The following is a 72,089-nucleotide window of genomic DNA, read 5'->3' on the forward strand; positions in this document are numbered from 1 at the left end:
CACCTTGGCAGCTGGGGCCTCTACCTTGGGACCCTCAGGATCATGCTCATCAAGCCTTTATCCCTGTTTATGATGGTCATAAACCCAAAGCTGTAGAAGGCATTTGAATTTGTGACCCCTGACCCAAACCCCATCAAACATGAACACTCAGTCATATCTGTAAACTTCCTTGTACCTTATGGTAAAAGCCATCATCATATCCCATTTAGAGGAAGGTATCTAAGGTAGAGGGCTATAAGGTGACGTGAGTCTGCTATCAATCAGGAGGACCTGACAGGACCATGAAGAGAAACTAGGTTTCTGGAGCTGTTGGCCTGACTATGGTGGTGAAGATAGATGAACCAATGCAAGTAGCAGATGTAGCAGACACCCTGTCCTGTGTCCCCATGGCTTACAATTGAACCCATTTTCGGTTACTGTGGGTGGTTCCTGTGTATTGTGACAGCTTCCATCTCCAGTCCTCTGTCTCTGCTTCTCTGCCCAGGAGCTTTCTCTTGCACTGTGCCAGGCTGTCCCAAAGCTGGGGATTTTCCTAGGAGCAACTCTCAGCTCCTGAGGGATGGGAGGCAGTGAATACATACTCCTGCTTTCCCATCATTGGGAGGGACATTTCTGATCTACGTGACAGCTCAGAGAGTCCCTAGTGGGACTGAGTTTCAGTTGCCTATTGCAATAGCCCCTCATAAACACACCTGTTTTTGGCTTTTCCTTCTCTGTCTCATTTCCCCCTTTTCCTCAGTTGTGCTCCCTGAGATTACCTCCAAAATAAACTACATATGCTCAACTGCTTGCCTGCTCAGGACCTGTTTCCCACACCAGGACTGTCTGCCTTGCTTTTTCCCAAGGAGCATTTAAGTCAGAAGTAAGAGTACTTATTTTTCCATATTAAAGCGTGCAAAAGATAGGTTTTGTTCACAACAGAAAAATAAGGAGAACAGCTGGCAGTATCATGGGCCAGTGATTTCTACAAATCTGGAGATTTCAAAAATCTCCAGAGCAATCCCAGGGTGGCAGACATGTTCATTTATTTTCTGGATCTCCTCCAAGCCTGTGCATATATTACACCAGATACCCCTGCCCAAATGAAAAAATAAGCGAAAAAATACTGCAGTGGAGCAAAGTTAAGAAATCTTTCATATTCAAAGTGACTGCTATTAAGTGTCAAGTAATGTGCCCACCACCTAGGGAGAAATCTCTGTCCTTACATTATTCCTTGAAGCCAGTGGGTACTTAATATATTTTTGTTGAATTATGCTTGAGGATCTTACATTCTAATTAAGGAGTCAAGACATGCCCTCAGTGGTTAAGCACTTCTTAAAGGTGTTATTTAATTAAGGACAATAATTAACAGAATAGGTTATAAATGCTTAGAGTAATTCCTCTAAGGTCTGGAGGCTGGAGTGAGTAGAAGAAAATTATAAAACTGGCTTAAAATGATCTAGTCCCTTCTCTTGGTTTTATAGATGCTGAAACTAGGAACATTCTTTGCAGAGTCCCTTCTCTCAGTTAAACATACTTCTGTGATTAAATCTGGTTAGCAATATTTAGTGCTGTACTTAGAGCATAAACCTCATTCAAAGGGTGGGATGTTTCTAGGATTAGTAGCCTAACCTTCTCTCTATAAGTCTATACTGCTTATTATTGTAGCTGATGTAGGATCTTCTAATGAGTCAGGGAAGTGTCAGAACTGGCTATTAGTGTCTTGACTTTTCTTTTCCTACTATTGACTCATCACCAAAAAAAAAAAAAAGTATCCTTTCTCTCCTATGTTCTCATTCCAACAGGATGGTAAGCCTGAGTGTTCTGAAAAGCCCCAGCATTTCAGGGGCAAAGAAGGAGAGGAATTAGGGAAAAAACACTGGAATTTGGGAGTGTTTGACTTGTTTACCAGGCAGTATAATACGATGGCTTGTTCCATGTCCATATTGAAATCTCTCTGCTGTCCAAGGTTGGTGAGAGGTTCAGTATCATTTTTCCCTTGGACTGAGTCCAGGGCTTCTGCCATTCAGAACAAAGAGGGTAGAGATCTCTGGCCAGGTCCACCTTATGCACTGCTGAGACCATACCCTGGGGCCATTCATAGATGAGCCGTCCTGGTGGTGTCCACACCAAGCTTATTGGTTTCCTATTGGCTCCCAAGACTGTGGCACAGAATGTGGGTCATAGATTTCCACACAGCCACTGCCATTTGAAGTTTACCTCTAAGGTGCTACCACCCATGGAACTGCTAGTTGTTTGGGAACCTGCTCTCACTTGGGGGGAAATAAGCCTGGACATCAAAGACATTTGGGCTGGTTATCCTCCTGGAATAAGGGCATGAGAAGTGAAAAATGCCTTTTAATTTTTTGCTGATGATCTGAGAGTAGGAGAAGAAAAGTTAAGACATCTGTTAATTTCTCCATATCTCCAGAATGGGAGACTCTTTTTACAGAGTAAATGAGGGAAGTTGTGAGGGGGCCAGATTAGAGAAAAACCTTGATGACCAGAATACAGAAAACTTTGATTTCCTTAATAAGGATATCTGGACTCTTTCCTAAAAAGAATGATGCATTTTGAATGGGGGACTGATACAACGAAATCAGTGTTTCAGATGCTTTATCCTGGTGTTGTTTAGGATGAATTAGAGAAGAGAGTGTGTGGAGTTGTTCATTGGATAAGAGGGATTATAGTAAGTCCTGGAGTGAGATGCCTGGCTGGTGGCAATATGGTTAGAAAGAAATTCAGAGAGGGATAGATAGAATACTATTGACTTATTACCTACTCTGTCAAAAGCACAGGGTGAATAAGGCCTACAAGGTCCCTGCTGTCATGGAATTTACCTTCTAGAAAGGAAAACAAATAAATGATAAATGAACCAACAAGCAAAATAAAATAAATGAATAAGAATTTCAGATGGTAATACATGTTCCAAATAAAATAAAACAAGATGATGTAATAGAAGGTGACAGGGGAGTGGGTGAGGATTTCTACTTTATATTGATTGGTCACCAAAGGTCTTTCCGAGGAGACAGCCTTTGAGCTGTAAGCTACCTTTCTCCCCTCCCATATATGTGAACTCCTGTGCACAAATGCATGCCCATTAGTATCCTCCATCAGAGCACTTAGCACACTAAATCGTGAAGATGCATTGGCTTGTATATATACCCCACCATGCTATTATGAGGGCAAGGATTTGTCTTACTTATCGTTATAACCCTAACACCTACCACAGTACTTGGCATGTCATAGACATTTAGTAAAAGTTTGTTGAATGAATAAATGAGTGAATCAACTCACCAAGAGAAAGAGTCTAAAGAGAGGATGGTGGGTAAAGGATGGAGCTTTGGGAAACTCCCATAGTTGGGGATGGGGGCAGAAAGAAGGGGGGCCAAGAAGGGGAGTTTGACTCTTCTGTCTTTCCTGCCCAGTTAGCACATTATCCTGTGCCTACCTCAGTTGCTTCTCCTTGCAGTTTCTTTATCTATCTGGAGCTGAGCTCTTCAGTATGGTAGCCACTAGTCAGGTGTTGGCTACTGAACATTTGAAATATGATTAGTCCTAGTTGAGATATGCTGTAAGCATGAAACACTCACCAGACCTCAAAGACTTGGCTTACTTTTTATTTTCCCCACTATTTAGTGAATACTTTTATGTTGATTGTGTTAAAAAGATATTTTAGATAAATTGGAGTAAATAAATATATTAAAGTTAGTGTTACTGTTTATTTTTACTTTTTTAATGTGGTTACTAGAAAATTTAAAAATAAGAACTTGGCTCACATATTCCTATTGCATATCATTGGTCTATATCCTATACGAGATAGATTAGTTTGATATTAGCTGGTCATTTCTGAAATGGGTGGTGCAAAGAAGAGTGATGGCTGGCACTTTACTTCATTCTCAGCGATATAGAATTCCCAACACAGTTCAAAAAATGGGGGCCAGACCTAGGAGGAGTCGCATACATTTTGTAGCCGAGGAGACATGACCCCGTGCAAAACGTTTGGGAAACACAGGTTAAACTTGTAAATTCAGAAGTAAATTATGCCTCCTTTATTGGAAAACAGCTTTTAAGTTTTGGGGGAAAAACCCTTATAATATTTACACTGAAAAGTTCCTTTTCTAATTTTATTTCTGATTTATTCCTGCTCTTTGATATTTCAGCCAGATGATAACTATATGACTTAAATGTGGTGGTTTTTTTTTTTATGATGGACTACAATCCCCAAAGATGAAGTCATTGATGCCCCAGTAGCCCATCTTGTCCTGGCCTCACATAAGTGATAGCAATATGAAGACACTTAAAAAAGAAAAGCAAAAAAAAAAAAACAAAAAAAACAGATGTTAGTTAGACGCTCTACTTTTATCCTACTGATAACATTTTTAAGATTGAGCTCATAGTGCCTGGATGTTAAAATTCTTTCACAGATCCCAAATTAGGAATGCTCCATGTTGCTTTAATCCATTCCATTGCAATGGCTTTATTAGATGAAACACCCTGCTGAGCATCTGAAGAACAGTGGGATTATCACATTTCCCTTTGAAAATCCAGTAAAGACAAAATAAATGGTTAACAAAACAGAGCAAATTCAGTTTGCAGGTGTTCATAGGCGATGCAGCCCCTGACTGAATGAGCGTCTCTATTCCTCCTTGCTTGCAAAATACCTTTTAAGCAGGCCAGAGAAATTCTGGAGGAAAAAGAAATCATGGGGCAAAACTTGCTTTCCTCTCCTTTTGATGTATTGCTAATTGCATTGTGTCGACTGCAGAGATGGTGCCTCGGAAATCTGAAAACTTTATTTTGTTAAGCTTTACTTTTGACTACACCCTGGGTGTGCCAATAACAGTTCTTTATCATGTGTATCTCCTAGAGTGTTGACTCTTAATGATTGATTTTTTTTTTCTTGGCAAATCTAATTAACTATTTGAAGAATTTCATCAAGAGGCACCCAGTTACTACACACACTTGGTGGGTGGCTCTTTGAGATTCTCTTAAAAACTCGGTTATGTCCCAGCACTCTAAAAATTCTCATCTGCTAGAGCAATTTGAATTTTGTTATTAGTGTCTGCTGGAAATCATAATTCAATAAAGACTAAATCATTTAGAAATGTTTCATACTGGGCATGCATTAGGTAACTTGGGTAACTTAGGAGACGCAGAAAAACATACAAACGTTCAGGTCTACACAGGAAATTGGAGTGGTAGTGAACAATTTGAAGAAGGCTTTTTGTATTTTTTAAGAAGCTGTAGCTAGATTAGGAGTGTGTGTGTACGTGTGTGTGTCTGTGTATGTGTGTGCACACATTTAAATCAGCGGACACAGCAGTCTTTTCTTTTGCTCCCCTAATAGGCTAGCATTTTCCACCAATCCCCAAATGCAAGCTGGTGGGTATAAAAAGAGCCTCTATCAACATTTAAAATAACGATAAACAAGGACCCCTGCATATTTCTTTGTGTAATGCTTGTGTGACCCTGGCTTCTCCCCTTGAATGAGATTGTATTCATCTCCTATCCTCTTTCTTTCTCTTGTTCCTTTTATGGACATAGGATTATTGCTATAGAAAATATGGTCGTGCCATAGGGGAATGTACCTCCTGCTCAGGGTGTTTTTTTCAACTACATCTGCAGACTGCAGCTGCCACAGCCTTTGAAAAAAAAATCTGGGTCCTTATGAAACTGTAATTCTTGAACAATGAATTCTTCCTCACAGGACACTGTACTTTTTCACTGCTGTTTAGCACAGTCTGCTATTAGTCTTCTCTGCAGTTTATTTGCTGCCCAAGTTCACCATTTGACATATGTAGGAATATTTAAACAAATTTTTTTTCCCCGGAGAAGTTTGTTTCATCTTTGGAACCATGGGGCTTCCTGCTGACTTCACAGGACCCCTCATACTCTTCCATCCTTTTTTTCTGTGTGCTGCTTATCTGTGCCCACCCCCACACATCCCTTTTCTTTACGACAAGGTCTCTCACACTGTTTTTCATTTGCCTCCCAAACTGGATTCAGAAAATACCACCCCTTGACCATTTCCCCCCCTTGCTGTCTGTATTCCAAACCTCTTCATCTTTTGCAAAATATCAGCAGAGTTGAACTTCCAATTTCTCCTTCCGTTTTTACTGTTTCAGTATATTTTGTCCTTTCATGAGTTGTAATTTCCCTTGCTCTTAAACCCAATGCCTAGAGAGATTATGAAGATTTTTTCTAAAATTGGGGAAAAATAAAAATATATGTATTTTATTTTGGTTTGTTTCTTTTTTTGTCCTCTAAACATTACTAGATACTTGAAATATAAGGGGGACCCACCTTGATTTGATAAATGGAAGTCTGCAGCCTGCAGATAAAAAGACGACTAGATTATGGTTGATAATTCATCATATAGAGAGATACATTTTTGTTTCTTGGACTTTTTTAATATATATCAGATGAAATCATATATATATAAAACAAAGTTTAATTTAACAAATTCAGTTTAACAAAGTTTAAAAAAATGGGTGTTTTCAGAGACTAGTTAGTTCTCCTTTCTCCTTTCAATTCAAAAGCAAGTAAAACCAAACTGTTGATTGTCCGCTAATGATTGCAATGTATCTCTTTTAAGTCCTTTAAAAATAAGAATTAAACTGAGAAAGAAATCTAAAGTCGTTACTTTCTGATTAGTACAGATGTCCATGCTAACATTCAAGCTTCTTGTCAGTTAATATTTTAATGGGGAACTTTTGGTGCCTTTTCTTTTTAAGAATAATATAGAGAAAGCAGTTGGCATGTTGACATTAAGCTGTATTGGGGAAAGTGGGTCCCTACTCTCCACATCTGTTCAGTGTTTCTGTTGCCTTTCATTTTCTAAAGTGTTACATATGGAATACATATGTCTTTCTGTTCTAGTACCACAGGAAAAAAAAAAAAAAAGGAAAGAAATAAAAAAGAAAAATCACAAAGAAATCAATAAACACCTGTTATTCCCAGATCTGTAGTTATTTGGGCTCAGAAGCGCCTGCAGGCAAAGTTAGAACAAAAATCCTAGGATGTCTATATACCTTCATAGATTTCTCTTAGCCTGTATGAGAGTTTTTAAAATTTTATATTTATTTCATTTTGTTTCATCTTATTTTATCACAGAGTGGACCCTTCACCTTCTGTTATTTTACTGCCCTGGATTTGTTCTCTCCAATGTATATTTCCTCTTTCCCTATACACCATATTTTGTATTCAGCAAAGTGGAGATTTTTTTCAAATGGCTCGAGAATGCAGCCTTGCTTTAGCTTTCACCACTTCCACAGCAGGTTTCCTACGTTAGATTGCCCCCTGCTGCTTCTGGAACATTAAAAATAAAGCTCAAAATAAAATATGTTTGGGGACATACCATTATAAAAGTACATAGTGAAATATACTGGAACCTCATCATTTGAAAACAGGTTCAAACATAAGTAATAATCGGTAGATGCTTTGACATGTCACATGGAGATTTTGAACTTGAGAGAGCGTGCACACACGCACGTATATTTGTAGCCAGTTCACACGTTGCCCCCTCCCACTAAGTTAGTTATGAATTAGGAGGTATCGTTTTAAATAATTATGAATCGTGGTATGCTTTTTCCTTTGTCTGTTGCAGGCAATGTAGTTCCCATAAGTAGGTTCTTACCCAATTGTACAATTTTTTCCTTAAGGTTTTCCTTAAGGGCAGGGACCATATCTTGTTTGTTTTTGCATCTTTGGTCCAGTGCCTGTCACATAAAAGACACTATTTGTTAATTTCAATGGATTCAACAAAGAAAGAATAAGATCAGTCAGGATTAATTCATCAAAATAATTTTTTTTGGACTTAGGATCAAGAAGAGTAAATAATGTAGCTAACATTTTGACAGAAATAACTCCCAGCAAAGGTATAAGAAACTTTAAGTAATCCCTACTGTCAGGACGGATTCTACATTAGTGGCTTATATTATTGGCTTTCAGAATTTGCTTTCTCTTTATTGCTGTTTCCTTCTTTCCCAGCTCACATTTTATATATAGACTTTACCTTCTCTCATGGGTACTTCTTCTTGGCCCCACATATATTTCTAGGATACCCCATTCAATACTTTGGTTATTAGAACTTGTCTGCATTCTCTGATAAACCTGTGAGTGACTCGAGGGCAGGATCTATGTCTAATTCATTTCTTCATCCCCAGCGTCTATGCCAGGAATGTCCATTTGCTATTGAATAGTTGACATTGAAATGGGATTTATATAGTCTCAAAGAAAACAAACATTTAAAATATGAATAAAATATTAAAAATGGAACTAAAACGATTATTAGATGTGGTATCTAGTTTTAGGGGTAATCCAACTAAAAACAAAGGATTGCAATGAGGTATAAAATGACTGTGGTGCCAAAGGCAAGGATAGGATAGTGGAATGAAAACATGAAATTAATTGTGATTGGTTGCCCTAATCTCTATCCTCCTTCCCCACATGTAATCATTACAGCATCTCTGTGTACATGTTCTGATATTTCTTCTTCCCTTCCTCTCAACAATTGAGCCCACTGGGTCTGGCATTTTGATTGACCAGCACTATGACTGATGGCTTGATTTTAATAGCCATAAGAATTATGAGACTCTAGGGTAGGACTGAGGGATCTTGGCTCTCTCACTTACCTAGATACCATTAGAAATTGTAACCATACTCTAGACCTTTTGCTTCTCATTGATCCCTGGCCTGGAAGGGGTGAGTTCCTGGGGTATAAGTATTTATTGAGGTAGTGTGAAGAGAGGCCAGACCCCTCGTGCTGGTGTATGCTCAGCCAAGAAAGGTTCACCCTATAAGACACCTGGGGTATTCTCTATTACCTTTGGTTTCAAGTATGTGTAAATTAAGTTTATAAAAAATTCGATTTTTAACCTTTTACTATCTAAATAAAGAAGAGCTTATTTAAGAAAATTCCTTCAGGACTCATTCTCCTTTCTCCCCAGCTAGAAGTAACTAGCATGCTGAAAAATTTTTTTCTCATTATGTTGCCCCTTAAAAAAAATAAGTTTACCACTATGTGATATGGAGGGATCTTATGTATGTGCACCTGAAAATATTCTTTAATTTTGTTTATTTTGAAACTTTGTAAGAATGGTGTCATTTTTTAGGTACTTTCCTGCAACTTGCTTTTTTCAGTAAAATTTATATTTCTAAGGTTCATCCATGTGATTGCACAGAGCTATAATTCATTCTTTTTCACTCTTACAAAATATCTCATTGAATGACTATAGTGCAGTTTATTTATCGAAACCTCTACTGATGGACAGTTGGGTTCCTTCCACATTTTGCTATTTCTAACATTGCTGCAAGGAACATTTTTGCACACGTGCAAGCGTTTCTTTAAGGTAAGTACCTAACATGAGAATTTCTGGATTGTAGGGTACGCATGTTTTCAACTTGATAATGCCGTATTATGTACCTAGATGGTAGCACTAATTTATATCACCATTAGTAGGATATAATAGTTCTTATTCTTCCATATTCTTGCCAGCTCCTGGCACCATCAGAGTCCCAATTTTTGCCCATCTAGTGATCTAAAATTGTTATCTCCCTGTGGTTTTATTTGTGTTTCCTTGATTATTAGTGAGGTTGAGAATCTTCTATGAATAGCGGCCATTTGTGTTTCCTCTTTTGAAAAATGCCTGTTCATGTCATTTGCCCACTTTTTTCCTAATAAGTTCTTTGTCTTTTTCTCACAAATTTATAGAATTTTCTTAGATATTCTGAATGCTAACCCTTTGTTAGTTACGAATGTGCAAATAAATGTCTTTTTCTGTTCTGTGGCTTGTCTTTTTATTCCCTTTATGGTTTTATTTTTATTTTTTTCCTTTATGGTATCTCTTAATGAAGAGTAGTTCTTTATTTTAATATATTCCTATGTATCAATCTTTTGTTTTCTGGTTTGGGTTTTTAGTGTCTTGTTAAAAATATCCTTCCCTGTACCGAAGCCATAAAAATATTCTCCTATATTTATGGGATTTTAAGAATTCTGAAAATTTTAGAGTTGTGCTTTTCACGGTAAAATCCTTAATCAACCTGAGATTGGTTTTTGTGTGTGATGTAAAGTAGGGATCCGAATTCATTTTTTTCCCTATATGGACAATCAGTTACTTCATCACCATTTATTAAATGCTCCATTCTCTCTCCACTGATCTGCAGAGCCAGCTCTGTTACCCATCAGGTTTTCATAAATATGGGGTCTGTTCTAGGCACTCTATTTGGTTCCACTGGTCTATTCATCCGTCCTCTGCCTTTATGGATTCCCTTTCTCTTCTGTTTTCTAAGACTAAAAAATAATTGGCCTTAAAAAATAAAGCCATTGTTTGCATCACCTTTTGTAAAACTGCCTTAATGCTTAATATGGAAAGAAGCAGTTGAAAACTTTGTATTACTGTATTTTTGTGGCAACTATTTTTATGCATATTTTTGTGTGTCTAGTGCCAATATAAGTTTTTTTGTTTACCAAATCCTTATATCAACTATCCAGTCTCTTAATATTTCAGACTCAGTCTTGAGTTTTTGTTATTGTGATTGAGTTTCCTAAGTGAGACTTATGGAACTGTTGGATTTTGCTCTTTTATATCCCTATGCAGAAAAACACATAGAAATAATGTTGCTTCCACTAATTAAAATTCAGTAGAATCTTATTATGATACAGATATTGGAAAATGAGTGTAACACCTGTTCCGTTGTAGACTTACTGGGTCATAGTGTGAGAAGTTCTGTGTATATGGGAAACTTGGTGGCACTTGATTTGATTCATTTGAATCCTTGCAACAGCAAGGTGCATTATGATTGTTTTTGTTTTTACCATATATGTAACATTTTAGGAAATAAACCAGATTTAATTTTGGGGGGAAAGGATTTCCTAAAAAGGGAATCTTCCATTAAAAGATTCATGTGGCTTCTTTGAGAAGTGTTTCTCACTTGAATTTTAATGAAAGGCATACATTTTTATTTCAGTTCTCCAGTAACTTGTATGTATGTACTTGTTTTCATTTTAATAAATCATAGGAAAATGGTGACTAAGGGATCCACACATCTCAAAGGTCTAATGTAATCATAAACTACTCAATCTTGACTCTCTAGGATAATATGAACTGAAAATTCATTGATGTATAATAGCACTTTTGCCTTAAATCATAGCTGTGTGTGCACAGATGTAACCATACAGATTTCAACAGATTATGGTCTCCATGCACTCTATATATTCAATAATAATTTATGTACCAAGTTTTGTGACTTCATGTACCACTCGACCTTATGAATTGAATTTAATTATTTTTGCTTGCTCAAGAGAGTAGTTTTTCTTTCAAGGATAGTTTTGTTCCTGATTTTTAAATATAACATTTATTTTTCTGTTGAATTGATATCATCACCATTCTGATTTTAGGTATGATGGTCATTTTAAGAAAGGCATTATTAAATGTATGATGTCTGACTTAGAAGCCGTAAAAGTAGAAAAATAACCAATCGCTGGGAATCAAGGAATCTGGATTTATATCCTTGCTAGAGGTACTGCTGTTCTGATCTAAAATCCTTTCTCTCTTAAATTCATCCATTGCAATAAGGAAATATAGCAGAAACACTCTTGAGTTCCTTTTAAAAGTGAAGGACAGGGAATTCCCTGGCGACCCAGTGGTTAGGACTCTGCACTTTCACTGCCAAGGGCCTGGGTTCAATCCCTGGTCAGAGAACTAAGATCCCACAAGCTGTGTGGCGTGGCCAAAAAAAAAAAAAAAAAAAAAAAGTGAATGGCAGTGCCAGACTCTACTAAAACCATAAACTGTCAAACATATTATGTTTCTTTCTGAATTCCCAACTTTTCTGAAAGAAAGAATGTAGGTGAAGTGAAGACCCTAGTGGTAGGCAAAGGGTCTTCCTTTGGCTTTGAATAAAGGTCAAGGAGTGGGAGTCCAGTCTGGGACCAACATTTCCTGTTTCATGTTCTGACGTCCTTAGTGTAATCAAGAAAATGCAAATCCAAAGCAATGTTCTCAAGGTGTGGTCCCTGAACCAGCAGTACTAGTATCCCTTGGGAACTTAATAGAAATTCACATTCTCAGGCCTCACCTCAGACCTGCTGAATCAAAATCTCTTGAGTGCTAGGCTTAACAAACTGCTTTAACAACCTTCTTGGTGATTCTGATGCACACCAAATTTGAGACCCACTGATCTAAACTATATCATTAAGTATTTAACCAAATTTTCCCTTGGAAACACAAATTAAGCACCTCCATATACATGAAAGTTTATCAAGTACTTGTTATTTTATTATTGGTAAATAATGGAAGAAAAAAATGGTCCTCATTTTAATATCTTTTTTTTTTTACATTATTCTTGCAGTACTCTTTCTTTTTTGGCTAATTTTGTTGTTGTTCAGTCTCCTATTTCTTTTAGGTATTATAAAATTTTGTATCAGTTTGGTCACTTGATCAATTCAATTTTCTATCTGAAGAGTGCCCTATTGAGTACTTTGGAAATAATAAAGGAGAAAACACAATCTTTTTCCTTAGGGAAGAAGATGGAAAGCTTGTTAGTTTCAAGTCAAGGAGCACTAATTCCTTGACTTGAAACTTCTCTACAATTATAATAGAACAGCATAGACAGCGAAGAGCTATCTGAATTGGGGTAGACCAGCTTTTTACATGAAATAAGTTAGTTTTTTGCATTAAAATTTTTTTAAATGGTGGTAAAATAAACATAAAATATACCATCTTAACCATTTTTACGTGTATAGTTCAGTAGGGTTATGTACATTCACATTGTTTTACAGTTTCCAGAACTTTTTCATCTTGTAAAACAAACTATGTACCCAATAAGTAACAACTCTCCATCCTCCTCTTCCCCCAGCCCCTGGCAACCACTGTTCTACTTTCTGTCTATATGAATTTTACTTGTCTGGGTACCTCATATAAGTAGAATCATACAGTATTTGTCTTTCTGTGACTGTCTTATTTCACTTAGCATAATGTCCTCAAGATTCCTCCGTGTTATACCATGTGTCTGAATTTTCTTCCTTTTTAAAGCTGAAAATATTCCCTTTTATGTATATACTACATTTTGCTTATCCATTCATCTGTTGATGGACTCTTTGGTTGCTTCCACCTTTTGGCTAATGTGAATGATGCTGCTGTGAACATGGGTGTGCAAATACATCTTCAGGGCCCTGCTTTCGATTCTTTTGGATATATACCTAGAAGTGGAATTGCTGAATCATATGGTAGTTTTATTTTTAATTTTTTGAGGAACCTCCACACTGTTTTCCACAGCAGCTGCACCAGTTTACTTTCTCACCAACAGTGTACAAGTGTTCTAATTTCTTTACAGCCTCACCAACACTTGTTATTTTCTGTTTTTTGTTTTTTGTCTTGGCAGTAGTCATCCTGATGGGGGCGAAGTGATACCTCATTGTACTTTTGATTTGCATTTCCCTAATGAGTGATGTTGACCATCTTTTCATATGCTTGTTGCATGAAATAAGTTTTAATCTAAGCTCATAGAAAATCATGGACTTGGGTTGTTGAAAGGGGGAGTAAGTTTTCCAAGTGAACAGAGAGCCATGAGAAAAATAGAAGATTAAGTTTATATTAGTTGGGAAAAACATGAGACTGTTTTGAAGGACAGGTGATAATGAGATAGGAAGGGTGGGGAGTCAGTGGTGCTGGGTGATGGAGGACACTGCTGATCACGTGTGCTGCACTATGGGAAGCTCTTGAAGAGTTTTGAGCCCTGAGATTACATGATAATAGTAGAAACTATGGAGGTGTGTTATTCCAGCAGTTGTTGATTGAATCTCAGTGGCCAGGGATAGACCCAAGAGACTGTTCTTTACAACCGTCACCCTCATACAAGTTTGAGGTTTTGAATGACAAATCAGTGACCTAAAGAAGAGTGTTAAATTATAGTAAGTAGTCTTTAGCATGTTTGTGTAATTTTAATAACTAAATGATCTCCAATATAGCAGATCTTCCAATCTGCTACATTGGAAACTTTCAATTAATATATGTGCAATAACCATATGCAAGTGTTTTAAAAAGCTCATCCAAACCATTGAAAACGACTACAGCAGAGTAGAGTGGGTGTGGTAGACTGAAAAATCCTCTCCCCCCACCCCAAATTTATGAGGTCCTAACACCTGGAACTTGTAAATATTATCTGATTTGTAAATGTTACCTGATTTGGAGAGTTTTTGCAGTATGATTATGGTAAAGATTTTGAGGTGAGGAGATTATCCTGGATTACCTGGGTGGACCCTAAGTGCAACCATAAGTATCCTTATAAAAGAGGGAGACAGGGAGATTTCTCTCTCTCTCTCACACATACACACACACACACACACACACACACACACACACACACACACACACAGGAGAAGGCATGTGAAGATGGAGTGGCGAGAAATTTGAAGATGTTGGCCTTGAAGATTGGAGTGATGTGGCTACAAGCCAAGGAGTGCTGGCAGCCAACAGCAGCTGGAAGAGGCAAGGAATGGATTCTCCCCTAGAGACTCCGAAGAGAGCACTGCTGACACCTTGATTTTAGCCCAGTGATACTGATTTCAGACTTCTGGCTTCTAGAACTCTGAGAGATAAATTTCTGTCGCTTTATTTCATCAAGTTTGTAGTAATTTGTTGCAGTGACTACAGGAAACTAATATAGTGGATGAGAACTTTGCAACCAGACTTCCTGGATGAATAGGTTGGCAATGCCACTTGCTGTCTATGTGAACGTGTGTATATGATTTACTTCTCTGTTCCTCATCTGTAAAATGGGAATAACAAAAATGGGATCTACTTGATAGCATAGTTGCGAGGACCAAATGAGCTTACCTGGCCATGGTAAGCTCTGTCATCACTATCATAATCACCACTATAGACATCTCCATCATTGTCATCATCTCCTTTTTCCCAGTCAATCCTCTATTCTTCAGGATTGGATATTTGTTGATCTTCTAATCACCACAGTTCATATTTTTTACTTTGAAGCCTTCTACCCTTTTGTAACTCTGTATCAGAGCTCATGGTTTGGCCTCTCATTGAAATTTTACCATTTCAGCAAAGTAAGGCCAACTTCACCTTCAGCAATAGATTAGAGAACACTGCAAAAACCTAACTATGGCCAAGGTTACCCAGACCAGCTGTGGATCTTTACCCCCTCCTCTTTCTTATCCTTCCTGTTCTCCCTTCCTCTTCCACCTCTCTCTCCTCCTGCCGCCCTTCTACTATTTCTTCTTACCCTTTCTCTTTCTTCCTTCTCCTCCTCCTATCTAAAATGGTTCTAAGTCTTTCCCTAGCTAAGCATAAGGTATAGAGTCATTTCTTTTATTTATTTATTTATTTATTTATGGCTGTGTTGGGTCTTTGTTTGCGAGGGCTTTCTCTAGTTGTGGCAAGTGGGGGCCACTCTTCATCGCGGTGCACGGGCCTCTCACTATCGCGGCCTCTCTTGTTGCGGAGCACAGGCTCCAGGCGCGCAGGCTCAGTAATTGTGGCTCATGGGCGCAGCTGCTCAGCGGCATGTGGGATCTTCCCAGACCAGGGCTCGAACCTGTGTCCCCTGCATTGGCAGGCAGATTCTCAACCACTGCGCCACCAGGGAAGCCCTAGGGTCATTTCTTGATTACGAATTCTTAAGGAAGAAGACACTGTGATGTTAAACCCAATTGTTAGATGAAAGCATGCCTCATTCAGTGGCAGCTCAACAGGCTATGTGGGTTTATAGAAATATAAAATTTAATCAGGCAACACATTTGGTTTCTAAATTATTTAAGAATTCAGATTTTGAGTAATTGATCTCTTCCTTGCTTACTTATCTCTATATCTAAGCCTTGTTTTAGCTATAGACTAACTTCTTTGACCTCTTAAGAGGACCATGACTGCCAATAGGGGTAAGCTTGCCAAGACTTACCACCAGATTCCCACTCCCTCACCCCAAATGTCCATTGCACCTGCTCACAGATGCATGAAAAGGATTTGGCCTCTTGAGAAAAGAAAAGAAAAGAACCCCAAGGTCCAGAGAGCTTGGGTTCTGTAATTCCTTTATAATGTAGCTGGTTTTAATTTACTCCATCACCCCTCTGGGTGGTGTTCATCCATAGAACAAATGTTCATGTTGTGTGCCTACTATATGCTGGTACATTGTTCCCAAAAGTGACCAAGACACAATCCATGCCCTCAAGTCTATGTCTTCCACTCTAGAAGGGGATACAGGCAATTGAGGGGACAATTAAAATACAGACTGTTGGTTATTACCACTGGGATAGTTCATAGTGAACATATAGGCGTCTCTTTTTAATGGCCGTGCAGTCACTGAAATTGAAAGTAGGCCTTGTAAATAAGTTCATTTGTACCTTTTTTTAGGTTCCACATCTAAGTGATATCACGATATTTGTCTTTCTCTGTCTGACTTACTTCACTTAGTATGATAATCCCTATGTCCATACATGTTGCTGCAAATGGCATTATTTCATTCTTCTTTATGGCTGAGTAATATTCCATTGTATATATGTACCACATCTTCTTATCCATTCCTCTGTTGATGGACATTTAGGTTGCTTCCATGTCTTGGCTATTGTAAGCAGTGCTGCAGTGAACATTGGGGGTCATGTATCCTTTTGGATTATGTTTTTTTCCAGATACATGCCCAGGATTGGGATTGAAATAGAGTCACAGATGTAGAAAACAAATTTATGGTTACCAGGGGGGAAAAGGGGGGAGGGATAAATTTGGAGATTGGGATTGACATATACACACTACTACTATATATAAAATAGATAACTAACAAGGACCTACTGTGTAGCACAGGGAATTCTACCCAATGCTCTGTAATGACCTATATGGGAAAAGAATCTAGAAAAGAGTGGATATATGTATATGTATAACTGATACATTTTACTGTACAGCAGAAACTAACCACATTGTAAATAAACTATACTCCAATAAAAATTAAAAAAAAAAAAACAGAAAGTAGGCCTCTGCTCTTTTTGAAAATAGCTTGTCTACTTCGTTCAATGCTGGATGTTTACAGGATGTCTTTGAAAAGGCCATAATGATATGCTTTCTTAGCTACACAGTGAATTTCCAAGTATTTACTTGGCTAAAAGTAGCTTGGGAACAGATTTTTCTCCTGTCACTTTGACACACATGAGGGAGTACTCAGAAATTCTGAAGAGGCATGGAAATGGCAAATAATGAGGTCTGGATGATATGTTTCATTGTGGTTGAATTTTAAAAGCACTTTTATTTAATTTATTAACAAAGCATGAGTTTGTTCAGATCAGCATACATTTGTAAGTAGGAGGCAAACTGTCTTCGTGAAACAGAGCATTTTTCTGGAACTTATTTTTAAGAGAAAAGGGCTGAATCTCAAAAAAGCTAGTGTTGTTAGCTCATCCAGTGATTATCCCTTGCTCAGTGTACAACTTTGCTCTAACTTGGTTTAATTGCAGGAAAAATAAAATTCTGGACATATTAGTGATGCTGTTACATTAGTTGGCAAGGTGGTGAACAGACATGGAAATTAGTGAAGACGGTCTAAGGACCTTTCTTTTTTGGAGCTGACACATCTCACACTTGTTATATGGCTAACACTTATTACCTATCCTATGATTTCATGAAGCCTAAGCAACCTGAAGATTTAATACCATTGTCAACACGGCAAGATTTCAAAGATTCACTTGTTCATTTTTCACCAGAAGGAAGAGGGCCCATGCTCTGAATAGAGCAAGCTTTCAGTTTATGGCATTAAATAAATTCTCTTACTGGCTTTAAAATCTTGGGATTAAAAGACCCTGATGTTACATTGAAATGGATTTATGGGATGTTCTAAAGACAGGATGTTAGGACTAAGAAGTATCAGATGCATATTTGGATAATTTTCAAATAAGTGGAAATGGAAATATCATTCAGGGCTTGTTTTGTTTCTGGTTATTATGGTCTGGATTTTCTATCCTGTTACTCATTAGGGATTTCACTCTTTATCCCCACCCTTTGGAACATTTGTTTTGCTGAACATTGTGGGCTACAGCTTCTTCGCAAAGGTGATGCCATCCAAGGCTAATTTATGCATAGCCAGAGGCAAAAATTCCTAAGCAGAGTCTTTGCAGGACTCAGAAAACTCCTCTTCCCCGAATAACCCTACTTTCCCTTAGCATCTGTTATTGCCTAAAGTTTTCGATCGGTGAGTCATTCCTCTGGGTTAGCAAATACCATTAGAAAAAAATGCAAGCAGCTATCAGTCAAACACGCCCTAATGCAAATCATCTCTTTGGCTCTTCCCAGCCAATAACTGAGCTTGGAGGGAATGGAATTTAAATCTGGGATAAAGGAGAAGGATAATTTGGAGTAGAAGCTCCTTTAGAGATCAGGCCTAAGTGAGAACGATAGGAGGCTGTACTTAGGGCAGCATCTGGGAGGGTGGCAAGGGAAGGTAGGAAGACACATTTTAGTGAATTTATAGTTTCCTAGTTAACTTCATGTTGGTGACCCACCATGCCACCATGTTGAGATTCTCATTGTGTGATAGTATAACCTCTCACTGGAGCATAGCTCTGCAGAGACAAGGCCTATTCATTCCGTGGTGTTTGTCAAACAACTACTGCCAAGCCAACACATAGTATGTGCTCCATAAATATATGTGAATCAATGAATAGTCTGGTACACAAAGGCTACTTTTAAAATGTTTTGCTTTACACTACTAAAACTATTTTTTCAGTTAATTTCTAAAATGCTTGTATTTTTAAGCCCAACCCTCAAATGACTTTTAGTAAGGTTAACTATATCAGATATAAGTAGTTTCTTACATAAGATTCATCTTACAATACTAAGTATTAGATATTTTAGCAACTAAACAAGCTTATTACAGGAGTCAATCAGTCAAGTATTTGACCACATATTCTGTACCCAGGAATTACTATTTTTCTTCTGGAAGAGGGAAAAGACAGATTTGTTAATCCATATTTTACTTTTATACTTAAAAGAACCCAAAGCAAACAATTAGGACTTTTACTATCTGAGGATACAAATATGCATGATAAATAATAACCATAATTTTAATCTTTCAGATTTCACTTTATGGTTGCTTTATGATGACCATTTGTCTGATGTATTTAATTTTCTAAATTTCTGTTGCATGAAAAATGGAAACTGTATTGATTTAACATCAGAAAAATGTACAGTAGTTAATATAAAAAAGGCTGCATCTAATTTTGTTAATAAATTGTAAATGGTAAAATGACATACAGTTTAGATATCAAAGCATTGGGAACCCACATTTTTCTGTACCATTAATAATGTAGTTTTAGTTTTGGCAGCAGCATAATTCTATAGTGTGATATTTCTACTTTATTGTTTCTCAGAGTAGGCCTGTGGACTTCCCTGACTGTCCAGTGGTTAAGACTCCACGCTTCCACTGCAGGGTGCACGGGTTCGATTCCTGGTTGGGCAACTAAGATCCTGCATGCCATGCAGTGCAGCCAAAAAAAAAAAAGTAGGCCTAAAAATGTTAACATAATATGGGAAAATTTCCCCTGGTAAAGTGTGCACTGAGCTAGTGGGATGTGATGTTTGCATTACAAAGGTAAGTCTTACAGAAATTTGCAGGCTGGTCATCATAACTACCCTCAACCCTGAAGTTGAAAGATTTATTAATGTCACATGACATACATTTGCCATCATTTATTAGAATTCAAACGTAGTTTGCTCTTCTTAACTGTCTCTGGAGTAACAGTCAAGTTTAGTGGCTAACTCTGGAATGTTATGACCATGGTTTTAATCTTGATCCTCCACTTATTAGGCGTATCATCTTTTCTTAATCATTCTGTGTCTCAGTTTCCTCATCTATAAAATGGGGATAGGGTTGCTCTGGAGATTACATAAGTTAATAAAAATAAATGTGTATAACAGTGACAAGAATATAGTAGGTGCTTGATAACTATTAGGATTCCTATGAGTAGATTATGAGTATTCTTGTCTTTAGAAATATTAGCTCAAGGGAAATAGTAATAAAAGAGTGTTACAAACAAGGTTAGTTCATGAACAAAATATAATGAGCTGTATCTGTTTGGCATGTCATGTCTTGGAGGAGATTTAGTTTAGTCACACAAGGGGAGGTTAGACTAAGTACAGAAGACTTATAGGTGAGAAAGAACATGGGTCTCTGCATTTGGAAGTGCTGCAGAAGTTGTTGAGCTTGTGAGAGATGAGGTTGGATAAGTGAGGACTGAATCCTGAATGGATGATACAGAACTTGGCAGTTATCTTGAGGGCAGTGGGGAGCCCTGAAATATTTTAAGTTGTAGAGTGACATGCTGGGATGAGTTGTGAGTAACACCACTGTGCCTGCAGTACAGAGAATGGACTGGAGGATTGGAGGGGTTCGACTGGCGCAGGAAGCGAGTTAAGAGGCTGTTAAGAGGCAAGAGCAGTGGTGGCCTAGATGAACCAGGCAGGTGTGCCAATGGGGATAGAGAAGTGGACAGATTTGAAATCTATTGGAAAGATAGAATCAGTAGCATCTAGTGATTGTTTCAATGTGGTGAGTGAAAAAGAGGTAAGAGCTGAGAAGGATGGCCAGTTTTCAGGCAGTGGCTGACCAAGACATTGCCCACCTACCTGGCCAGATGCCCGGGTTTGTAGTGGGCCATGGGGCTTACAGGAGTAATGTGGTCAGATGCAGCTGCTGTCTGAGGTGAGACAGCATCACAGGTAAAACTGAAGTATTTAGTCACAGGCTGGAGGTCAGGAAGATGTGTAGAAGCATAGAGGTGTATGATGTTAGAAATGGAAAATGAGGGCAAGTCTGGGGCCAATGTCCAGGTTAGCCTGAGACATCACCCCTACACTCTCAGGGTTCCACATGGCAGTAGGCAGCCTTTATATATATAGTCTAATATGACTCTTTTCTAGTGAACACTGTCCCCCCAGAACAGCCCCTCTAGGCTTTAAATGTCATGGGCAATTCCAAACCTCTGTTGACTCTCCCCTTATCTGCCCTGGTGCCTTGGTACTAGCAGTTAAGGGTTGTGTCTCTATCCCTGAGGCAAATTGGAGGTCACCTTGAACCTGAGATTTTCTTGGGCTCATATTTCCAGGTTCAGAAGATGCTCTTTTCCCTCTGGGACAATGGACCCTGAGGAGCTAAAGCAGAGTGCTCCTAATTGTTCTTCATCCATGTCCTGTTTGTGACATATTCATTCCTCGATCCTTAAGGTTTCTTTTACACCGTTCTGCTGAAACCTGAAACATGCTGAATTTTATCTAGGCATTTCTGCAGCCTTGGCTCTAGAGATGAGTTAGGTTGAATTCAGGTAACTGGTAAATTAACTTTCTAACTTCAAAGTTCAAGTTTTACAAATGATCACAAAACTTTTATGATAAAATACAAGTCTTAACACAATGTGAATTGCCGTACTGGTGGGTGGGAATTAAAAAATTAATCTTGTTCAGAAATTAGCATCTAATCTTTCGTGAGCCACCTAAGAATGGTAGAATTGTTCATTTGTGTGAATGAAATGCGAATATTTTTTCAGTTTGTTTAATATTAGAAATTCAAGAAGAGGAAGATTCAAAGCATTTCAAAATATTGGTGGCCTTCTTAAGGTGATCATTATAGCAAGCCTCACTGAAAGTAAATAGACCTCTCTTGCTTCTTCATAGACAAACTACAATGGTGAGAATGAAATTAGCACTGAAAGTATTAAAATATTGATAGCAATCATTCCATGTCCAGGCTTTGCCAATTAATAATTAATTTTACCTTGAAGGTAACTGTAAGAGTCAGACTTTTTTTTTTTATGCTTTCACTTGGCAAGAATGTTGACTTTTTTCCCCCTCAGTGTTATCAAGTCTCCAGCAAATAACTCACATTTTAATGTGGTTAGTAGCTGGAATTTCTTTTGCGTGGTTTCATATTGATGAAATGAGAAAAAAAAGTTTGTTGTGAATGGTTTAGAGAAAGCGTGAGTTAGTCGTCTCTCTGACTTATATGTGGCATCAATGGATTCTTACCGTGTCATTTCCTGTTATGTACTTCTCACAGTGTACCTGTTGTTTTAAAAAATTTTTTTCAAGGGCCATACCCACAAGGAGAGGGAATGATCTTTATCCTCTGCACACTGATGATTACAAAAGGGTTATAGATTGTTACAAAATGGATGTTTTCTCACCAAAAAAGGAAGCATCCTTCAGTTTTTATGGCTTTTTATTTGGACAAGATAAGTTTGTCCTGAACTCCTTATATTATCATGAGTGAGTGAACAATCTTGTTGCAATGGTGCTATTTTGTAGTCAGAAGAGGTTATGCTATCTCAGTCTTGATCTTGCTCTAATGGTTGGTAGCAAAACTATGTCCTAATTTATTTTATATATCCGATAGTTATCTATTCAGAAGTCCCTTGGAATGAATTTTAGGTTATATTTTTTATTTTGATAAATAAAAAGTGGCTAAAATATTCAGTCATTCTCTCAACTCTTTGCTGACTGCCTGGTATGTGCTGTTCTAGAAAAAAGTGGATTTAAAGCCAGTTTGTGTCATACTAAAATGGTTATTAAAGAAAAGTGCTCTATTTCTTATTTTCTAAAATGGGACAAGATATTTAAAGTCTTTGGACCTTATACCAAAATGTTTCCCCTTTAAAAATATCTGTCCCTTCCAATTAAAAGAATAGGCTTAATTATTTTGAGTATGTACACTGAGTTTTTTTGTTTTTATTTATTTACTTTATTGAAGTATAGTTGATTTACAATGTTGTGTTAATTTCTATTGTACAGCAAAGTGACTCAGTTATAAATATATATGCATTCTTTTTTTATATTCTTTTCCATTATGGCTTATCCCAGGACATTGAACACAGTTCCCTGTTGGTGGGAATGTAAGCCACTATGGAAAACAGTATGGAGGTTCCTCAGAAAACTAAAAATAGAATTACCATATGATCCAGCAATCCCACTCATGGGCACATAGCCAGACAAAACGATAATTCAAAAAGATACGTGCACCCCTATGTTCATAGCAGCACTGTTCACAATAGCCAAGACATGGAAACAACCTAAATGTACATTGACAGATGAATGGATAAAGAATACTACTCAGCCATAGAAAAGAATGAAATAATGCCATTCATAGCAACATGGATGCAACTAGAGATTATCATACTAAGTGAAGTAAGTCAGAAAGAGAAAAACAAATACCATATGATATCACTTATATGTGGAATCTAAAATATGACACAAATGAACCTACCTACGAAGCAGAAACAGACTCACAGACATAGAGAACAGACTTGTGGTTGCCAAGCGGGGTGGGGTTGGGGAGGGATGCACTGGGAGTTTGTGGTTAGTAGATGCAAACTATTACATATAGAATGGATGGACAAGGTCCTACTGTATAGCACAGGGAACTATATTCAATGTCCTGGGATAAACCATAATGGAAAAGAATATAAAAAAGAATGTATATTAAGAAAGAGAATATATAAATGTATATAAATAAAAAAGAATGTATATTAAAAAATATAAAAAAGAATGTATATAAAAAACTTAGACCTAATAAACAAATTCAGTAAGGTTGCAGGATACAAAATCAATACACAGAAATCTTGCATTTCTATACAGGATGCAAACTATTACATATAGATTGGATGGACAACAAGATCCTACTGTATCGCATATTTAGTTTTTAATTTATCCCTCCCTCCAGGAAATGTTTTGTTTGAAAATATTTTCTTATGTGCAACTGCAGGGAATGTGTAATTTTCCTAAGTGACCCTGTTCAAATGTTTGAAAACAACACCTAGCACAGTGCCTGGCACACATATTTGTTGATGCTGAGTGTGGTGTAATTCCAGTCTCAAGAATCCAGTAATTCAGTTCCTGCTCTGTGTAGTCACCTGTCTTCTCAGCAGTGCTTTCTTGCCTTTATTTCAGTCTCAGTGCCTCAGCTCCAACTTGACCCAGACCATGCAATCTGCTTGTTAACTACCCAGCCCATAATGAGCAGTTTTCAGACTATTAATTGCAATATTATACATAAGACTTGTAAGCATTGATGATGTTGAATTTAAAAAGTCAGGAATGGAAGGTAGTATTATTTGGGTGACCCCTTGTGTGGATGAAAGAGAAGCTACCGACCAGGTTTCATACGCCACCGTGTTTATTGTTAATCGTATTTGTGTGGCTTCTGGTGTTTCTACCAGTTCCTGTTCCACTGATCCACAGGCATAAGTTATGGTGAGAAACTTGCCAATGAATTAGACACTTATGGTTTTCTGTAGTTACACATGAGATTTATATGGTCAAGCCAGTAGTTTAATTTCTACAATTTTAAGGTCGATAGACATTGTCACTTGTGAAATGTAAGTGAGCCAGTATTTATAATAGCCTTCAGATGGATTTTATTTTGCTCTTTATAGTTACTCTTTCCCTCCATGAATATCTGTGAAAACAAAGATGTACCAACACAGTATAATATTTACAATTTTTCCAGATTAGGTAGAAAGCACCTTTATAGGTTATTTGTGTCAGTTACAGTAGAGTTCCCAATGTAAGCTGACAAGAAATGCTATAATGTTTTATATTCAGCCTTTCAAAACCCTGTTAATTATGCATAAGATAATACTCTTCAATAACATCAGGAGTAGACAAATGAAATCATTAGTTTTATATTCCAGAGCCCCATGTACATCTATTATAACTATGCATTTGGATGCCTCCACCCACATTTCTCAAAATCACTTTTTGATACCTTATAATGTGATATCATAAATGAATATGAAGAATATTATATAGTGTGAAATTGTATCAAAAAGATCTTAGCTTTTGAAAATTATAAACCTAACTCATTATTTGGAAAGGATAATCTGCTGAGAGTTTATGACAATAGAAGAAGTGTTGATCAACCATTTGCCATTGTCTTTGTTTCAGTAAATAGGGCCTCTGACAAATATGTCATCGACTCCAACATGCTTAACATGCTACCATGGCAGTGTCAGTGTAGATAGAAGTGCATCTTGGTGGTGGTTCCTTCTAGGAATATGAAGTCTAGTTAGAGAAAGGTGCTCTGGCTTCCTGTGAAGCCTGGTTATGACAGGATATCCAACGGTGTATCTGCACATTTCTTTAAGTTTGACACATTCTAGAGAATTATTTTGAGAGGTAAGAGAAGAAATGCACATTGTACATTTAAAATGACTTTGTGAAATGATATGATTTGCCAAATGCACATTATTGTAATTTAGCCAAGATAGGTGGCCAATTGAATGTTCGCAGAACTGTAATTGTCTACGTGCTGTTTGCAAGGCCCTTTCTGATAGAGCTAGAAAAATGCTCCTTTTTCTTTAGGTATCCATTTGGTTAGGAATGCATCCATTACTTATAAATGATGACTCTCTTTTTCTTTTCTTTCTTTTTTTTGGGGGGGCCTACTGTAAATACAGGTGAAAGTAGTTTCTACTGTGGCTTTTTTCCATTTTTGTGGTTGTACAATATAAATTATTTTTAAATATACTATATGTTATCTTAAATTTCATTCTAAACTATATATTTGTTTAAAAAGAAAAGGGAAATAAAATCTGAGAAAGACAGTCATATCCAAATAGAGGATAGTTTTAGCCATGCGTTTTACATCCAGAATTTCAAAACATGGATGGAAATATTGTCCAAGTTTTTATTATTAAAACCTGGTTAAACTTTTACAAATGTCACTTTGCTGACACCAACCAGAAGCAATTAAAGTGCAAAAATAGAATTGTATCTGTTACAGGAATGATACATTTTAACTGGAAAAAGCCATGAAATAAACATTGGTAGATACAGTGGTACTTCTGTTTTATAATTCTAGAGTGTAAACACATGAACAAAACTATAGGAAGGGATTTTCTCTTATTTTGTCTGTGAATTCTACTGTTAGTAGTACTGTAAGTGTTAAATATATCTTCTCATTGGAATATTTTTTACTGGAAAAAATAAAATTGAAAAATGAAAAAGCAATCTTTGAAAATTCTGAGTTGTATCTTCCATGTTAGACCTGGACATAGATGTCTATCTCTAGTACCCACATATACTTAGTTCCTAACCTAGTCCTGTCTCTACTAGCTGTTTGACCTTAGGCAAGTTATTTAAATCCCTTTGTGCCTCAGTTTCTTCATCTGCAAAATGAAGCAAAAATATTATAATAGTATTTCCTTCTTTAAGTTGTTATAAAGATTAAATGATTTAATACATGCATCTTGATAGGGATTGGCATAACATGCAGTGTTGGTTATTCTTAGTTATGCTCTATTAATAAAGTCCTTACTAATTAAAAATGTTTTTTCAATTTATAAATATTGTATATTTTCATTTAAAAAATTTAGAAAATGCAGAAAGATATAAAGAACATAATAAAAATCACTTATCACTCCCCACAGAGATAATCACTGTTATAATCATTTAGTTATAAATCATTCCATTCTTAGCAATTTCACTTTCTTTTGGTTAGTATTTGCCTACTATGCCTTTTTTTGGTTTTGGTTTTGTTTTGTTTTAATATTGTTTATTAGCACAGTAACAAATGGAGACTTAAGTAGTCCACAACATAGAACCAATCCACTGAGCAACTCCTATTCCATGCCTTACAGTTAACAGCTTAAGGTATTTTACTACAGATTTTCACAAGTCCTGATTCAAACCTCTATCTTTTCACAGTAAAGTAGATTGGTATATAAAATAAAATACATAACTACTCATTTCCTATATGGTGTCTTATAGCCATGTGTCCATTTTATATATATGAGATGACAGTCTCTAAAAGCAGTTAAATATCAATGTTCCCTTCCAAGAAGGGAAAACAAATTCCAATTTTTTAAAACAAAAAACTGTGTAGTCAATAGAAAGGGAAGATGGCGGAGTAGAAAGATGTGCACTCACTCCCTGTTGCGAGAGCACCGGGATCACAGTAACTGCTGAACAATCATCGACAGGAAGACACTGGAACTCACCAAAAAAGATACCCCACATCCAAAGACAAAGGAGAAGCCTCAATGAGACGGTAGGAGGGGTGCAATCACAATAAAATTAAATCCCGTAACTGCTGGGTGGGTGACTCACAAACTGGAGAACCATTATACCACAGAAGTCTACCCACTGGAGTGAAGGTTCTGAGTTCCACATCAGGCTTCCCAACCTGGGGGTCCAGCGACAGGAGGAGGAATTCCCAGAGAATCAGACTTTGAAGGCTAGTGGGATTTGATTGTAGGACTTTGACAGGACTGGGGGAAACAGAGACTCCACTCTTGGAGGGCACACACAAAGTAGTGTGCACATCAGGACCCAGGGGGAAGGAGCAGTGACCCCACAGGAGACTGAACCAGACCTACCTGCTAGTGTTGGAGGGCCTCCTGAAGAGGCGGGGGGTGGCTGTGCCTCACCATGAGGACAAGGACACTAGTAGCAGAAGTTCTGCGAAGTACTCCTTGGTATGAGCCCTCCCGGAGTCTGCCATTAGCCGCACCAAGGAGCCTGTAGCCTCCAGTGCTGGGTCGCCTCAGGCCAAACAACCAACAGGGAGGGAACTGAGACCCACCCATCAGCAGACAAGCAGATTAAAATTTTACTGAGCTCTGCCCACCAGAGCAACACCCAGCTCTACCCACCACCAGTCCCTCCCATCAGGAAGCTTGCACAAGCCTCTTAGATAGCCTCATCCACCAGAGGGCAGACAGCAGAAGCAAGAAGAACTACAATCCTGCAGCCTGTGGAACGAAAACCACATTCACAGAAAGATAGACAAAATGAAAAGGCAGAGGGCTATGTGCCAGATGAAGGAACAAGATAAAACCCCAGAAAAACAATTAAATGAAGTGGAGATAGGCAACCTTCCAGAAAAAGAATTCAGAATAATGATAGTGAAGATGATCCAGGATCTCAGAAAAACAATGGAGGCAAAGATCGAGAAGATGCAAGAAATGTTTAACAAAGACCTAGAAGAATTAAAGAACAAACACCTAGAAGAATTAAAGAACAAACAAACAGAGATGAACAATACAATAACTGGAATGAAAAATACACTAGAAGGAATCAGTAGCAGAATAACTGAGGCAGAAGAACGGGTAACTGACCTAGAAGACAGAATGGTGGAATTCACTGCTGTGGAACAGAATAAAGAAAAAAGAATGAAAACAAATGAAGACAGCCTAAGAGACCTCTGGGACCAACATTCACATTATAGGGGTCCCAGAAGGAGAAGAGAGAGAGAAAGGATGTGAGAAAATATTTGAAGAGATTATAGTCAAAAACTTCCCTAACATGGGAAAGGAAATAGCCATCCAAGTCCAGGAAGCGCAGAGAGTCCTAGACAGGATAAACCCAAGGAGAAACATGCTGAGACACATAGTAATCAAACTGACAAAAATTAAAGACAAAGAAAAATTATTAAAAGCAGCAAGGGAAAAATGATAAATAGCATACAAGGGAACTCCCATAAGGTTAACAGCTGATTTCTCAGCAGAAACTCTACAAACCAGAAGGGAGTGGCACAATATATTTAAAGTGATGCAAGGGAAGAACCTACAACCAAGATTACTCTACCTGGCAAGGATCTCATTCAGATTTGACAGAGAAATCAATAGCTTTACAGACAAGCAGAAGCCAAGAGAATTCACTGCCACCAAACCAGCTCTACAACAAATGCTCAGGGAACTTCTCTAAGTGGGAAACACAAGAGAAGAAAAGGGCCTACAAAAACAAACAAAAGACAATTAAGAAAATGGTAATAGGAACATACATATCGATAATTACCTTAAATGTGAATGGATTAAATGCTCCAACCAAAGGACACAGGCTCACTGAATGGATACAAAAATAGGACCCATTTATATGCTATCTACAAGAGACCCACTTCAGACCTAGGGACACATACAGACTGAAAGTGAGGGGATGGAAAAAGATATTCCATGCAAATGGAAATCAAAAGAAAGCTGGAGTAGCAATACTCATATCAGATAAAATAGACTTTAAAATAAAGACTATTACAAGAGACAAGGAAGGACACTACATAATGATCAAGGGATCAATCCAAGAAGAAGATATAACAATTATAAATATATATGCACCCAACATAGGAGCATCTCAATACATAAGGCAAATGCTAACAGCTGTAAAAGCAGAAATGGACAGTAACACAGTAATACTGGGGGACTTTAATACCTCACACCAATGGACAGATCATCCAGACAGAAAATTAATAAGGAAACACAAGCTTTAAATGACACAATAGACCAGATAGATTTGGTTGATATTTATAGGACATTCCATCTGAAAATAGCAGATTATACTTTCTTCTCAAGTGCACATGGAACATTCTCCAGGATAGATCACCTCTTGGGTCACAAATCAAGCCTCGGTAAATTTAAGAAAATCGAAATCATATCAAGCATCTTTTCTGACCATGATGCTATGAGATTAGAAATCAATTACAGGGAAAACAATGTAAAAAACACAAACACATGGAGGCTAAACAATACGTTACTAAATAACCAAGAGATCACTGAAGAAATCAAAGAGGAAATCAAAAAATACCTGGAGACAAATGACAATGAAAACACGACAATCCAAAACCTATGGGATGCAGCAAAAGCAGTTCTAAGGGGGAAGTTTATAGCTATACAAGCCTACCTCAAGAAACAAGAAAAATCTCAAACAATCTAACCTTACACCTAAAGGAACTAGAGAAAGAAGAACAAACAAAACCCAAAATTAGTAGAAGGAAAGGAATCATAAAAATCAATAATAAATGAAATAAAAGCAAAGAAAACAATAGCAAAGATCAATAAAATTAAAAGCTGGTTCTTTGAGAAGATAAACAAAATTGATAAACCTTTAGCCAAACTCATCAAGAAAAAGAGGGAGAGGACGCAAATTAATAAAATTAGAAATGAGAAAGGAGAAGTTACAATGGACACTGCAGAAATACAAAGCATCATAAAAGACTACTACAAGCAACTCTATGCCAATGAAATGGACAACCTGGAAGAAATGGAAAAATTCTTAGAAAGGTATAAACTTCCAAGACTGAACCAGGAAGAAATAGAAAATATGAACAGACCAATCACAAGTAATGAAATTGAAAGTGTGATTAAAAATCTTCCAACAAACAAAAGTCCAGGACCAGATGGCTTCACAGGTGAAGTCTATCAAACATTTAGAGAAGAGCTAATACCCATCCTTCTCAAACTCTTCCAAAAAATTGCAGAGGAATGTATGTATGATAAATACATACCTAGATCAATTTCTTAGGTTAAGTTGTGGCTAAATTCATTTTTAAGTTCAAGGTTCTAAGTGACTGGGGGAGTCCTCTGTTCCTTGAACAGCCTTCTGTCCCAATGAGATGAGCCCCTACTATAACAACCTGTGCTAATTCCATCATATTTATCACATTGTATTTTAATTATCAGTTTATCAGTCTCCCATCAGATTGGGGATTCCTTCAGGGAGAGACTCTCTTGTTCACTTTGTCTTGAAATAGGTACCAAATTATTTGACAAATGAGTAATGAACAACACTTCAGATGGCATACATTTATCCATAATTATTGAGTATTAACCTACAAATATTCTATAATCCGATTTTAAATCCTCAAATTTATACCAAGGCTTTGATTTAGCTAATACTAATTTTTAAAATGTGTAGCTTTGAGGCATTTTATTATAAAAAGCTGGTACTCATATATATAAATGAGTAAGAACTTAAAATTCATCATACATTTACTTCATTTTTTAGCTTGACCTTCTAGTAAATCTTTAGCTTCATTGATTTTGGCTGCTATATAAGGAGATCCTCCCTTGTCTGGGTGATTTAAAAGCATAATTGGTCGATGAGCATCTCTTATCTTTCCCTTATTGGCAGTAGGGCTTACACCTAGTATTAATGCTGCTTCCTGTTTTGTCATTTTGGGTTCAAACCCACCTCTGAAGGTGTAATAGCCACCACTGAAGGCAGATTTTGGTAGACTTTGAAAAACTTGTTTTACTTGAGGCTCCATATGCTTCGTGGCTTGCAAAGCATAATGGCCTGCAAATCCTGCAGCAGCAATGGTCAGTCCAACTGCTACGACTGTACTGGCCATGGTTCCCACTCAGCTCCTCTGCCTCCACCAGGAGCACCCAAGTTCTTAGTTTTTATATCTTTGACAGTCTGCTTTTATTTGAACTCTTACGTGATTGTTTAGCTAGGTATGAAATTGTAGGTTATGTTATTTTCCCTTAGTATTTTGAAGTCACTGCTGTCTTTGTGCATCTGTTGTTGCCTTTGATAGGATTCTTGTTGGTTTGATTATTGTTCCTTTGAAGGTAGTTTATCTTTTCTCTCTTGCAGCTTTCACACTTTTTTCTCTTTTTTCTTGGTGTTCTGTAGTTTCACTACAGTGTTGTATCTTTGTTTAGTCTGGAGAGTTAAGGAGCTCTTTCAATCTGAATATTTATATCTTCACTTCTGAAAACTTTAAAAATATTATCTCTTTGTTCACTGTAGTGTCTTTTTCACAGATAACTATCATATGCTGGATTTTCTGTCTAAATTTCTCTTTCATATTTTCCATTATTTAACTTCCTGTGGTACATTATAGGTGACTTCTTTAGACCTATCTTCCAATTTAGTAAATTTCTCTTCCTCTTTGTGTTGTGTGCTCTTTAATGTAGCATTGTTTTGTTTGCCAGTGATAGAATTTTTTTCAGATTTTCCATTTTTAATAATACACGCATACCTTGTTTTATTGTGCTTCACTTTCTTGCACTTCACAGATCCTGTTTTTTGCAAATTGAAAGTTTGTGGCAATGCTCTGTTGAGCAAGTGTACTGGCACCACTTTTCCAACAGTGTTTGCTCACTTCATGTCTCTGTCACATTTTGGTAATTCTTACAATATTTCAAACTCTTTCATTAATATTATATTTGTTATGGTGATCTGTGACAGTTATCTTTGATGTTACTACTGCAACTCGCTGAAGGCTCAGATGATGGTTAGCATTTTTTTAGCAATAAAGTATTTTAAAATTAAGGTATGTACATTGATTTTTTAGATACAATGCTATTGCACACTTAATAGACTACAGTGGAGTTCAAATATAACTGTTACATGCACTTGGAAATCAGAAAATTCATGTGATTCGCTTTATTGCGATACTTGCTTTATGGTGGTGATCTAGAACTGAACCTGCAGTATCTCTCAGGTATGCCTGTACCTTGATCCTGCCATGTGGAATCTATTATCTTTTTCATCTGTTTAATGGCTATAAACATTTATTTTAAAATTCTTTTTGAATTGCTTTAGTATTCAAAGTTATTTGATTATGAGCTTTTGTTGCATTCGCAAACTTTTATAGCATTGGATTGCTTTGTATTCTTTGCAATCTTTCTGAGTTCATCAGTACTAATTATATATTTATAGGTACATGCTGGATTGTGGAAGCACCCTTATGGGACAGTTTTGTGCTTTACAGTGGATGTATGGGTTTCCCAGGTTTGGACCACTTTTTATACTAATTTTTTAGTTTGGACTTTGCTAATAGCTCAAAGAATTTTACACTCTGCTGGCATGCCTTGCAGGCCAGGGAATTCAAAATTGTCATGACTGACTCTGCTTCCTGCTGTACCTTGAGGCAAACCTTGTCTTTAGACTGTTGGGAGTTTTTTCTACTTCTAGTTCACCCCCTGGTCTTGCTTCTTGGAGGAAGTTCAGGACTCAGAATCTTGACTTTTTGTGTCATTGCCACAATCTACATCCATTTCTTCCAGAGGGACACATGGCTTATTTTTCTGGGACCTAGAAATGTATTTTTCTTATCTTAAGCTCCAGCTGTGTACTTTGAAAAATTTCTTCAAATTTTATTTAGAATTTCTAGATGTCTTTGAAGTGGGAGGAGAGACTTCACACCTCAGATCCATTTGCTATCTTTGCTGGAAAGGCCTCCAATTTTTACTTTTTATTTTTTTAAATAAACTTGGGCATATTATATATGTGTGTGTATATATGTATACATATACATATGTATATATATATATATATATATGTTTTGTTAATTGCTTTTGTACCTCTAAGAGTTTATCATGAAACTTATGCCATTATTAATCTTCTAAACCATGATTCTTTAGTAGTTATTTTCCACAGAATGGACGTATTACTTATCTAGGCAATCCCTGTTGTTGCATCTTAAGTTTCTGATTTTTTTTGCAATTATAATTGATTTTTCTGTGAATATCTTTATATATGTATCTTTGTGAGCATCTCTGCCAGGACTACCTTCTTAGAGGTGAAAGAATTGTTGTATAACAGGATAGAATCTTAATAATTTGAAAGACTGATAAAATATTAGTGATGGGAAGTACACGGATGTATCACAAAAATTCTGAACATTAAGGAAAAAAGGAACAGGGTAAAATTGTGAGAGGAAGATAGAAATACAATGGATTAGAACTTTATACCATTGTAAATGTCAAATCTCTGTTCACTGAGTTCATACAACAGACATTTAAGACATTATGTTGAGTATTGTAACTAATAGGGAGGGATAAGAAATGAATAAGACATGGTTTCTGTTCTTCAGAAGAATATAGGTGAACTCTTAATGAAGATAAATAGAACTATATGGAATTCTAATAAAAAGGCAGCCATAAGTAAGTAATATACTTCAGGTAACAGGAGGCTGCTGTGAGATCTCAGAAGGATCTACCTAATCCAGCTTGAGGAGGGGCCATATCTACCTAATAATTTACAACTCTTAAAATGATAAGAAAAAGGTTTAAGCAACAATGAACACATGGTTATAGGAGGAATAGTTGACCCAGTTAATAATTTTGTGTGTATAATTACCTCAATAAGCATTTTCTTGAATGAGCGAGTTGCCTCTCAACATGGCTCACTCCTAGTCCAAATGGTTTGTTACCATGTCACCAGCCAGAACAACAGTGTCAAGCCTGTTCTTTAGCTTCTTTACAGCAGCCACACCCTAACAGTCATCACAACTTCCTCCTTCCCGATAGAAACTTCATTGGTCTGGTTTTCCACCATTCTTATACATGGCTATGTGCTTCAGAAGAAGCTAGGCCCATCTCCTGCTATAGGGTTCCAGCTAATCTAAGTCAGTCATAGAGTGTTCCCTTGCCAATGACTGGTTTAGGCATAGGCATGTAATACAATTTTGGCAGGAGGAAAATTTTGCTTGGGGCTTTCTTGAAAAGGTTTATTCACCCATATAATGAGGAAAAGATGGTCCTTTCACTGGCTATTGTTGGTTCTGGATATTGTACTTGGAACTGTTGCAGTCATCTTGCCATCCGTCTTAGGATGAAGTCAGTACATAGGAAGGTGAAGCTAAGAAGGAGAGAGGAAACCTGGAGGCTGCTCTGCTACTTAATGTTGTGATAATAAATGCCCAGATGGTTTGAGTTATGTTTTTCTATTACCTGAAGCCAAAATCTTCCTAACTGATGCAGGAGGCAAGGTGCCCCTTGGGACTCTTGTCACCTCAGGACAATCCCTGTAATCTACTCAAGTGTCTCATGCAGGGATGCAGGTGATGTTCTGGGTGACTTGGGCTGTTTTCCTATTTGTTGCCTTTGGACAGTTACCAGAATAACTGGATATTTGCATTTCCATATCACAATGTCTCTTTCTAACCTTTCTTTTCTAACTTAAAAGTAGGTTCTTCCAGTTGATTTTTGAATGACCTAAAACCAAGAGAACTATTGATATTGCACAGTAGTGATCCATGTATTTCCTATTCAATTCCTTTGTCATGAAAATTAGGGAAAAATACACAATGAAAATTAGTTTTGGCTAAATATTATGAAAAGTAAAAATTTCCACTTTTCAAATGTGTTAAGATAGCTTGCATTTATTGCTTCCTTTGTTTCTTCACTGTGCCGTGACCATAGCTTATCACTCACTTTGAAACTTTTTTCAAGCATCGAAACTCTTTTTGTTTCCAAATGATTTCTAAATGATCAACAGCACCTCCCCTGCTGAAAAAGCAGTTGTAATAAATTAGATTAAGTTGATTTTATAAATTCGAATTTATAATTGGAGAGTATGGGGGACAATTACAGCTTGAGGTCACCTTGAGCAAGTGACTTGTTTGTTTTAGATTCCCATGTTGAGAGAATTCTCATTCACATCTATAAGTAGTTGCAAGTTTTAGGATTTTGTTTGTTTGCTTAAGAAGCTTGTTTTTGTAATCTCTTGAGTAAGGATGGTTAGAAATACTTTATTCACAGTTCACAGAGGAGCAAGTTATCCTGGTTGCATAACGTAATGTAGTGAAAATTTCAGATATGAATATTATAATATTGGTATATAATATTCTTGTGTGTGCCTGTATTTAAATACCACTTTAGAAATAAGTGCTGTTTAAATGAAGAAATTAAAATAGCACAGTTTTTGTAACCCTTGAAGTGCCCCGGCATAGCTTGAATTTGAAGACCACTGCTTTTTAAAAATTATTTTTTACAATTCTTCTCACACCATGTAGCAATAATTTGATGAACTTCGTCTCCCTTGAGCTGCTCGAAGGCAGGGCTTGTGTCTCATTTATGGTGAATTTAGGTGCACAGTTTTATTTTTACATGGTTACCCTTCCTTACACCAACTGAGAGCTTTCCAAGGCAATATTCCTCATCCATATAGCACAGTGCCCACTGCATGGAACATCTATGGAATGAATTCTATTACATCCCAGCAAACATTTCTCGCCTATTCTATCTGTTCAGTTTAAAGAGGACCAAATTAGGGGTAGATTTCATTGAAGCTTCTCTTAAAGTATATGTATGTAGATCCATTTATGGTAACTTTTGTTGTTTTCTTTATGTATGAGATAAAAAGATACTCGTAGAAATTTAGGAAGTATAGAAAATTACGAAGAAAATAATCACTGTGAAGCTTTTGCATTTCCTTTCAGTCTTTCTTCTCTGTATATATTAGTTATGTAAATGATGTCTACGTCCTGCTTATTTTCCCTAACATAAGTGGGCATTTCTTCACTCTATTAAAAAGTTTTCATAAGCCTAATTTTAATTGCTATGTGAACTATTCAATCTTATGAAAGTACCATGGTTTATTTTATGCATTGTCTATTCTTAGACATAAAGTTTCTAATCTGCTTTTATAAATTATGCATTACAAAATGCTATGATATTTTTCATATAATGTATCAACTGTGCAAAGATTTATTTGTTTAGCATAAATTCCTGAAAAAAAGAAAGTACTGGGCCAAAGGCACAAACATTTTCAAGGCTCTTGTTTTATTTTTGCTTTAGATAAATTTGTCATTGTTCCTGTTTATACTAGAGAAGTTGTATCTGTTTGGTTGCAGTTGGATGATTGTTGATGCCTCAGAAAATTCTGAGAATTAAGAATTTTAGAATTTAGATGACAGTAGAAGCAAAAGCTAAGTTAGATTTATCAAATGAAGTGGATAACAGAACCAGGGCATCATGCTTTTTAAGAGAATTGGCTTTCAGACACTATATCGTGAGTCTCATTTCCTTGGGGATTCTACCTTCCAGGGCTTTTTGTAGCCCTGATTCTTGCTGGATTTACATTTCCTGAGTTTCATTTGTGTCTGACCCTTCCCTAAAGAGCAAGGGATGGAGAACCTTGTCGGGAATGCACTCCACTTAAGAACCAGCACCCATTTATTTTCTCACAGGCTGACCTTGGGTTCTGGCCAGAGGAATACAGACCTGATTTCTCCTCTTGATTTTGCATTAACAAAGCTTTTTAAAGCTCACACATGTGGAAAGACTTGATAGAGTGGGAACATCATTTTGTTTCAGGGGAAGGATAATATGTATAAGGGGAAATGTTAAGTCTGGATTCTTACATATTTAAAAATTTTAACCTATTTACCCAGAAGCAGAAATGATTTGGGGCTTAGAAAAAAGTCACAGATAATTTGAAATTCATATGTTGTTATTCGATTTAAAGTCATATCTTTCTTCATCTAGATCATATCAGTCTAATTCTAAGAGAAGCATCCAAGGGGTTTGAATGGAATTTTTTTTTAATGTAAAGAAATGACACATTAAAAAAACAACAAATTGGCTTCCCACAGTGGCAGACTTGCAGCTGTTAACTAATTCCATAATGAGCGGTATATACCCACACATTTTCCAAATTAAATATGGGTATATACAGGCCTGGCTTAAGATTCTATAATACAGACACTTTACCTGCTAAGGAAAAAAAATTAAAACCAAGATTGCCCCAAGGGTTATAAGCACTGAGGGAGAGGTAAGAATAAAAAAGCCAGAGAGAGGGAATGATGTGACTTTGTAGAATGCCTACTTAGGACAGAGAGGGGAGGAGATTGTAGGGATGGTTGAAGGATAATGCAAGTGCCTGGGCATTGCTTAGAAGATCTGATCAGTTATCCAGATCAAGTCATGCTTACATTATTAGAACCTGGGTATTAAGAACTGCCATTCAGGCAAGTACTGATGATTGTTTTTTGCTAGGAGGTATATTAGAAATTACACAGTACTTCTGAAAAAAAAATTCTATTTGCCCTCCCCTGTAAAATTCTTTTTCAGATAGTGAAATTACATTTTTATGACTTAAGCTTAATTTGGATTCAGTTCAATTCAGTTTTTGAAAACGAGAAATTAATCCTGAACTGGGCTAAAACTTGGATTGCTAGGATGGCTGATCATTGCATCTCCCCCTAGCCTGCAAATTTTTTGAGAATCCCATTAAATTTGATTCAGGAGTCCCTTACCAGCCAAATGTATTGTTTCCATGGATACAATTAATGGGGAAAGCAATTTTATAAGACTGATGTGAAAAATGAGCACTTCATCAGCCCCCCTGCTGGTCGCGTTTAGAGACTGGAGGAAGGAAGTCAGCTCTTGTGGGCTTGGAAGAAGCTCTGTGGTGTAAAGGGGGCAAAACAATGAAAGCAGAAGTCAGAAGTGTCTTTTTAAGTGTAAGGAATTAACCCTGAAGATTTAATTGGAAAATGCCACTAAATTGTGACACCTTTTCACACACTTTCTGTTTACAGAATCCACTCTGTGACAACCTTAAAAAAAAAAAACAAAACCCAAAACCCTAAAAGACCATTCCTTAAAAATACAGACCTCCCTTCTCCTTTAATTGCTGAAACAGGTTTTAGGGTATTTGGTGCAAGACAGATAGACCCAAGAAAGAATGAAAGCCTTAATGAAATGAAGGACTCACTAGCTCTTAACTGTCACTAATTTCTACCACAACATTTAAGTTTTAGGTAATTATGACTCAATCATCAAAATTTCTCTTGATTAGCGTTTTTATTCATTTATTATCTGAAATACATACAATGGGGTGAAATCGATATCACCTCATCTCATTTTCCAAAATATTAAAGTGAAAATAATAGAACCACAATGCAATTTTCTAAGCATCAAAGAATGCTTTCACTCCACTGCCCCAAGCCCAGAGCAGAAAGCTAGAGAGATTTCTTGACAAATTCAGAGCCCTGCTGTACAATGGTTACATGGCATTTGAATAACTATTAAAAAAATGTTTTTTAAAGCCTACTCTAATTTGGGGAAGAAATGAGGCTGGAACAATTCTGTGTTCAGTTTAATATCACTGTGCAGCTTGTGACAAAAATGTTGCCCTTTTCCTATTTTTCCTGACTGGAAATAGGGGATAGGCAACTTAAAAAAAAAAAAAAAAAAAGTAGAGTGTGAACAAGTACATTTCAGGGTGAATAAATTCAGTTTAATTGCATACAAGCAAATCCATTTAAGAAACTATTTGTTTATATTTTCTGCAATACAGCTGTCCTGTTTTTTTCCTTTTCTTTCTTTTCTTTTTTTTTTTTTTGAGATTGTTTGAAAGGGGGCTGTTAAAAAGCTGCTTTCCCCTGCAGAGGGCAGTCTGCCTCTACAAAATACACACAACCCCGGCAGCATTTGAGCATAGAGAACAAGTATGTAAAATTATTTTCTTAAGCTGTGAATGTAAATAATTCTTTTTGTTTTTGGATAAGACTATGGGAAAAAAGTCTTCTATATTAGGAAAGTGTAGATTGTGTATAGCTCTATGAGAGTGTTTTCCTCTTGCCCTTTTATGTATTGTTTGGCTGACCATTTTTTTTTCTTTTTTCAGTTTGAAGGCATTTTTGAATAAGCATTGAGCAAGAGAGATAACAAATAAGGTCCCACATGGAGGGGGAAACAGTAATCAGGAGAATAAGAGAAACCTCAGGCTGGATTGTAGATTAAAAATATATTTGTGTTAAGAATTCGAGGGCCTACAAATTGTATTGCAAAGGCAGAGAAAGTAAAACATACCACCTGATATTTTTTTTAAATACAGAAATTAATTTCAATTTAAAGAGGTTTCTATCTGCAGCTGGAGATATTTAATCTGAAAAGTGTGAGAAAATAGGTATTTCTTTCTGTAATATTTCTCTCCTGTTTGATGTATGTCTCTGTCTGAGAGAGGAATGGATTAAATAGAGGCAGCTCTTCCAGAGGAGAATTGGAACCTTTCGAGAAGAGGCGCTGATAAGCGTGTAACTGATGCACAGATAAATACAAGACAACAGAATTCCAAAACAGTTTAATTGTAGATTTTCTGGACTTTCAAGGTAGAGGGGAATACTTTCTGCTGACCAGGAGAAAAGTGCCTAGAGATATTGTGGAGCCTTAGTTTAAGGGTGTGTGAAAAATGATCAAGCTGCACATGATCATTTCCATAGATCATCTTCAGTGGGCAAAATAAGCCACCTTCCTTGTGTAGAAATTCATAAACACTGAAAAAAACATTATATGGTTTTTGTTTATTGAAATCATAAAGAAAGAATTGTATAAAAGGCTCCTTAAAAACACAATAACTAGTATAGGAAAAATGCTCAGGAACTTATATCTTGGGAATATTACAGGAATCTGCAGCTAACACGGATTTTCACGTCACGAATGCAAGTTTGGAAATACCTTTGAGAATATCTCTTTTGCTGCTTGCCTGCCTATTTACTTGCCAGGAGGATTTTCTCAGTTCCTTTTCTAAAGCAGTTTGAAAATGTGATTTCGTGTCGAGATGCTTTTGTGAAGTGCAGTTTATTTATTCGCTTCTCACCACATATGTTTTTATTAATGTGCAATTATTACATAGCAAGATAACGCCAGCACAAAATATATTATCTCTAAATGAAGAGGAGGGACTGTAAGTGGTTTAATTTTTGAAACTTAAATTTTTGAAGCTGGCTCTCAAAGCACGCAGCTTTGTAGTCTGCGATTTATGACAGCTGCGGTCGAGCCAGGTGGAGCAAAAGCAGCAAAATGGCAGGACAACTACTGTAAGGGAAGGTCATGAGGAGTCTTCTCAGTTTCCAGTGTGAAATTTAATCAGGTTCCATAGAATGATGTGATTTCTCTTGTTAGCCCATTCTGAACTATTTTGAAAATATAAATTATAAACCTTTCAAATTTAAAACACAGGGAGATTCAGAACTGCCTAGGTTGTCATCCGGGTGTTTATTTTGACACCATGAATTTTATTTTTGCAAGTTTATTTTAATCAAGTGGCCCATTCTACATCATACTGATATTGCACATAAAATTGTGGTTGTTAGCTTCAACCATTTAGAAAGAATTTTATTTTAGCAAGTTTATTGTGATCAAATAGTTTATTATATTGACATTGTTCTATCCTATCACAGTTGCCAAGGCCAACCACACATAATTTTTCTTTTCCAGAACTATACAACAAGTATAAAACGTTTGCATACATCAAACTAGCTCATCTTTGAGGGGTATTTCAACCAGTGCAGAAACAGTTGGGCATTGCTTATAACTTCTAACCACATCTTCAAAAGTTATGTTATGCCCATTTGTTTTAAATGAACACTACGTAAAACTCTTTAATATTAAAAATTAAATGATTATGAAATGTACAAAGTACTATTAAGACTTCCAGATATTTGTAGAGTTACAATGTTAGATTGGTTATTTTTCACTAAAAAAAAATGGAAAACGTTGAACCTGTGAAATTTGTGTGCATTTTGTGTCACCAATATTGATACAGCTTAAGAGAGTGATGCTTTCTCTTTTTCTCTTCACTCACATAAACACACACACACACACACAGACATATGTAGATGTATATATAAAATGCATAATAGTGTTATGTACAAAAATATGCCTACATTCTTCCATGGCTAGTGAGGTACATCTAATCAGCTATTTGTAAATTAGTACCCTTGCCAAAACATGTTAACTTTTACAGTCTGTCAAGTGCATTGTGCACACCACGTAATCCACACAGTTGAATTTGTCTTGTTCTTCCTAAAACCTTGGGAACAATGCTTACAGAGAAAAGAGTGGGTGGTTTTTACATGGCTTGAAAATTTTAAATAATATTTCGACTTGTGTATGTATTTACTATTAAGTGATCTTAATGCCTTGATTTTTTTTAAAGTATTGTCTTAGAAATTTTCATAATTTCAATGTATACTTAAAAGTATACCAAAATATATATTTTTTCCTGTCACCTCAAGAAAACTCAATTTAACTCACTTTCACATTTGATTTGAAAAACAGAAGCATTCAGCGCTGTGGTTACCCTTGTCTTGAGTCGGCATTGTACAGCATTTTCTTGCCACCTTCCACAGCCGAGTGCAAAAAAAACCCACAGTGGGAACCCTGATTTTTCAGCCATTCTGTATCTTTGTTGCTGTAGACTCTTAATTCTGCTTCTGTTTATAATATTTGCGTTTGCTCTTATTATACCAAAAGAAATTCCTTGGAATGCATAGTCACTTTCTCCCCATTCCTTTCATTTGCAGATGAAAGGCAAATGCAGATTTAAAAAAAATAAATAAATACGATGTGGTTAGGACCATTCATCACACTCCCTGTCTGCTGGATCTTTGTTTCTGTTTCATGCTGTGTGCATTACATTACATTTCTGAACCTGTTGTGAGTGTTTTGTTTTGTTTTGTTTTTTAGCATTTTTCTTTTGTAGTTTATTAAAATAAAAATATTTTCAGTCAGCAGAAATCTCATTGGTTCTTCTGGAAATCTTGCCCCACAGGCCTTTGCAGGACAAGAACAGATTGTCCAGGGCCTAATTCTGAGCATTGTTTTTTATGAGGAAATCAAAAGTATAATTGTGAAAACCCAGTGTGTCCTTTTATGTCTGAAAAGGAGAATTAAATTGCTGGTGGCAAAGCAACAGGGGATAGAGAGAGAGTGGATGTGAGGCAGGCCCTCTGGAATTAGGGATTTGTTGTTGAAAGTAAGGGGAGAGTCTACTTCAGTATGTACACAAGTGAGTGTGCATTTGGCAGGTAGATCACGGAACCCAGAGGGTACAATGCAGCAGAAATTGAAAAGGAGTAAATGCAATAAAATGGTCCCTTTGGCCATTCAGTTTGCTCCTGTCAAATTCTTAAAAGCCCTAATTTGCAAATATTAGAGAAAACACTGATTCAAACTTGGACGATGAACTAAATACCTACTAACTGTGGTTCTTTCTAGGAAAAAAAAAAATCTTTATATTCTTGAGGGATTTTTACCTAGATGTTATTCTTGACAGGACTACTCTAGCTTTTTGACCTGTGCTTTTATTTTTAATTCTGAGGAGAAGTAGCTTGAAATTTTGATTTCATTTGTGCTAATTCCACTTTCTGTATCTGATCACTAAATAGCGTATCATGATTTGGGACTTGTGGCATAACTGTTCTAGATCACTAAATTTAATGAAGTTCTAAGACCATCATCAGAGGTCTTTCATGGGAATATTCAGACAGTTTTGAATTTTGCCATATGACGAACAGTATCTCCGCATATTTTAGGGTATATATGTAAGACAAAAGATTCTGTGAAAACACTTCGTGTTCCAAGGTTAACTGGGATGTAACAAAATAGATGTCAAAAACAAACAAACAAACAAACCCAGTGCTGTGAATCCTGACAAAACCTTGGTGGTGTGACAGAACCTCGGTGGTGTGCTGTGGTGGACAAATGGTTAAAATATACACTCATTGGAGTATGAAGGCAGTTCTTCTCGGCTGTCAGATAGTTTGACCAGTGTCAGGCTATCCTGACGCGTGCAGCATACCTTCATTGCATCATAAATAAAACAGACAAATTACTTTTTTTTTTCCCTCTAGGATGGAATAAGCACCATGAGAGGGGAGGGAAAAGGATTAAGAGGGGGGAGGGGTGACTTGGAGGGTTGGTGGGGAGGTAGTGAGTGAAGAATTAGAAGGGAAAGGAGAAAGAGAGATCCCTTCAGCCCCTCTATGAATCTCGGAATGGCAGCCGAGAACAATGAGAAAACCAGGCAATTACCTAGAATCCTGTTCCCTTATCCAGACATAGAAAATATATTCTTGCACCAGCCTTCCTTCCATCCCCCACTCCCCACTCGCCTCCTCCCCTTCCCCCAGTCTATCTAATTCATTTCTTTAGTGGAAGGCCCAGCAGATGTAACAAAGGGAGAAGGGTTTCTGATGATGGACCACTCACGACTCAAGGGCCCAGTCTTCCAGGTCTGCAGTGGGAAACATTTTATATTCTGTGCCCTTACAGACTTTGGTAATCTCTGAAGCCACAGCAGTGAAAAATGAGCAGAAAGGTATTTTATAGCTTGAACTCTTTTCCTGATTCCCTGAAAATCAAGTGGTCAGGACCGTAACTCATCTGGCCCAAATGCACCAAGCCAACGTAGCACTTCAGCCTTGGGTAAATTCTGCCCTAAGATATGAGTAGGAATTCTGGGCTCTGAAACTGTTTTACCCAGAAACCTTCCTGAATTCCAGTGAAGAATTCTGCTTTATTTCTTACATCATCATTGCAGTCCTGTAAGAGGCTGCCTCCTATCTATCTTTCCCTTCAATTAGGCACCAGTGAATGAAAGATGCTGGTAGCATTGGTGATTTGACAGGTTCTTTCAGAGTGACTGGAAAGTCTGTCCTTTCTTCACTCCTGTGCTTCCTGGCCACTTGGCCAAATCACTTAGAACATGTATGGAAGGATGAGCCCTAAATGACTGCTCCCTCTGAGGCCTTTGCAGTTGGAATGTGTGTATGCCATTATGTGCTGAACAGGAGCATTTTGTTAGCCAGTCTATTGAAGAGTGACATTTAAGTGAGAATGTGTGTCTGAATCCCTGTCATTTATATTCCAACATGGCAAGAATGGCTCTATATCTGATTTCTTGTGTCTTCCATCTACCTCCTCCCATAATCAGGAAGACTTACTTTGCATTGTCTGGAATGGGGATGTTTTATAACTCGTCATCCACACTTCTTATCGTGACCAGTAATTCATAACGCAAGACAGCTGCCTGGGGTTAGGGTGTGGTTGGCAGCTGCTTACAAAAATTCCTCTCTGCACTCTTTACAGTAGCTGTGCAACCACTATAGAAAGTGGAATACCAAGGCTTTTCCATGGCAACATTTACTCAAGATAGTGCTTGAAAGAGACTTAAGTTTCTTCTTGGAAAAACAATTAGCAAAATCTCAGAGGCCAGGAGATTGCCAAGAGCACCTCCCTACATTAGCCAAAGAACACTTGTTGGCATTCACCAGCTTATTTAACCTTTTCCTTTAAGTAAAATAGATTTACTGGTAATGGCATTGTTTCTAGTGAGGTGGTGGTGTTTGGTTTCAAAGTGGATGCAAAGTGCTTTGACATCTTTTTATGCCTTAAAGTGTGATTTACATCTTACGTAGTTTTCATTTTTACAACTTACATCTTACGTAGTATTTATTTTTACATTGAAATTTAAAAATGAAAAATTTCATTTTTACAATTTACATCTTACGTAGTATTTATTTTTACAACTTGGTTGTGAGTTAGCAAGAGCTGGAGCCCTGGATTAGGCTTTGTTGCATTATCCTGTAGGATGTGAAGGTTTGCAGTTGAAGCCTGGGGGTTCAGATTTCAGTTTTGCCTCTTGCCTGGTGTGATGTCACGGAGATCAATGACTCTTACTTAGGTTGAGACTCGACTTCCTATGGGACAAAAATTCATCAGCAGTCTGGTGAAGTTTAATAAAATAAAAGCTTATCATATCACTTGGTTACTTACCCGCTGCCTAGAAATGTTAAGTTACAGTTACTCCAGTACATACTCATAAATATTTGTTGATTGAGACAGCAGTTACATAAAGATAAGCCTAGACTAAGCGGCTATTTTCTCAAGAAAATTGTATTGTTTAGGACAAACCCCTAAAAATAAAGGTACTTCAGAAATATGTTGGAAGATGACAGTGTTCAACTTAATAAAAAAAAAAATGTCACCTGAAACAGCTTTAAATTGCCAGATGAGTTTTTTCTCTTTCTCCTTAGAAGTCATATCTAAATTTAACATAAGTTCCAAAAGTCAGTGCTGAGACAAGCCGTAAAATAATCCAATTAATGAGTCTGTATTGTAGTTGGTAAGTTTATATACAGATTCATCATATAAGAAAAAAAACCCTATATTCTTTACTAGTGGTTTTTCTGATATTTAGTCCAACTTAATTGGACTCCTTTAAATCCTTCTTGAGTGTTGTCTTTGCAAGATTTATCTATTACTGTTACAGAAGATCCTTCGTTAGGTGAGATCCCCTTTTGTCTCCAAATTTAATTTCTATAAACTTTGTGTTTTAACAAAAGTTCACTACAGTTGAGGTTTTTAATGTCAAGATAATTGTTTTCAACCTTACGGATCTTCTAATTCCCATGATCTAATTCATTTATCATATTATAATTACCTTGACTCCCCACGTTGACGGGAGGGGGGCAGTTGTGCATGTTGTATGATGCATCCTATTGGATAGAGCCCATGGGGTTGATCAGAATGGCTTTTACTCACAAATCTCATATATGAATAAAAATGTATAAAATTCCACAAGTCTGACAGGATGAAGCAGAAGACCTTTTCTGGGTAATTGTTGCACTGAAACGGCTCACCTCAATTTGTCTTGCTAGGGATTGAAGGTACCCTGGAAGGATTCTAGCCCATGCAAGACAGTTCAAGTTCTTAATTGTGTGAACTTAAGTAACTATAAGTTATTTGAGTGAATAATTAAAAATATTATCTAAAACTATAACCCCATTTTTTCATTGGCCTATAGCATTATTATTTTTTAAAAAGTATTTGACATATCAAAGTTTTATTTGAAAGAATGGCTTTGAGAGAAACACAGAAGCAGAAGGAAAGAGTTAAAGTTTATGCATTATTTAAATATACATTAACTCTTTTTACAATTCTTGGATGTTGAGATTTGGTTTTTAAATGTTGGAGGATGACAAGTAATTCTAGAGGGACATCAAAGGACAGAGGATGCTATATCATATTAAGATCACAGTTTGGTGAATCTGTGCAAGGCTTTTCCTTAATCTAATGTAAAGGTTTGTAAGAACCTGTCATCTCGTTGCTCATTGGCTGCGTTTTACATAATACCCTTCAGCATCATTGATACCAACCTCGATGGCATTATTACTGCTCTTTACAGTCGTGTGCTAGTAATGTTAAATCTGAATGAGATTAATAAAATAAATAAAGTGATAAAAGATTTTAATGCTATTAACAATCAGTAATATTTCTAGACAGCACAAGAAAAGGAATAGCATGCCATTAGCCAGCCTAGATAGACTCCACAGTCTGTAAACACAAAGATACCTGGTAATTCATGTTGATAAACCTCACTTTCTTAAAGTGGTTCTCCTCCCCCCGACTTCCCTATTCTTTTTCATCCTTCTCTTCCTTCCTCCTGTCCTTTCCCTTACTTTCCTCCCTCCTTCCCTCTTCCTTTTCCTCTCTTTGTCATTTCTCTGTGTGTGAAGATGCATTCTTCATGATCTCTCATCTTTACAGCTTTGCAGTTATTGTGCTGTTATTGTCTGGAAATTGACCATTGCCTAGCAATCGTGTGTGCGACTTCTGCCAGTAAACCTGCTGGCTCAGCCTGCCTTCCTTCCAGCTCTCTCTGCCTTCCTTAGCGAGTGCTTTCCTCACTCCCACTGTCTTCCAGCCTCCACCTCCACACTCTTCATCCTCCCGCAGATGCTTCCTGGGGTTCTTTTTGAAATGGATGCTAGCCTTTTGTTCCAGTCCCGCTCCGAGTTGCTAGGGTCAGGCAGCTAGCAGCCTCCCTGGGGCAGTGCTATGATGCATTTTGGCATGGCCAGGCTGTTTAACAACTCCATCGCAGAGTGCCAGCTTCCTCAGAGATTGAAAGGAGCTGTGATGAGCTTTTTCCAAAGGCTCCACTCAAGTTTTGAAATGCCAAAGATTCCCGTGGATCTCTAAATTATGTGGTAATTTTTTGAACCACACCTTCTCGATAAAAATGAATTTTCTTTTCCAAGAAACATAGGTATTCTGTGATCTTACTAGTTAAGCACTCAAATTTTCCTGGGATCCAAGTTGTTTGGATTTAGTAATTTTTTATTTAAAAATGTTCAAGTCCTGTCAACCTTCTTATTGCTAATGGTCAATTATGTCTCATCTTTGCCACCATTCACACTCTTTCTTCTTCTCAACGTCATAATTGTTATAAATGACACTCTCAAATAATTTTTTAAAACCCCTGTCATTTCAGAAACATTTACAAAGTTGTCCTAATTGAGTACATTTTTTAAGTGGGTAGAACCAGTTATTTAAGCCCAAATTATTTATCTAGTTCTGTACCTGTATGAAAAATTGTTTAAATTAGAATACATTTCATTTTCTTTTATGGTGTTGAAAATTTATCTTTCAAAATTATTTTATCTTTTTATATCTACATATTTGGGTTGTAATATGGCCACTAAAGAGGCAAATAGTGGTCTTTAATTGGGACTACTTAAGTAGTCACACAAGGAAATACTGCCAGGGACCTTCAGATGTTAATCATGAATGAGAAAACATTTAAGCTTAGTTTATGTGACTGTGTGCATAAAACAAGCATACTGTATGGCTTCTTTGTAAATCAGGTGTACTTTTCAGCTGTATGTCATTGTAATGACCCCCAGCTTTTCTGGAACTAAAGAAGGGGAGAAAAGTGCATGATGCTGTGTGTATGTGTGTGTTACCAGCGAATGTGATGAGTGTTCTCAGGAAGGATAACTTGGGCTGAGTTAACAGCTCTGTACCCTCCTTCTTATCCTTTCTGGTATTCATTAAGTTAATATACTGTTGCCTGCATGGGGCAGCTTCTTTGATGGTGAGTACAGTTAAATGCCTATTTAGACATGTCACGGACTAACCAATGCAAGAAGGTGCATGAAGTGTGGCAGAGAGAGAGAGGGAGGAGAGGAAAATTGTTGCTATATATTTTTTAGCTTAAAAATGCTTCTTCTTAACAATCCTTTGCAGCTGGCAGAAGGCTAAGGTTTCTCACACTATGAAAGGAAGTCAGACCATAAATAAGCTAGTCAAGCACACCTGGAAAGAATAAAATGCCTTTCTAGACTTTACACTGTGCTTAGAATGGATGCCAGCCTGGTGAGTGCATTCAAATGGTATGGAAGAATGTGTAAATGCCACATTAGTATAAAGCTAGGGAAATGTTTCCATTTTTTAATCTCTAACTTTTAAACTAATGGTTTATGGGAAAAAAATATGGAAAGGCATTTTTCAAAGTTTAGTGTCTTGCTGTCATGTTTGGGGTGATGGACTTCTTTCAAAAAGTAGCAACAGAGTGAGACAGAAAGATAATGTGCTTTCAGAGCCAGTTAGAGACTAACAAACTTTCCAGAAGTTGTCACAGTTTTCACACTTAGGGATCTAATTCAAAGATGTACATTCCTCATCTGATGTACGTTAAAGATCCAATGATCATTAGCCCTTTTTAGCTCATCCCCTTTCAGGACATTACACAAGATTTTTTATCACTGCACTGGTCAGACATGCACTGGTGCAGTTCTTGAGTTGGAAGCTGTGGATGCTTCTGTTTAATCATTTGGCTGCCAGTACCGTCTGTGAATTCCATCCCATCTGGCTTAGGCCTTTTGTACATTTTAAGGTAGGGTACTCAATATCCCCAGAAGCTGGTCACTGCTGAAACAAGCCAGCAAACTTATGGCTGTATTACTTTTGTCTGAAAAGTGTGTGTTCACAGCCTCCCTTGTTTGCACAATAGGGTTCATGTCTAGGCCACGGGGATGGAAGGGCACCTCGTTATTTGCCGGGCCCAGGCACAACTTTGGGCTAGACACTTCCTTGGTGAAGAAGAGAGTTGTTCTTCAACAACCCATTCCTGGTTGTGCTCACTTTGTCCTTAGAATCTAAAGTGCAGATGCGGAAGAAAGCTTTCTTTTTGTTTGGTCTGTATCAACTTTTACAGATTAATACCAATGACAAGTTGACTGTTTAATACATTCTAAAAACATTTATGGGTGTAGCAGGAAAGTAAAAACAAGTATGTCTGGGGCCAGCTGCCTAGTAGTCACATTCTTCCTTCCTTCCCAGGTTTATCTCCCATCACTGCTTCCTTCTAACGGCAGACACAGATTCTTTGTGTCTCCCAGCCTGTCCACTTCTTTAGCACTCCCTAGTACAGAGGGAAGCAGTGAGCGGAGGAGGGCTCCTAGGAGCCAGCAGAGGGGTTCCCTTGTAGAATGTATTAATCTTCTTTACCTAGGTAGCCTCTTCCCAAAACATGGGCTCTGCCTCCTGCTGTGAAGCCAGAAGGGGATGGGAGGAAACAAATAATTAACAAGAAGTGCCTGTTATTTGCCAAATGTTGCCAGGACCAGATGGCACTCAGGTTTTCTTGAGTTACTGCGATTGTGTGAAGGGGTTTTCCTTGTTGGCTTTCAGACTTTTTCAGGAAATCTATATCACGTACTGAACCTTCATGGACTAACATTTCTGATGATTATTTTGTGCCAGACACTATATTATACAATTGAATATATTCAAGGGGAAGAAAGTCTGAATATTTGACTTTTTAAAATACCAACTTGTTAAGTCCTTCTAAAAAGAAGAGTAGGGAGCAAGTAAAAGGAGAAAAGCTTATTGTCAATTTGTTCTGTGTAAAAATTAGTTCCCTGTTTTGATTTTTCTATTCATTCATTCATTTTTTTCAACTCCTTTATGCAGGCATTGTTCATGGTACCATGAGGGAATGAAAGAAATACAAGTTATAGTCCTTATCCTCAGAAAATGTATACCTTAATATGCATCATTTATGGGGGTGTATTGTAATTTTCACATATGTCAACAACTGAATAGTCTGAGTCAAGATTTTTTTGACCCAGGATTCAAGAAACAAAACGTTTGCCTCCTTTTTTCAGAGTAATAATTCCTGCTCATCTTAACTAAAAAACAAACCTTTTTACCTTGACTTTTTAATAAAAGTTTTGTTTCATTAATTAAAAAAAAATTTATGTGTTGAGTGTGCCTAGAGTGATTCTGAAAGAGTAGGTATCTTAGCTGAAAGACTAAAAACTTAAGTTGATAGTTTGCTTCAATAATAATTGAAATCCAGGATTCATTTGAATATAAGTTTGTTTGTAGATCAGATGCTGAGAATATTGCCTTCTGATAAAGATGGAATTCACAGTTCATAAAGTTAGTATATATCCAAAAGGAGAAGAGTAGTATTTTTACAGTAATGTGCTGCTAATGTTTAAAGTGTTGCTTTTCTGATATTATTGCCTAAAATTTCCAATGATGTAAATTAGACCCTCTAATACTTGTCTCAGCAGTAAGCGATAATTGAGGATATTTGATGGTTTTTATCCACATGGGAGAATGTACCACATAATTCAAAAGCAGCAAATCTCTGCATTCAGTTTATTCATATTGCATTTTTTAGTTTCCATATTTTGAGAAGGGAAGGAATAGTTAAATAATATTTTCTTTAAGTGACCAATAACAGAGATAGAAATTTGATAAAGAAATAAATGGTGATAACCTACATTAATATGCATTTCTTGTATGTGAGTTCAGTTTATGTTCTTTCAGCAGCTATTTTCAACTCTTCATAAGAATCTTGGCTGATTTTGGAGGCATGCATCATCTTTCTTATTTTATGATCTACTTCTTTTTATATCAATGCATTTTTAGTTCATCATTTTTAAGTTCCCTTTTGGTTCAGAATCAAATAAAGAAAAACACGAGAATAAAGAGGGCAATATTATTAGTTAGGAATGTCACATACACATGTGGGTATTATATGGCATAGTGTTATATATAAATCTCTTTACTGGATTTATAACTTTACTGTCAAAATTCACCTGAGGGTGACGCTCTATAGGTAAGAAATCTTAATTGAGAGATTTACAAAACCAAACCCTAAAGAAAACACCAGGGAGTGTTTCTAATTTTCCTAAGCACAGTTTTTATATTTGTATTCCCTCTAATATGGCAATATGATTTTTAACACTAAATTTGACAGGCAGTAAATCTAATTATTACTGAGCATATGAAAAAATATATATATATAGTGTAAGAGAGCTGGCATCTAAATATTTTGCTTTCACATTCATGGAATATTTGTTAACAAAGTTTCATAAGGACTGAAAATCATTACATACTACAGTTATACCTCTAATAAATGAATTATATATGTTGTTTCTACTATGTAATTAGGTATAATTACACTAATTGCATAAACAGATGATAATCAACCTGAAATTACTTTATAAAACAAGAACATTTACACAACAATAATGTCATTAAAAAACATAAGCCCCCAAGAATGAGACAAAGCAAGCACCACCAGGAAATTCAGTTAAGGATTAAGTGTCTAGCACTGTAGGTATAATAGGGGCGCTGTCACCTTCCCATTACCCTAATGCACTCCATTCCTCTTAGATATAGTATGTTTAAATCCTGAGCTGTGAATTTCTAGGGCTTTGTGTCTTTGTCTCACCACCTTAACATTTTTAATGTAGTTTTTGTTGTGTAAATCTATATAAGTGCCATCACCCGTCAGCGGTGACATCTGATGGCATGAGGCCGACCCAGTCTGCATGTATTAGGGCTTTTTGTGTTTGTGCAGTGGAAACTACTTAAACAAATGCCAGTTTAAGGAATAAACCTGTAAAAGGAATACATTTTCCTTGTTCTGAAACAATAGCTCAGTGTTGAATGGATGCCCATGAAAAGAATAAATCACATAGAAGGACCAAGTTCTTTTCCTCCAAAAGGCAAGAGGATGGTAGTAATCATTTTGACCTATTGAGGAGATAAGTCTCTTGATTTATCAGTTTAATGTGGAGACCAACCTAGAACACATGCCAGGAAGCCTCCTTGAAATTACTGCTAAATTTGGGATTGTCCAAAAACAATTTCAAGTATCAAAAACAATATCAAGAACTCAACAATTTCACAGAAAAAGTTGAAGCCCCAGACTGAGCAGGAGCCCTTTGACATTGTTTACATAACTCTTCAATATTTAGTCATTCTATCAGTGCTGGACACCAGTAAACCAAGTACCTGGAGAGCTATACAGTATTTACTTGCAACTGACCTTATGTATTGTCTGTGAACAGTAGTTCAGGAACTCTAGATCTGTTATTAGATATGCCTTGGGTAAGATTTGTTGTGAATTTGCAATGAATTTGGGGCTTTAGAAATATGTAGATCCTTGAGTCTTCAGCTCCTAATACTTGGGGGAATCTGTGTCATATAAACTTCAGTGTCCATTATCACCTTAATTTGTAGCAGAACAATTGGAGTATATTTAAGAGCATTTAGGACTTGAGATGCCAACTCAAGTTCAACTTGAGAACTTGAAGATGTCAACTCATATTCTGGTTTCTTCATTCGTTAAAAAATGCAGTCAACAAAATAATATAGATATAATTTTTACAACTGCCAGCTGCTGATGTAGACACACAGATGCTTAATGAATACTTGCCAAACAAATACGTGGATAGAGGGGAAAATGAAAAAGGAGTATTTGGTAGATTTCTCCAAAAAAAAAAAAGAAAAATATGAGCCATTTTCCCTGAGAGCTTGGTAATGTTACTTAATATTTTAAATAATACTTTATTTTCTCTGATTACGAAATAATATTTACTATAATTTTTTCTTAGAAACTATAGATAGCCTCAAAAGAAGAAATGGAAAGGCTTTGAGATGTGTCCTGCCTTATTGCTCTCTAGAAAGCTTCCATTCCCACTAGTATAGGGTAGAAGAATGCCATTTCCCCACATTTACCAGTATTGATTATCTTAATTTTAAAAAATCTTTTAATTTTATGCACTAAGTATTACTTGTATGCATTGTCTTCAATTTTAGAAAACTACTTTTCTTATTTCTGTTTCCATTTGCTTCTATTGGATATGGTTGGTTTTTTGTTTTTGTTTTTTTTTTTTAATTTATTTATTTATTTTTGGCTGTGTTGGGTCTTCGTTTCTGTGCGAGGGCTTTCTCTAGTTGCAGCAAGCGGGGGCCACTCTTCATCGCGGTGCGCGGGCCTCTCACTGTCGCGGCCTCTCTTGTTGCGGAGCACAGGCTCCAGGCGCGCAGGCTCAGTAGTTGTGGCTCACGGGCCTAGTTGCTCCGTGGCATGTCGGATCTTCCCAGAGCAGGGCTCGAACCCGTGTCGCCTGCATTGGCAGGCAGATTCTCAACCACTGTGCCACCAGGGAAGCCCCATGGTTGGTGTTTTGATAAATATTATCTGAATCCTTTCTCTATCATGGGAAAAGTCTGCAATGTTGTGTCTTAGTGACAGCCTCCTCCTGCTATAAAAACTGAAAGTTCCAAATCTTCCTTATTATGAGAACACAGGCATGTATAACAGGTTCTACCCATAGTATGCCTCCGATTCAGAGTTGAGATAACCATGAGGAATGCTTCTTTGTGATAGTTGTTGAATGAGTTCCTGGGGCACAGGGGCATCCATGCTGGCATCCAGTGTCTACTGTCTGTGGTAGGGCTGCATTGTCCAGTGCTCAGCAGAGGCCTCAGTGACATCCTCACTAGACCAGCTGTCTGCTGGGATTCTAGGCATCACTCCTAGCTTTGTAGCTCTGAACCTGTGTCTTCAGCTTTCATAACAATTTTGTGAGCTAGATAATATTTTTTTAAATTAATCAATCAATTAATTAATTAATTTTTGGCTGCGTTGGGTCTTTGTTGCTGCGCGCGGGCTTTCTTTAGTTGCTTTGAGCGGGTGCTACTGTTCGTTGTGGTGCGTGGGCTTCTCATTGCGGTGGCTTCTCTTGTTGCAGAGCACGGGCTTCAGTAATTGTGGCATATGGGCTCAGTAGTTGTGGCACGCGGGCTTAGTTGCTCCGTGGCATGTGGGATCTTCCTGGACCAGGGCTCAAACCCATGTCCCCTGTATTGGCAGGCAGAGTCTCAACCACTGCGCCACCAGGGAAGCCCAATATTTTTTTTTTAATAAGCATCCTTTTTGGCTTAAATAAACCAACACAGGTTTTTATTACCTGCACCTCAGGATATTAACTGATAAATAAATGGATGCTAGGACTGGTTGTTTCTAATGTTGCTAGACAATTTAAAGAATGATAAACTCAAATCCCTAAATTCTTGGCTCTAGAAAAGGGACTTTTTTTTTTTTTTTTTTTTTTTTTGCAAACCAAAAGAATATCTTTTCTAGTCACAGAGCAGAAGAAAGTCACAGTAAAGGTTGTTGAATTACTAAGTCAACTGAAGTCACTGACTGGTGTCAAAGTGTATTGATGAAAAAGTGTTGAAATCACAGAATTGGGGGTGGGGATGTAGGGAAGAATTTGAATGATTCAGACTGTAATGGGCTCCCAAACCCGTGAGTCTCCTTTGTGGGCTGAAGCAGCCTTCTTGCCCTATCTTGCTTGAAAACCCTGGAATGACCTCCTTGCAAACAGAATCCAATCCTCCTTATGGCCCATTCTCAACATCATGCACCATCCCCAGACCTGTATCTAGAGACAGATCCCAGCATGTCTGGTAATAATAATTATAGAGTTGAACTGCAAGATTTTGCTAATTTTTAAAATTGGATAATATATGTATAAATGGATTCTGAAGGTATAAGAACAAGGAAGAAGGAGTGTAATTTTAAGTTCATCTGAATTAATTGATATGGATATATTTACTACAGATTCTGGATTCAATATAGTAGCTTAAGTAAGAGTGCTTAATGTCACACTAGGCATTCAGATGCTCAGGAAATTAGAAAAGTTGGAGTGGGTTTATCATGTTTGCCTAACTCTAGTCATGTTCTCCAAGAAGATTCAGAAGACATTCCCTCCTTCAGGCATTTAGAAATACATAAATGAGAGTATTCCAGGTCTTGGAAGAGTGCTACAGTGGCCATTCTCTGTAAGCCAAGGATGCTGGTGGGAGACACAGCAGGGTTTCATGAATTCAGTGAGGATACATGGGTCCCATGATGGCAGAGCCTAAGTACCAGCTCAAAACGTTAAAGACAGGGTGAGTACGGTTATCATAACATGCATCAGAGCTAGTATGATAATTGTTCGACCAGCTATAGTGTTTGGTAGTAACTAGGATTAAAATAGATGGGTAGCCCAATTAGATTCTACTTAATACGAATAAGAAAAACTGCATACTTGATGAACTAAGGCCTCATAATAGTCATGATCTCTTTTAAAGTCCCAAATCTGTGTAAGTTTACAGGTTCAGAATTTTTTAAGTGAAGGGGAGACCAGATACTCTTGAGAGGAAGAAATCTACAATAACATCTTAATTAGTGTATTTAAATCTTTTATCCTTTTCAAAGGGACCTGAGCCATTCACCAGGGTAAACTGAGCAGCTGGGGAAAAGGGAAATACCTAGACCTTTCACAAAGTATTAGATGTTAGCTCTGAGGTAACACTAAGGCCTGGGGACCCAGAACGCAACCTGGTTCTTCTGTGAGAATATGGGATTTATGGAATTCAGATGATAGAGATTTGATCCAAATCTGTCTTATAGTAAGCCCAGTGGGACCCTAAATGCATCCCTCTTTTATTTCTTTAATTCATGAATTTATTATTGGAATATATATCATCAGCAATAGAAGAACTCCATAATGGCTTCTGATATATCAGAAAGGACCAAGTGGAAACCACTGGAATTTGTCTTACTACCAAGAGACAAAATGAAAAGCAGTACCACATCCCTGGGGAACTGCAGATTTAAGTGTCATCATAAACCACTCAAGAGTGGTGGGGATGTTGAGTCTTATCACTTCCTAACATAATTCTCTTGTATGAATTGGTCTTAGAGAATGCTGGTGGATTATCATGATCATAAATTTAATAGGTGGTAACTTCAGTTAAATCAAGTGTTCCAGATGTGGTGTCTTCACTGAAGCAACGAATATAGCCTTAACTACTGCTCTTCCAAATCTTTTTTTTTTTTTTTTTCTATCAATATACAGTTGACTCTTGAACAATGCACAGGTTAGGGGTGGTGACCCTGCTCACAGTGAAAAATCTGCATATAACTTTACAGTTGCCCTCCATATCCATGGTTCTGCATCTGTGGATTCAACTAACTGCAGATCATGCAGTACTGTGGTACATTGTTTTTGAAAAAAATCCATATATACCTGGACCTGCACAGTTGAAACCTGTGTTGTTCAAGGGTCAACTGTATCTAGATACCAATAGTGTTTTTCTTACACTTGGCATGGGTAACAATATACTTTTGCCATTTTGCTTCAGAGTTATGTATACTCTGACCTTGAGCCATAATTCAATCTCTGGGGAGCTTGAATGTTTCATCCCAAAGGACATAAGGCTAGGTCATGAAATTAATGACTTTATACTGATATAATCTGGAGGACATGAAGTTGTAGACATTCTAGATACATGTATACTGGAAAATGGGAGCAATATCCAGGGAAAAATAAGACCTGAGTTGCTCAGTGAAGTGTGTAGAGGGTCCAGTGCTTTGGAAAATTTCAGGATATTTGCTGAAGTTTGAGTCTTCTACCATTAAAAAAGAGATGCAGAATTTAGTGGATCTCTTTTCATTTTGAAGGCAATATATAACAGATTTGGCTGTGCTGCTTGAAGCCACTTACTAGGTGTAGCAATGCTGTCAGGTCCTCACCCATATCTCATCACCTTTACCCCCTCACCACTTCAAGGAAACTTAAAATTGCCAGCACCTACATTCCATTCTTTTTCCTGAGGGATTTCTCTATCTACCAGAGTATACTTTCTTGCCCATTACTCAAAATGTTTTAACAAACTGGGATGCTGCATGAAGACTGTATTAAGTCTCATCAGGAGAAGCATAGCAAATGCCTCTGGGGTTTGAGATTAAAGCCACGCTCTCTTAGTCAAGTAACTAGCTGTTTCTATTGAGAAACAGCTCTCAGCTTGTTTTAAGGTCCTTATAGAGACTTAATATTTAACTATGGCATACCAGGTAACTATTCACCCTGAACTGCCCATGATGTGTGTTATGATTCACCTAGCCATATATTTGGGTGTGCTAAACTGCAATACATTTTCAAGTGGAGGTGCTATATATGGAACCTAACTCAGGTAGGTTTTCCTAAGCTCATACTTATGGCCTCAAAGGGAGGTCCCTATGACCAACTGATTGAGTAGGAAAGAAAGATGGAGGTTTAATTACCAGTGGTTCTGCATGATAAGTTAGTACTAACCTGACGAGAATTGTTTCAGTTTTACAAACATGCTTGGGTAGTCTGGCCTCAACTCGTGAACTTCATCTGATCAAGGTTGACTTGACTACTGTCATTGCTGAATGCCCAGTCTGCTAGCTGTGGCCTCCAGTATGGTACCGTATTCAAGGGAGATTAGCCAGACACCAAACTATATTAAGACTGTACCATCATAGAGCAAGAGTAATTTTGAATTTGAACTTGCTTTTGTTGTCTGCCATGCATTAGCCAGCCCCATCGTCCTTAGAGTCACTAAAAGCTATATTTTCCACTGTGATGTCACACACCACATAGTTCCTGAACATGAACTCAATTTACATCAGAAGGCTAAGGCAATGGGTATAGCACATGAGGTTCATGTAATCTCTCAGAAGCTGCAGTGTAGTTTGTGAAATTTAGCTTTCCAGCCTCTGGAGTTCAGGAAAGCATATAAAAGGAGGTAGGAATGGATGCTGTCATCAACCATCTTCTGCAATTTATGCAGTCCCCCAGAATGGTGGAAGGCCTGTTGAAGACTCTGTTGTAGCTTTAGATCAGAGACTACTTTGTGAAGTTGAGGTGCTGTCCTATGGGATACTTGGAACTAGTAAGTATGCTTTGAACTAGTGATCAAAATGTGATTCTGTGTTTGTCATACAAGAATATATAAGTTTGAGAATCGAGGAGGAGGAAAAGGGAATTATCCCTCTCACAGCTACAGCTAATGACCCACTCACAAAGTTTTAATTCCTGTATCACTCAAGATTCAGTGCAAAAACAAAGATCACTCCAGGTATTTTAAGCAGAAAGGGCTTTAATATAGGTAATTAGGTGCTTATGAAATCACTGGAAGGCTGGAAGGGTGAGAATCAGAAGTCATTTCAGGAATAATTGAGTTCAAGAAAATCCCCTGTAGCCACAATTCTAGAATCAGGTAGTTGAAATGAAGAAATGGTTGGAATGGTGAATGCCTATCAGCCACATCTGGAACATTTCTCATCTCAGGATCTCTGAGATCTGCTGATTGAGAGGCTTAGTATCCAAAGAAAGATGGCTTCCATCAAGGGAACAGCAGTTATTCCAATGAATTCAGGCCGAGCCACCATGCCCAGTCATTTCAGACTTCTTGTGCCATTTGACAAATAGGTGAAAAGGGATGTTTAGGTTTGGCATGGTAGATTGTTTCTGTCAGTAAAGTTACTGCTATATGATGGCAGCAAGGAGTTTGGAACCCAGGGGATTTGGAACCCAGGCTTTGGGGTACCTTCTTGTACTGCTCCAGTGATAAAAGTAAATGAAGGACTACATAAATATCTCAAATCCCTTGGGAATGAAGGTTTAGGTCATCACATTGGGTAAAGAAACCGGGTCAGCTGAGGAGCAGAATGAAATTGAACTGTGGAAGGAGGTGTGGAGGAGGGAAGTCAGAAGTACCAACGATAACATCATGTCTATTTGCAGGTGACTGTTATATCTGCCCATATTTTCTTACCTGCTGTGGTGTCTCATGTACGTTTACATATCTTAAGAAATCTTTTTCTCTCCCTTTACCCTATCATTTCTGTCTGTCTTATATTGTTTATGTTAATGATTATTAACTTTATAGTTTAGTCTATAGATTACAGACTATTGAAAAGTGACAGTACTCAAGAAGATCTCGGACTTGTAGCTGGATGCATTAACTGAAAGGTCTTTGGGTTGTCCACCATTGGAGGAAAGAAGATGTGCTTTTAGGTTAGATAGGGGTTGATGTATTATGTTAGGTAAGAGCTCTTTGTGGGAGAAGAAAAAGTATGAGTAAGAAAGATGTATGTTGCTGGTGGAGCAGTCAAAGGGTGGTCTTTCAGGGAGCATTTGTCATCCATTTTGCTCACAATATCAGAACCTCCTTCTCATGTTTTGGGTTCTCTCTCATCTTACAAGCCTTGTTGTGGGCACTACCTACCTCTTGCTGGAAAAGCTGAAATGCCAGTTACTTGCTTTTCTTCCCTCACACCCTCTTTGGCTCTCTTGCAGCTGGAGTTGAAGTGCATAGTCTAGACTCTAGGGACAACTGTTCTAGAGCGATAGGGAAAGCACACCCTCGAGGTCATTCCCTCCTAGGGGCAATGGCTGCAGAAAGAGTGTGTCCTGAGACAGCAGTGATGCTGCATCATTGAGACCATCACATGTTCCTACTTGTGTTCTTGAGTGCTCAGCAGTGACAGTAGTAATGTCCTCTCTCCACTCAGTCTGTGGTATGATTTTTGGAAGTATTTTTGTCTATGTTGCCCCAAATCTAGCTCTCCAGTCTTTCTGGGGGTTCTTTGCATTACCCACTGCCCTTTTTTTCTTTTTTCATCAGCCATGGTTGGTTTCTGTTGCTTGCCACTAGGAAAAACCAACCTATTTGATGATAGAATAGAAGGAGCCCTGGACTTGTAGGCAAGAGACTGGGTTGGAAACAGGGGCTGCCACCTAGTGGCCATGTGACCTGGGCATATTATTTTATTTACCAGAGCCACAGTTTCCTTTTCTGTAAAATGGGAATAAAAATGCCCACTTTGACCATTTGGCACAAAGATCACATGAGCTAAAACTTTCAAAGGTTCTTAGACCTGTGCCTATCACATCTTATTTATTTATTTTTTTTAAAATAAATTTATTTATTTATTTTTGGCTGTGTTGGGTCTTCGTTTCTGTGTGAGGGCTTTCTCTAGCTGTGGCAAGCGGGGCCCACTCTTCATCGCGGTGCGCGGGCCTCTCACTATCGCGGCCTCTCTTGTTGCGGAGCACAGGGTCCAGATGCGCAGGCTCAGTAATTGTGGCTCACGGGCCCAGTCGCTCCGCGGCACGTGGGATCCTCCCAGACCAGGGCCCGAACCCGCGCCCCCTGCACTGGCAGGCAGACCCCCAACCACTGCGCCACCAAGGAAGCCCCACATCTTATTTTTATTGCTGTTTTTGTTTTAAAAGTAGCAGTACAGTGGGAAAATGCAGTGTTTGAACATAGAGTAAATGTGTTCTTATTATAATATCTGACTATGTTTAATATTACTTTCATTAAAATGTCCTAGAAAAGAATATGTTTTCTTGCTAGCTCCTGAGAGTACATGAAGTAATGGAGTTTTAGTTGAATGCGAGTGTTCCTTACTTTCCATTCAAGCACTTCCATAGCACATAGTTCAAATTTCTGAGGGTTATCTTGGGAAATAGAGTAGCAAGATGTACTTTTATATCTGATTTGCTGCTAGAAAGTTTAATAAAATTGGTGAATATACTAATAATTAGTATACCATTTGTGGTGAAAGGCAGTTTGCTTATTTGTCAGTTAAATTATTTCATTCTTACAAAGGAATATTATATATAGAAAGTATAAATAATAATTAAACAAACACTTATATACCCATCTCTCAACTGAAGCCTGTTGTGTAATTCTCCCCATACCCCTTTCTCTGTCTTCTTTCTAGCAGTATACATAAAAAATGCCTGGAATTATGTATAACAAACTGTTGGCAGAAGTAGAAATCATGGGGTGTTTTTACTTCAGTTCTTTGTAGTTTGAATGTTTTAGGAGCATGCATTTTTCATTTAGGAAAAAAATACATTAAAAAAGAAAAAGAACAACTGATGCAACAATTTCAAATGCATTGGAGCAAGGAAATTAATGAATGAATTGGAAAATGTAAGTACAGTAGACTTGGTAAATAAACACATGAAATTTCAGAAGCACATTAGCAACAATTATTTAGACAATGATTGGTTTTTCTGGTTTAATTGCTGTCTGTGATTTGTAGTGATTAAAAGGGTGGATCCTGAAACCAGTGGGTATAGTTTCAAATCCAGTTCCAACAATTATTAGCTCTATGGCCTTGAGCAAGCCACGTAAATCACTTTGCCTAAGTTTCCTCATCTATACAATGTGGATAGTTATAGCATCATTCTCATAAGATTAAAGGAGGATTAAATGGATAATTCCTTTGGATAGTGGTACATTAATAGTATGTGTATATATAAAAATATATACATATAAAATAAAATTCTAGGAAATGTAATTCATTCTAGCCAAACTGACACACTACAAAGCCATCACGCTCCTCTCTTCTCTCCATTTGCACTTTAAAAAACTCTTACGACGTGGAGAATTCTTTCTGGTCTTCTGATGTATTCATTCAGTTTTCAGTAGTTTCTATTCTGCTCTTCACTGCCTTTACTAAAGTCATCACCCATTCTTTTTTTTTCCCCCTGAATTTTGAAGAATTCATTCTTGTTCTCAAGTAGTTTCTCCTTCCCCCTCCCCCCTTCTTTCTTTTTAAAAATTCTATTCTTGCTTCAGTGATGAAATACCCTCTTTAATTCCACTGAGACTGAGAGTTAAATACTCTCTACTGTTTCCTGTTTTAATATTAGGTCTATTTCTCTATCTTTTCAGTTGTTTTCCCTCTTTCAGTTGCTGATAGTCTTCATGTATTTAGTTAGTTTTCCTTATTGCCTGATACTTAACAATGATGATCAATATCCAGTGACTTAAACTCACCAGAAGGCTTTGTTAAAAACACAGACCCCCCTATGCCCTACCCCTGGAGATTCTGATTTGGAAGTTTAAGGAATCCTACTTCTCAGGAGTCCTACTTTTAAAAATAGGTATGCAATACTTTGACACCACTGGTCTGTATAGTTCAGTATTTGGGAACATCTCATCTGGGCTGCTCAGTATTTATAGCTAGTACAAGCTCATGTTTCTGGCAGTTGTATATTTTTTTCGTTCTGTTTTTCTTGTTAGGGTTCTCTCCGAGCATAGCAGTTGATACATTACTGGTAGGTCTTCCTTTCCCCAACCACAAATAGTAGCCAGGAGCCAACCATCAAGCATTTCCTCTGTGAATATAGAGGTTGAGTGTGATGGGCTTCTTTAATTGTATACTATTTACATTAAAAACATATACATACATATCTAAAAATATTTGTATTTAAATATTTTAATTTATTTTGATTCCTTACTGTTTAATAAGCTAACAATTAAGGTTATTAATTTGCCTCTGGGCATAGCTTTAGTTACATCTTAAAAGTGTTACTATAGTAGTGTTATCATTGTTATTTCCGAAATAATCTGTGAGTGCTTTCAATTAAGAGTCCCTAAAAAGTGTTCAAATTGTTGAAGGTTTTGTTTTCTTTAGTGCATGCTTAAAGTTTTATTACACTGTGGGCATATAATAGAGTATGCTGCCTGTATAATTTTTATCATTTGGTGTTCAGTCAATATTTCTTTCTAGGTAATATATGGGAAAATAATATTAATACTCTATGGATATTAAAATGTTTGCTTTGCTTTTGCTTTGCTTTGTGTGGGGGTAATCATATGTATTATTTCTATTTTGTTAATTTAATCTGTCAAATTTATACTCTGGTGTTTCTTGCATTTTTGTTGCTTTTCCTTTACTTAAAAAATTTTATTTTTCTAATTTAGGGCAATGTTATTCCATGCATAAAAATTAATGATTGTTACAATTTCATTATATATATTGTACCTTTTATCAATAGAGTAATACCCTCTTTATTCATTTAATGCCTTGCCTTGATTTTTGCTTTCACTGGTACTAATATAGGAACTATCACTTTATTTTGGTTTATGTTAGTCTGTTACATCTTTGTCCATCCTTTTAATTTTTAATTTTCTATGTCACTTTTAAGTGCTTAGGCAATTTTTTAAATCCAATTTAAGAATTTTTGTCCCTGATAGGAGTAGTTAACTCATTTATATTTACTATAATTATTATGTTAACCTATATCACTCTTACTGCTTTTAGAGCTTCCTTTTTAATCATGTATTTTTGCTATTTCCTCTCTTTTAAACCACAAACTGTGTATTCTTTGCTTCTATTTTTGTCAGTGTTTTGGAAGTTGTATATCCTGATTTTAATTCTATGTGGTGACCATACTCTTTCAAAAGCAATTATTACTAAATAAGTTTTCTTCTAATTTTCAAAGCTGATCAAAATAATAGCTTAAACAAAACACTAATTGGCAGCATTCTCTGGTTGCTATTGCTAATGTGTTAGGGTGCAGGAGAAAAGAAACTTTCCCCAGCTTGACTTTTGCCGATTACTACAGGAGCTAGTGGGGAGAAAAACACCCACTGTTGCAACTGAGAATACTAGCAGGAAACAACTTGAGTTTCTGTGCTAACTTGTATATAGGACTTGTTAAACCATTTAGTGTATGAGAATGTATCTTTTTTAAGACCATAATGTGTCTGCTCCTAGAATAGCCATCCCAGGTTTCTTTGTTTGCTGTAATTGAATAAAAATGTAGTGGAGCTAGAAAAGATTCAGGGAAGAAAAATAAAGACAATTAGAAGCAGTTGAGATGCTTCCATATAAAGACAAATTTAAAAATAATAAATTTATAGATCCACTGACAGGACAGAACTCTGAACCAAAGGAAGTTTCCTCAATGTAAATTTGCAGTTGTTTTTAGCATAATGAATTTCTTTTCCAAATGTTGTTAATTTATCAAAAAAATCAGGACATGTATATCTTTTTAACCTCTATAAAAATGAAATATGGAGATTATTATTCCTTTGACTAAAGATATGAAGATGAGTTGAGATTTTTTTTTATTATGTTTTTGCTTTGAATCAGGCCCTGGTTAAATACTCAACTTGAAGATAGTCTTTTGAGTTAGAATTGATCAAAATGTTTGAAATCTTTACCAAATCTTTCACCCTTCTTTGAGCTGAATTCACTTCATACAGTTTTGAGATTATTTATATTTTTCTTAGCTGGTCAAAGCCCACATTTCTGCCTTAGGGGTGGTATGGAATAACACAAAATAAAGACAGAGAACAAAAGAGAGGAAAAAATTTAAAGGAACCCACTGAAAAAGCAAGAGAAATGGAGAACTGATTAGCTAGCAGTAAGACAGTTGGTCAGTTTAGCATGGTTTATTGTGGGAATCCTATAGGTGATAGTCATTTTTCTGGGAATTTTCAATAAGCTAGATAAGCAAGATGGCTGACCTGCTGGTTTGGGTAAGCAAAAATGTCTAATATCAGAATGTATGTACATTGCAGGCCCATAATTTACCAAGATATTTTGCATATAGATGATGACCCAGTGAAAGGCCTAGGTTCTACAATTTATTGGCATCTTCAACCCTCAAAGGAATATTTTATAAGAGTTTGTTAAAAAGGACATTTAGAAAGCATTATGCTTATGGCAAGCATCTAGTCAGAAGTACAATATTGGTAGCCGTGGGGCAGTGTTACTAAGTAGATAGTTTGTATTGTCAAGCAAAATATTTAAAAAGTGCTTGTTTCCCATCACCAATAGTTGAGGATCATCTGATGAGAGTGACTCTTCAAATTACTTCTTAAATCAGGAATCACCTAGCCAAGGAATTCCGAATATTGTTAAATTCACTCGAAAGCAATTACGGGGGAACATTTGTACATTAGTGACTGTGAAGAAAACCATTTTTAAAATCTGTTCAGAATAGTTTTTCATACTTTAGAGAAAAACATGGAACTACTACGACCTCTTTGGAATGTAGCCCAGTAGAAGGAAAGCAGACATATGGAAGAGAGTTTCAGGATATTTATTCTCCACTCACAAACGACACTTTTTTTTTTCAAGTTAAAAAGGTCTGACTATGTCTGTGTCTTTTTTGGCATCCTCAACATTCCCCTAGTAGCTGATGAGTTACATAACTTCCTTTTGTTCCAGTTCTGTATCAAGAAGGCCGTAGCATGGAGATGGGATAGTCGTTCTCAGATATGAATATCAGTTCATGAGGGAAACAACCACATGCCAGACAGCTTTGAAGGTCATGTTGTTTGCGTTATGTCCATTCTCTCTTTTTTCTTGTCCAGTAGGCGACCTATTTATAAGGGCAAATAGGTTATGTGGTGACTTACTGTGGTGTTCTCAACGAATGTCCTGTGTTTTGTTCACTCTTAAGTTAATCAAGAAAGCCGTTCCAACAGAGCTCAACAATGCAGATATTATGTGGGCCCATGAGATTTTTTAAAAATTGAATTGTAATTTTTTTCTGGGGGCAATAATAGCAAGGGATATCTGTTTCTGGAAAAAGTTGAGAGACAAAGGAGGGTTTTCAAGCAAACAAATGAACATGGATTTGAAGTAAAAGAAAAGAGGAAAAACCAAAATGACTGTGAGTGTTTTGCTTGTCTCAGAGCGTGCACACTTATTTCTGTTCCATTGTTTGTGACACAGCATGTGATGTCACCCAATACTAGTCCCTGGCAGGGAACCTAAGTGTACCCAACATTAACCATAGTGAGATGGACTTGGCCAAAAGTTTAAAGAGAAACACATGATTCCCAGATTGTTCCAGTTTCTAATTAGATACTGAGTAGTGGGAGAATGTTGAAGAATAAGAGCAGGAAAAAAATCTGGCATGTCTTTTGTTGAAATTCAATCCTCTCGTTTTCCCCCCTGTGTTCTCTGCAGCAGTCTGAAAACTTTTCAATCACTTTTCTTTAAAGGATGCAGTGAATTTTATCACAATTTTGTCAATCAGAACCACATGTGCTTGCTCCACTGATGACAGAGAATAACAAAATCATATTTGTTAAGACCAAAACTCAGGTAATAAATAACTGGGATGCAATGTGAAATCTAATGTTCTTTAAAAGAAACAATGAATGTTTCCAAAAAATTTAATTTGGAGAGTAAAATGAACTTTTTGAAGAGAAAACCATATGAAAGTTACGCTTGTGGCTCAATAACCTTCTTTCCACTATCAGACCAATTCTATTTTTCTATCCTGAGGCCATAATAAGAACTCTCCTACAAATTGTCCAGCATTCATGTGATGTAGATTAAGGTCCCCAAGAGTGGGTTATGGTCATGACCATGTTTTAGAGACGGGGTGGGCAAACTGTGGTCCACAGGCAAATCTGGCTCAGTGCCTGTTTTTGTAAATAAAGATTTATTGGATCACAGCCACACCCATTCACTGACATGTCCTCTGTGGCTGCTTTCACAGTACAGTGGTGGAGTTGAATGGTTGTATAAGAGACTGAGGGGCCCACAAAGCCTAAAATATTTATTGTCTGACCTTTTAGAGAAATAGCTTATTAGCCCCACTTTTAGACAAGCGAGAATATTCAGACAAAATACAGTAAACATAACTGACTCCTGGGGAACAAGGATTAAGAAGGATTGTGGTAATTTAAGAAATATTTCCTTCTGATTCTTCGGCTATGGATTTGTTTGGTTTTCAGTGGTATAAGGAAGAGTAATCCTGTGTATGTGACAAAGGTCATCAGCAGCCACTTAAAGACCTCCATTCTCTATTATTGAAATTATTTACTCTTGGGTTTGGCATTGGCAAGTAGCCAGAACTTCTCTGTCTGCACCCTTTCCCAGAAGGGCCTGGCTACAGCCTAAATGCATAGTAGCTGCTTTAGGAATGTGGAAACTTCAAGTTTCTCCTTTGACATCATCACTGTGGAATGGTTTGTCCTAGCATTTGTATCCCAATTAGTTAAGGACCAATCATAGCCTGTAGAAAGTGATGAATGTTAGGGTGTCGTTTTGTCTGTTTTTATTTTTAGCTTTGGAACCCGTTTGATTTTAGGAATGCTATCAATTTTAATATGATTGTGCAAAGAGAACAAAAGAAATGTAATCGTATCTTGAACAAGATCTTTGATCACTTAATTGATGAATTAAAAACTCTCAAAAGGCTGTGCACCAGGCAGAATGCTTCAGATTTACCGGTAATTTTAGAAGCACTTTGTTATTAGTTCCTTATTTCCAGCCTTCCTGCAAAAGGTATTTCAAAATGTATATTAAAGTCAAAGCCAAGCTGCCTCTCTTCTCCATCGGTCACAGAGCTCTGGGGAACTTTTCTAGGAAGGCGATGTCAGGATATTTGGAAAGGTTAATTCATCTCTAGGTGATAGGAACCAGGTTCTGTCCATTTGAAGGGAAAGAATGGAATGGGGGAGGGGGACAAAAAATGAGACACTAGGAAGAAAATAAAGGCTACATAACTAGAGAAAATAACCATGAAATGTGTAAGGGCTGTGGGCCTTTGCTTAAAAGAAATCAGGCTGAGGGCAGTTAAGAATTTAAATGGTAATATAAAAGGTCTCTACTCTGATTAGATATTTTCGAGTGATTAATGCTCTCTGCCGTCCACTGCATCATTGTTGGTAAGTAGGGAGATGGTAATAATTTTAACAGGTTGGTTTGATTTTGTGTGTTGCTTATCTAACAAAGCAGAGATGACACGCTGACTTCTCAGCAGCCTCTTCCAGCTCTAGCTTGTTTATATACCTGAGTTGTAGAACATCTTTTGAACTTACCCCTGCACTCAGAAAACAAGCTGAATCCGTTGTGTCCAGAAAAACCCCTAGATACTTGGGACTCCTGGTGCCTTTGTGCTTTGTAGCATGAAGGTTGAAGGGGAAACAAACTGATAGGCTATCATGCATATTGGAGGCAGGGCACTAGAAATACAAATCTTCATTGTGCATATTCTGATGGCCAACATGTTGAAATATTTTTTACTTGGGGACAGAAGTTTAAACTGGGGCATCGTCGACTGATTTTAGGAAGGCAATACAAAAAGCTCTGAATTGGGAGCCAGAGGCTTGCTGCATTCTTTACTGATGCTTTATGAGTCCATACTCAAAATCTCTCTTTAATTTGTGATATACTGAGTATATATATGTGGTCACATTTACCAATGGCAGAGACACAGAGCTTATTAGAACATTTCCTTGTGGAGGTTTGTGAAGTAGCCTATTTTGATATAGAAAAGGAGGGAAGAATTAGGTAAACGTGGCATGCCCAGACCTCTCTGAAAGGGTTAGGCCTCACCTGGAAATTTGAGTTTAATTTTGGGACCACATTTTTTTTTTTTAATTAATTAATTTTTAAAAATTTTTGGCTGTGTTGGGTCTTCATTTCTGTGCGAGGGCTTTCTCTAGTTGTGGCAAGCGGGGGCCACTCTTCATCGCAGTGCACGGGCCTCTCACTATCGTGGCCTCTCTTGTTGCGGAGCACAGGTTCCAGACGCGCAGACTCAGTAGTTGTGGCTCACGGGCCTAGTTGCTCCGTGGCATGTGGGATCTTCCCAGACCAGGGCTCGAACCCGTGTCCTCTGCATTGGCAGGCAGACTCTCAACCACTGCGCCACCAGGGAAGCCCTGGGACCACATTTTAAGAGGTATATTACACATTAGAATATGTCCAGGATGGTGAGAGGACTTGAAACTGGGTATTCTTTCATTCATTCATTGACATTTTTGTGCTTATCATCTAGCCAGCACTGAACAAGCCACTGGAAGTACAACGGTAAAAGACAAATATGGAACCTACCCTCATGAAGCTTATAGTCTAAAGGAGAAAATAGAATAAACAAACATGCGCACACACACACTAGCTTGCTAACTAATTAACAACTCATTAAGGAGCTGTGATAAATAGGGAGAGTTGAATTAGTCCTAATTTAGAAAGATTGTCTGAGTATCTCTGAGGAAATAATATTTAAACTGAGGACAGAAGGATGGGGAGGAATGGGGTAAAGAACATTCTGGAAGAGAGGAATGGTCCTGAGATGGGAAGAAATGTGACATGTGCTAGGAACTGAAAGCAGGCTGCTGTCAATCCAATGCAGTGAATGAGGGGAGCAAGAAGAGTGAGGTAGCATCAGAGAGGAAAGCTTGGGTCAGATCACCTGTGGTCTTCAGGGCCATGGGTAGGCGGCTGGAAGTTTTACTGAGTGTCAGAGGAAACCACAGATGTTTCAAGCAAGGGAATAACATGATTTACTTGACATTTTAGAAAGACTATTCTTGGTTGAAAGAGGGGTGAGGATGGAAGGAGGAAGGGGGCAATTAGGAGACTGCATTAGCTCTAGCTGGAAATGATCATGGCAGCTGAGATGAAGAAATGTGTATTGAAAAGGAAAATAAGCAGCTCTTGTGTTGGACTGGAGGTGAGAGTGTGGGATGGTAAGGAATCAAACATGACTCTCAGGTGACTGCCATTTGATAAGATAGGGAAGAGCAGGGAAGAATAGGTCTGAGGGGTAAAGTAGGGGAAATCAAGAGGCATGACTGGAGAAACTGGAGATGTTTCATCTGAGGAAGTAAAAACTCTGGGAAAGAAGAAGCATTTCACAATCATTTTAAAATCAGTGTTTTTTCACCATTTGGGGAGTCACTAAGTGGGGAGTCACAGTAAAATCTGATGACAGCTAAGGACCCTTTCTACAAAAAATGGATCATATATCTAATATTGAATACAATTTTAACAGCTCCATGGATCACCCAAAGCTGACACATCAATTGTTCATGGGCCCCAGCTTAAAATATGTGAAGGACTGCTTGTGGAAAAGGAATTGGCCTAGTATTATCATTTTTCATTAGACAGTCTGGATTCAAGTCTCCTAAATTAGCTGAGTTTCAGATTTCCAATTGGTTAGATGGGATTTATAATGACTGTTTTATCAATTTATATAGCTGTTCTAAGATTTAAATGAGATGGTGCTTTCTTAATTAATATGACTTTCTAATACTTTAAACAAATGAACCCACAGTGAGGTAGATATGGCTTGGATGAAGTAGTTTTCTTTGTCCAGAGTGAATTACTTCATGAGATAGTGGTTCATGAAATGGTTCAAGCAGGATCTGAATGACTTCTTGCCCATAATCATATGGGGAGTGTTGGACTAGATGATCTCTGAAACCCTACCCCATTGACGGTTTTCACCAAAGCCTAACTACATGCAAATTTGTAAGGTTAGATGGGAAAGTAATGCGTGCTAGTAGTGCTAAGTAAAGCACTTAATAAATTATTAAATTATGGTGGCAGACAGTGCTGGATGGTTGGCCTAGTCCGTATCCTCAGACCTCTTTCCTATAGTCACCTTCAGCCAGGGATGGCCAAATGACAAACATTTGGCCTAATGAACAAGCAAAGTTTCTAGGAGAGCTAATCTCCTAGAAACCTCCTATGGCAGACCTAACTGGTAAGCAAGTTTGAAACTTTTTTCCATTTATTTTTACCTTCTTTTGTCCTGAAATTTGGAAGTGATGTCAAGGAATGAGTCAGTCATCTTGTGACCATGAAAAAGCCATGAGGCAAAGGTTAAGGGAATCGTAGAAATGTTTTCATTTCTCTTGGCTGTATACCTAAGAGTGGAATTGCTGAGTCATTTCGTAACTGTTATAACCTTATGAGGAACTGCAAAACTGTTTTCCACAGTGGCTGTACCATTTTACATCTATACTTGCAACGTATGAGGGTCCCAATTTTTCCACATGTTCTCCAACACATACTGTCTTTTTGATTATATCTGTTCTAGTGGATGTGAAATGGTCTCTAATTATGGTTTTGATTTGCATTTCCCTTATAACTAATGATAGTGAACATTATTTTCTGTGCTTATTGGTCATTTGTATATCTTCATTAGAGAGATGTCTATTCAGATCTTTTGAGCATTTTTAAATTAGGTTATTTGTCTTTTTATTTTTGAGTTGTAAGAGTTCTTTATATATACTAGATACAAGTCTTTATCAGATATTTAATTTGAAAATATTTTCTTCCATTATGTAAGTTGTCTTAACTTCTTGATGGTATCTTTTGCAGCTCAAAAGTTTTAAATTTATTTTGCTGTTATCTAGTTTGCTTATGTGTTTCTTTGGTCACTTGTGCTTTTGGTGTTGTATCTAAGAAAATTTAGCCTAATCCAGCATCATGAAGATTGACTCCTATGTTTTCTTCTAAGAGTTTTATAGTTGTAGCTCTTACATTTAGGTCTATGATCCATTTTGAATTAATTGTTTTATGTGTGGTGTGAGGTAGAGAGCCAACTTCATTCTTTTTTATGTGGCTATCCAATTGTCCCAGCACTGTTTTTTGTAAAGAACCTTATTTCCCTATAAAATTGTCTTGGCACTCTTGTCAGAAATCAATGGCCATAAATGTCAGGTTTTATTTTTGGACTCTCAGTTCTATTCCATTGATCTACATGTCTGTCTTTATGTCAGTACTACACTGTCTTTATTACTATAGCATTGTAGTAAGTTTTGAAATCAGGAAGTGGGAGTCCCTAACTTTTTTCTTTTTCTAGACTGTTTTTGTCTATTCTGGATCCCTTCCTTTTCCATAGAAATTTTAGGATCCATTTGTCAATTTCTACAAAAAACTAACTGGGATTTTGATAGGGATTGTGTTTAATCTGTAGATCACTATGGTAAGTATTGCCGTATTGATCTTTCTGATCCATGAACATGGAATATCTTTCCATTTATTTATATTTTCTTTAATTTCTTTCAGCAGTGTTTTGTAGTTTTCCATCTACAGCTTTTCATTTCTTCTGTTAAATTTATTCCTAAGTATTTTGTTCTTTTTGATGCTATTATAAATAGAATTATTTTCTTAATTTCATTTTGCAATATTTATTTCAAGTGTATGGAAATACAATTAATTTTCTAATATTGATCTTGTATCCTGCAATCTTGCTGAACCTTTTATTAGTACTAATTTATTTTTTTTAGTTGTTGCCTTTGGATTTTATATGTAAAAGATCTTGTCATCTTCCTTTTCAATCTTCATACCTTTTAT

The 72,089-nt window shown here is 37.1% G+C and overlaps 1 pseudogene across 1 annotated transcript; it reads right to left on the reverse strand.

The window, feature by feature from the left end:
- Nucleotides 1–15,355: 15,355 nt before the first annotated feature.
- LOC309648074 (mitochondrial import inner membrane translocase subunit TIM14 pseudogene) lies at nt 15,356–60,130 on the reverse strand (annotated as a pseudogene). Its single transcript has one exon. The product of its transcript is annotated as a mitochondrial import inner membrane translocase subunit TIM14 pseudogene (transcript).
- Nucleotides 60,131–72,089: the final 11,959 nt, after the last annotated feature.

The sequence above is a fragment of the Balaenoptera physalus genome (assembly GCF_965194825.1).
Source record: "Balaenoptera physalus genome assembly, chromosome: 19".
Lineage (NCBI taxonomy): Eukaryota > Metazoa > Chordata > Mammalia > Artiodactyla > Balaenopteridae > Balaenoptera > Balaenoptera physalus.